Source organism: Ambystoma mexicanum, chromosome 5q (genome assembly GCF_040938575.1).
Source record: "Ambystoma mexicanum isolate Mex_15411 chromosome 5q, UKY_AmexF1_1, whole genome shotgun sequence".
Lineage (NCBI taxonomy): Eukaryota > Metazoa > Chordata > Amphibia > Caudata > Ambystomatidae > Ambystoma > Ambystoma mexicanum.
Genome location: NC_090933.1, coordinates 1,004,664,697 through 1,004,736,785, shown reverse-complemented (window position 1 = coordinate 1,004,736,785; position 72,089 = coordinate 1,004,664,697).

Here is a 72,089-nt window from a genome sequence, read left to right as displayed (position 1 = left end):
CCTTCCTAAGCCTCTTGGGTCTCCGGATAGGCCCACCAGTCGTTCCTTCGCTCTTCGCCCTCTCCGTATGACTAGAAAAGGAAACAACAACACGTTGATCAGCTCCCGGTCTTTTATATGTTGTGAGTGACTTGTTTCCCCACCAATAGGGTCCTTCCCCATCTATCTGGCTTTCTATTGGTTGTTCCTGCCACGTCCCGCCTCCTTTAAAGGCTGCCGTCTGGGGTTGTGTTTCTTGATTCTCCCGCCTGCCAAGGGAGTCCCGTCCACTTTCCCATGTGTGCCCCGAGGCCCCTCCTTCCCCCTGCATGGGCGTCCCCGCTCGCCCGCCGAGCGAACTGCCCCCGCAGAGCGGCCCGCTCCGTCTGGCAAGCCGCCTTTCTCTTCTTGCCTGCTCCGGCGGCGAGAGGAACACGCCGGGGTGCGCGCGTCTCCGCACCTCGGCCGGCCCCGGCTCCCGCGCCCTCGGCGTCTCCAGTCCCGAACCCCCGGACAGCATCCGCGACGGCCGCCACGCCGAACCAAGGTAAGGGCTGGGCAGCTTCGTGGTCCACTGCCAGCACTCCACGCTCTCCCAATTCCCCTCGCCTGACGGGACCCACCTCACATCTCCCCATCACAAACCCTGGCCGATCGGGCAAGGGAGCATTCCTGGACAGATAGTCGGCTACCAGTTGGAATCCAGCTAGTTTGTGAATGGTAAGGAAATCGAATGGCTGCAGTGACAGGAACCAGCGAAGAACACGCTGGTTGGTATCCTTATGTTTGGCGAGCCATTGTAGGGGTGCGTGGTCAGTATATAACGTAAAGGAGCGGCCCAAGAGATAATACTTGAGAGATTCCACTGCCCATTTGATGGCCAAACACTCTTTTTCCACAGTTGAATAGGCCTCCTCGTGAGGAACAAGTTTCCTGCTCACGAAACAGACTGGTTGGAGTTCCCCATCATGTTCCTGTGAAAGAACTGCGCCAAGACCATGGTTCGAAGCGTCTGTCTGCAGAAAAAAATGGTCACTGAAGTCGGGGCACCGGAGTACCGGATTCGAGGTAATCCTTTGTTTCAGGACCTCGATGGCTTCCAAAGCCGCGACATTTTTGGACAGACCAGGAGTTCCTTTATTTCTTAAAGCGTCGGTTAAGGGGGCAGCCACCGTGGAGAAATCAGGGATAAACCTTCGGTAATAACCGATGAAGCCTAAGAAGGCTCGGATTTGTTTTTTTGTAGTGGGTGTCGGAATCTCATGAATGGCATTGATTTTTGATGTTTGCGGTCGTAACATGACTCTACCAACCAGGTGTCCAAGATACTTAGTTTTGTGCGCACCCATCACCGTCTTCTTCGGATTGATGTGTAAGCCTGCCCTAGCTAACTCGGCCACCACCTGTTCCAAGTGGCATAGATGGTCCTCCCAGGTCGTGCTATACACGACAATGGCCCTCATTACAACCCTGGCGGAAATCGAAAAACGATGGCGGAAATGCAATACCGCCATCGAATAGCGCTTGGTGCGATTATGACCCGTCACCGTAAAGTACGATGCCATTAGCGACACCGTAGCGAACGCCAACGCTAACTGCACCAAGTACGCGCACGCACGCCATGCCAAACCGTAATTACCACCATGGCGCAACGGTACGCGAATTCCGACCCTAGCGGACATGTACCTAACGCCATCAAGCATGGCGGAAAGTACCATTCCGCCATGGTGAGAAGTACGGCATCGCGAATCAACCGTAAACGGCCCTACTGAGTGCCTGTACACCACTCCCTGGCCACATTGCACAACTCCTCGTAGGTGCAATGAAGTCACACAATGCAACCAGTGAAATGTACAAGTCACCCATGCATGCCAACTAACAAATGAATCCAGGGGCTCCAAGTGCCTTGTGAGTGGGCATCCATATCTGCCATGGCACCATTGCCGCACTGATGCAGCACAGGCATGTGAAGGTCCAAGTACAGCAACATGAGCAGAAAAATGAGACAAACAAAAACAGAATAGAAATTTAATGCACCACAAAACCACCAAGGCCATACAGCCATTAGGTCATGAACTCCAAAATACATTCCAGTATTGTGGGCTGCATCCGCAATAAATGACCAGCTTCTGCTTGTGTGATGCCCTGTTCCATCATGGTACACAGGGGCTACATTCACGTTCAAAAAGGCAACACGGAAGCGCCTAGAACCGCAGGGCCGTCCCATTAGGTAGGCACTAGTCCAGCAGAAAGGACGATATGTTGCTCCTAGCCACTAGCACTGCGTAAGGGCATGTGGCCCATTGGCGATCGTCCCATAAGATCGTAATGTACTCCACTGATTGACACGAAGCAGCAGGTGTCGGGAGTAAAAGCCATCTGCAGGAGTGGCATACAGATGGCAGCGGCAAAAGGGGAGGAGATACCTGTCACCCAAATGAAATGAAAAAGAATAGTATGGCCATCAGAACTACATTTGTATAACTCACTTCAATGATCACACTAAATCTACAGCCATATGCATGCTAGCCCACTCAAAAGGATTATACCCACCCAAAAATCACTTGCGAATCACAACCATAAAAATAGAGGTGAAAACATCATTACAAACGAGTGTTTGTGTGCATGCGTCTGTGAAGACAGAATCCATTAGATGGGATTAGTAACGTGCATAGACACAAGTGCCTGAAGGCGCGTCGAGACAGGGAGGGTTCAACAAGGGCAGAAAGACGATGGTCCCACTATGGCAGCTCTGCATGACATAGCGCAGGGGAGGTGGATAGATTCCAAAAAGCCCTGTACATGGCAAACTCTCCATCAAATCATCTGTCCATGCATCCATACATCATTCCCTCATCCCGGTATGAAAACGCCTGATTATTTACTCACATCACATTTGAAACTTCCATTGAGTCTGTGCGTAATGCAGTCTGCAAAATCCACTGTTCTCCAGCCCGGAATTCTAGTGTTGTGAAGTAACATGTATTTGGGAACGTCCTGCCTTATCGTCCACTACGCTATTGCGCATCCCATACTATTCATATCAATCATAGCATTCTCGCCATGGCCCCTGTCCCAAGGACATTAAACAATAGAACGTTATATTTGCAGTCAGACCTGTGGGCGTCTCCTCGCCGCTAGCTGAAAACCGAAAGCGCTGTCCTTCGAATTCCTCATTTGCAACATCACGTCGAAAAGGCATCTGTGACCGCTTCAAATCACAAATTCATCTATGTAGTGCGGCAGTGTGTGAAAATGGCAACTGGCTTCACTCACAAATGGGACGCCCCGCCCGTCGGTGAACCTCGGTACAGTGCTGCATGAGGGTCCACCGTTAATCGAGTACTACATTCCACTGACCCTTCACAAGTTTGTTCGCGACTGCAAAGATAGTATGTGAAGCAATGGGACCATAGCAGAATGAACATATGAACCAATATCACACTGCCATCGGGATGAAATACATGATTGCAATGGCAAGATGCCATGCGTCGAATTGCAGCGTTGTGTGCGGGACGTGCTCGCCCAAAGGGGATTGCAGCTTGCACAGGTGGAATTTATCACCACAGGTGGAGGCAATACAGCTTGAAAACACATAAATTGCACACCCAACTCCCTCCCACAACCACACCCACTCCAAAATGCTACCGGCAGGACTGGCGATGTTGGCCCTGGGGGACCTGATAGCACTGCAAGTACTCCAACTTCAGGAAGAAGACGAACGCCAACTAATACAACAACCGGCCGCACAGAGGAGACGCAGGAGGAGGAGGAGGGCAAGGCAGGGCCAGCAAGGCCCACCAGCACAGCCACTACCACCACGCAGGCAGCCCGCAATCCCACGCCTCCGAGCACATCCGTTCAACCTCACTGATGAGCAGATCCACACCCTCTACCGTTTGGACCGGGACACCATAACCGCCATTGTGGACATGACACAGGCTGACCTTGTCTGCATGATAGATAGCCCAACCGCCATCCCACCCCTACTGAAGGTGGTGTCTGTACTCCACTTCCTGGCCACAGGCACCTACCAGCACACAGTCGGACAGTTGCATGGCATTTCACAGCCACTGTTCTCACGGACACTATTGCAAGTGCTCGATGCCCTCCTGAAGCACGCAGACGACTACATCTCTCTACCACGCTGGGAGCCGGAAATTACGAACACAAAAGTGGGATTCCATGCACTTGGCGGCATACCGGGTTGCATTGGTGCCATCGACTGCACCCATGTGGAACTGGTCGTCCCACATGCCATGGAGGCCCAGTACCGCAACCGAAAACAATTTCATTCCCTTAATGTACAAATGGTGTGTGACTCCAACAGGATCTTTACACATTGTTGTGCCCGATTTCCTGGATCAACCCATGATTCTATGGTCTTGAGGAACTCTACTATACCACGCTACATGGAGCGACACGCAGGGAACAGATCCTGGCTACTCGGTGAGTCTCATTTCATGCATGATAATGTGGGGTATGTGATGCGGCAATGACCTGGCAGGAAGGGGGGGGTGCGTACGTAGCAATGTCATTCCACAAACATCCTTTATTGTCCACATACAGGTGATGCCGGGTATCCACTGAAGAGATGGCTCTTTACACCACTCCGGAACCCACAGAACCAGCATGAGGAGGACAACAACCATGCCCACTCACGTACCCGTGTAGTCATAGAACAGGCATTCGGCCTACTGAAGACTCGTTTCCGCTGCCTCAGCAGGTCTGGCGGGGCACTCCTGTACCGCCATGAGAAGGTTGCAAAGATGGTCATGGCATGTGTCATGCTACACAACATGTGCGTATGTAGAAATGTGCCCATGCCCCCTGACGCAGAACTGCAAGCACCTGAAGATGGTCATGATGAGGGTGGGGATGTGGCAGCACCTCAAGGAGTCTGCGAGGCACAGGAGGGCCGTGACATTCGTCAGATTCTCATTGATTCATGCTTCTAGCACTCACGCCTGGTGGCTGATACATGGACACGGGACTTGTGGCACTGTGTGTGTCTGGAACATGCACAATATGGACTGTACGCCTATGAAGGCCTCGTACACAAAGATCAATGTCCACACATCTCATTGGATGATCGTGCATTGTTTATAGCATATGTGAGATTATGTTACACACCCCATCGACCCGCCACCCAAGTGAGCCCAACACACCCCCTCCACCCTCCTACCTCCCCCCCGAACACCAGTGTCCGAAGATGCTCATTGTCAGTGGGCAGACGCTATTGCAAGCCCCCTCTCCGGGTATCAGGGGCACCCCTGCCTGAGGAGCGCAGGTTCCTCCCAGATCTACGTTGGGGGCTGCCCTGGACGGAACTTGCAACGGATGATGTCTCTGCCTGCTCACGTCCATGCATGTCCCTAAGGGTTTGTGAGAGCTCAGTGAGCACACGGCGCACAGCGGCAAGTTCAGCACATACGTCTTTGGACGTCGCATGCAGTTCCCCCCTCAGGCTCTCGGTGCTTCTCTCCATTTGTACTCTCAGGCTCTCGGTGCTTCTCTCCATTTCTGCCCTAAGCGTCTCAGTTGATGTTTCTATGGCTGCCTTAGTACCCCCACATTCATCAGCATGGTCCTTGAGGAGCGTGGCCAGTTGCTGCTGTTGCACGATCACCTGGTCGAGGGACTGTTGCCTCTGCTGTGCCATGGCCATTTGCGGTGGTGTCACAGAGGGGCTGGTCACCTCATGTTGCCTTGCCACAGGGCTTGTGGGGGATGGCCAGTCGTCGTCTTGTGGGTGCCCCTGCGTGGTATCCTCATGGTGTACGGGATGAAACAAACAGGGGGATTGAGACAGGTCATGGATGGATCTTACTTCGACATCCCCGTCTTCTGTGTCGGAGCATGCTGCCATTGATGGAGTGTCACCTATGGTGCTGCTGCCACCAGAGGCAGTGCCTTCTGTGGCATCCATTGGGGGGACCTGTGGTGGTGCTGTTGTGGGCATGCTGGCTGCTGGGGTGCCTGTTGAAGTTCCCTCCTGTGTGCTGCCACTTGATTTGTGCTGCTGCCGTGTCTTGATGCGTGCAGCTGAGGTGGAGGGTCTTTGGCCGTTGGTCTTGGCCCTCTTTGCAGGTGTGCTGGTAGGGGTGTCCTGGAGCTCGTCGTTTGAATCAGACCCTGTGGTGGAGTAAAGGAGGGCGAGCGTTATTCATGGGTATGTTGAAATTGGAATGGCAATGTATCACATGCATTGGGGTGGTACCTGAGGGTGATTTGGGTCGGGGCCTTGGAGGTGGTTTCATTTTTGTGTGGAATGAGGATGCAGTTGTTTTGCAGCCTGCAGTTAGGGTGTGCCTGCTGCACGTGTAGAGGGTGTTTTTAGGATTTTTAATTATTTATGTATTTAATGTGAGTTTTAAAGTGCGCTGTCAGGCCAATGTATGTGGACGTTCTCCTGGACATGTGTTACTGTTGCACTATGTGGACACATGGTACTTCACATGATTGTACATTGTGGATTTGGCATTGTATTAGTTGGCCCACCTACCGGATTCTTCGGATGTCTGCACTCCTTTCTCCATCCCTCCGACTCCCTCTATACTCTCCATTCCAATGGTGGAGGCACAGATTTCTTCCCAGGGGGTCAACTTGATGGGTGATTCCGATCCTCCCCCGGTAGCTGTGGAAATGTTGCGATTGGCGGATAGTATGCTCCGTACGCGTATCCGCAGGTCGTCCCATCGCTTTCTGCATTGCTTTGGGTTGCGGGGTGCGGTCCCCACCGCACTTACCCGCTGTGCCACCAGGGCCCATATGGCCTTCTTGTTCGCAAGTACCGTCCTGGTCATTTGCGTGGAGAAGACGACGGCAGCATTCTCCTGGAGGGTCTCTGTAAGCACGGTGAGTTCCTCACGGGAGAAGTGGACCGGCCGCTTGCGGTCGCACGCTTTTTTCGCTACTTTTCCCATTTCTATTGCTTTCACTGGGGTGGATGACGGGTTGGGATGTGTCTCAGGGTAGTATTTTTAATGGTTGTGTGGGAATTCTGATTTTATAGGTGTACGGCGTGCTGTTTCCCGTTCCGGGCCCATGTTTTTACTTCCGTTTCCGTATGTTTACGGTCACCGTACTTTCCGGTTGCCGCTCATTACGGTGACCGCTAAGATGGGTTGCGGAATTGCACCTAGGGCGCCGTACGACGGCGGTGAGGCGCGTTTTGGGGACATTTCCGCCATCGCGGACTTTGCACTTCCGCCATGGCGTAGTGCTCGTGCCCGATGGGTCGGAATTGGCCGCACTTTGCTCGTCGTGCGATGGCGGAAACGCTATTTACGCTATGGCGGTCAGGTCAGTCACTTTCCGCCAGGGTCGTAATGAGGGCCAATGTCATCTAAGTAAGCTGCAGCATATTTCTCATGGGGGCGTAGTACGACATCCATCAATCTTTGGAAGGTGGCCGGAGCCCCGTGTAGGCCAAAAGGTAGAACTTTAAATTGATATAGGCCTTGGGGGGTTGCAAAGGCGGTTTTTTCCCGGTCTGTGGGTTTCAAGGGGATTTGCCAATATCCTTTGGTTAGGTCCAGCGTACTTAGGAAGTTTGTGGATCCTAGGCTCTCCAACAATTCGTCCATTCTTGGCATTGGATAGGCTTCGTATCTGGAAATGGTATTCAACTGTCGATAATCCATACAAAACCTAATTGTACCGTCCGGCTTTGGTACCAGTACTATCGGGGAGGACCAGGAGCTGGTGGACGGTTCAATTATATCCATGCGGAGCATGTCTTCCACCTCGTTTTTGATGATTATCCTTCTTGCTTCTGGAATCCGATAGGGTCTTAGCCGGACAGTCTGTCCGGGATCGGTTCTGATCTCATGTTCGATTAGATTGGTTCTTCCGGGTAAGGTCGAGAAGGTCCCTGCATACGGTGACAGGCTGGCTAAAAGTTCGGATTTCATGGAAGGTGTTAGTATTTTTCCCCATTGAACGTCTTCCAGCTTGCCCTGTTGGCGGTTCACATTTTGTTCTGAACTATCGTCACCGATCTCCATCATTGCCGCTAATATGGGTGCGGTCCATGCCTTTAGTAGATTCACATGATACACCTGGTCTGGTTTGGTCCGGTCGGGTTGGTGGATTCGATACGTCACCGGACTAAGGACCTCCTTAACTTCATAAGGTCCTCTCCATCTGGCCAGGAGTTTGTTCGTACTGGTAGGTAGGAGGATCAATACTTGGTCCCCTACCTTGAACGTTCTCATCCGACTTCCCTTGTTGTATGTTTTCTCCTGAGTTAATTGGGCTTGTCCTAGATTCGTCTCGGCCATTGAACGGAGTATTGTCAGATGTTCTTTTAGCTCTTCGGTGTACTCCGTTAAAGAAATTTCCTCTGACGTCTCCCATTCCTCTTTTACGAGATCCAATATGGTTCGGGGTTGTCTTCCGAAAAGGAGCTCAAAGGGAGAGAAGCCTGTAGATGATTGTGGTGTACCTCGTAATACCATTAAGACCAAGGGTAATACTCGTTCCCAGTTTTTCCCATCGGGTCCTGTTACTCTTCGTATCATCTTCTTGATTGTTTTGTTATACCTTTCGACTAACCCGTCTGTCTGGGGATGATACACTGAGGTACGTAGCTGATGAATCTGTAGTCTCTTGCATACTTGTCGAAGTAGGGTGGACATGAAATTGGTCCCTTGGTCAGTAATGACTTCCGAGGGTGTCCAGTCATCATTTCGAAAACATAATTTCGAAAGTAAAAAAAGTAGAATCAAAAATGTCGAAAAAAAAAATGTCGAATTGTTTTTTTTTCCGATATTTTTTTTTTGGCTCTAGTTTCTGTGAAAAAAATAGGTAAAAATAAAAAAAAAGGGGGGTTGGGGGGCGAACCCCCCCATTTCGAAAAAAAAACGTAATTAAAAAAAAATTCGACATTTTTTTTTTCGACATTTTTTTTTCGACTTTTTGGCCCTCATTACGACCCTGGCGGAAAGCGACTGACCGGAGCGCCACAGCGTAAATAGCGTTTCCGCCATTGCACGAAGGAGCAAAGTGCGGCCCATTCCGACCCATCGGGCACGAGCACCACGGCATGGCGGAAGTGCAAAGTCCGCGATGGCGGAAATGACCCCAAAACGGCCCACACCGCCGCCGTACGGCGCCCCAGGTGCAATACCGCCACCCCTCTTAGCGGTCACCGCAGTGTGCGCCTACCGGAAAGTACGGTGCCCGGAAATATACGGAAACGGAAGTTAAAACATGGGCCTGGAACGGGAAACATCCCGGCGTACACCTATAAATACACTAAAACCACACAACCACTAAAATCACTACCCTGAAACACACCCCAACCCGTCAACCACCCTAGCGAAACCAAGAATAATGGGAAAAGCAGCGAAGAAAGCGTGCGACCGCAAGCGGCAGGTCCACTTCTCCCGTGAGGAACTCACCGTGCTAACAGAGACCCTCCAGGAGAATGCTGCCGTCGTCTTCTGCACGCAAATGACCAGGACGGCACTTGCAAACAAGAAGGCCATATGGGCTCTGGTGGCACAGCGGGTAAGTGCGGTGGGGACCGCACCCCGCACCCCACAGCAATGCCGCAAGCGATGGGACGACCTGCGGATACGCGTCCGCAGCATACTCTCTGCCAACCGCAACATTGCCACAGCCACCGGGGGAGGTCCTGAATCACCCATCAAGTTGACCCCCTGGGAAGAAATCTGTGCCTCCACCATCGGAATGGAGAGCATAGAGGGAGTCGGAGGGATGGAGAAAGGAGTGCAGACATCCGAAGATACAGGTAGGTGGGCCAGAAAAAACAATGCCAAATCAACACAGTCCATCCATGTGAAGTACCATGCGTCCACATAGTGCAACAGAAACACATGTCCAGGAGAACGTCCACACACATCGGCCTGATAGCGCACGTTAAAACCCACAATAAATACATAAATAATTAAAAACCCCTAATACACGCACTACACGTGCAGCAGGCACACCCTAATTGCAGGCTGCCAAACAACTGCACCCTCACTCCACACACAAATCAAAGCACCTCCAAGGCCCCGGCCCAAATCACCCTCAGGTACCACCCCAATGCATGTGATACAATGCCATTCCAATTCCCACAGACCCACCAATAACCCTCGCCCTCCTCTACTCCACCACAGGGTCCGATCCAAACGACGAGCTACAGGACACCCCTACCAGCACACCTGCAAAGAGGGCCAAGACCAACGGCCAGAGACCCTCCACCTCAGCTGCACGCATCAAGACACGGCAGCAGCACAAATCAGGTGGCAGCACAGAGGAGGGAACATCAACAGGCACCCCAGCAGCCAGCATGCCCACAACACCACCACCACAGGTCCCCCCAATGGATGCCACAGAAGGCACTGCCTCCGGTGGCAGCAGCACCATAGGTGACACCCCATTGATGGCAGCATGCTCCGACACAGAAAACGGGGATGCCGAAGTCAGATCCATCCATGACCTGTCCCAATCCCCCTGTCTGTCCCATCCCGTACAACATGAGGATACCACGCAGGGGCACCCACAAGACGACGACTGGCCATCCCCCACAAGCCCTGTGGCAATGCAACATGAGGACAACAGCCCCTCTGTGACACCCCCGCAAATGGCCTTGGCCCAGCAGAGGCAACAGTCCCTCGACCAGTTGATCGAACAACAGCAGCAACTGGCCACGCTCCTCAAGGACCATGCTGATGAATGTGGGGGCACTAAGGCAGACATAGAAACATCAACTGAGACACTTAGGGCACAAATCGAGAGTAGCACCGAGAGCCTGAGAGTCCAAATGGAGAGAAGCACCGAGAGCCTGAGAGTCCAAATGGAGAGAAGCACCGAGAGCCTCAGGGGGGAACTGCATGCGACGGCCAAGGACGTATGTGCCGAACTTGCCGCAGTGCGCCGTGTGCTCACTGAGCTCTCGCAAACCCTTAGGGACATGCATGGACGTGAGCAGGCAGACACATCATCCGTTGCAAGCTCCGTCCAGGGCAGCCCCCAACGTAGATCTGGAAGGAACCTGCGCTCCACAGGCAGGGGTGCCCCTGATACCCGCAGAGGGGGCTTGCAATAGCGACAGCCCACTGACAATGAGCATCTTTGGACACTGGTGTTCGGGGGGGAGGTAGGGGGGTGGAGGGGGTGTGTTGGGCTCACTTGGGTGGCGGGTCGATAGGGTGTTCAACATGACATCACATATGCCATAAAAAGTGCACGATCAACCAATGAGATGTGTGGACATTGATCTTTGTGTACTAGGCCATCATAGGCGTACAGTCCATATTGTGCATGTCCCAGACACACGCAGTGCCACGAGTCCCGTGTCCATGTATCAGCCACCAGGCGTGAGTGCTAGAAGCATACATCAATGAGATGCTGACGAATGTCACGGGCCTCCGGTGCCTCGCAGACTCCATGAGGTGCTGCCACATCCCCACCCTCATCATGACCATCTTCAGGTGCTTGCAGTTCTGCGTCAGGGGGCATGGGCACATTTCTACGTACGCACATGTTGTGGAGCATGACACATGCCATCACCATCTTTGCAACCTTCTCATGGCGGTACAGGAGTGCCCCGCCAGACCTGCTGAGGCAGCGGAAACGGCCCTTCAGTAGGCCGAATGCCTGTTCTATGACTACACGGGTACGTGAGTGGGCATGGTTGTAGTCCTCCTCATGCTGGTCCCGTGGGTTCCGGACTGGTGTGAGGAGCCATCTCTTCAGTGGATATCCAGCATCACCTGTATGTGGACGAGAAACGTATGATGTGGAATGCCATTGATACGTACGCACACCCCCCCCCCTTCCTGCCAGGTCATTGCCAATTCACATACCCCACATCATCATGCATGTAATGAGACTCACCGAGTAGCCAGGATCTGTTCCCTGCGTGTCGCTCCATGTAGCGTGGTATTGTAGAGTTCCTCAAGACCATAGAATCATGGGTTGATCCAGGGAATCGGGCGCAACAATGTGTAATGATCCTGTTGGAGTCACACACCATTTGTACATTCAGGGAATGGAATTGTTTTCGGTTGCGGTACTGGGCCTCCATGGCATGTGGGACGACCAATTCCACATGGGTGCAGTCGATGGCACCAATGCAACCCGGTATGCCGGCAAGTGCATGGAATCCCACTTTCGTGTTTGTAATTTCCTGCTCCGAGCGTGGTAGGGAGATGTAGTCGTCTGCGTGCTGCAGGAGGGCATCGAGCACTTGCAATAGTGTCCGTGAGAACAGTGGCTGAGAAATGCCATGCAACTGTCCGACTGTGTGCTGGTAGGTGCCTGTGGCCAGGAAGTGGAGTACAGACACCACCTTCAGTAGGGGTGGGATGGCGGTTGGGCTATCTATCATGCTGACAAGGTCAGCCTGTGTCATGTCCACAATGGCGGCTATGGTGTCCCGGTCCAAACGGTAGAGGGTGTGGATCTGCTCATCAGTGAGGTTGAACGGATGTGCTCGGAGGCGTGGGATTGCGGGCTGCCTGCGCGGTGGTAGTGGCTGTGCTGGTGGGCCTTGCTGGCCCTGCCTTGCCCTCCTCCTCCTCCTGCGTCTCCTCCGTGCGGCCGGTTGTAGTTGGTGTTCGTCTTCCTCTTGGAGTTGGAGCACTTGCAGTGCTATCAGGTCCCCCAGGGCCAACATCGCGAGTCCTGCCGGTAGCATTTCGGTGTGGTTGTGGGAGGAGACTGGCTGTGCAATTTATGTGTTTTCAGGCTGTATGGCCTCCACCTGTGGTGATTCATTCCACCTGTGCAAACTGCCCTCCCCTTTGGCCGAGCACGTCACGCGCACAACGCTGCAATTCGGGGAATGGTATCTTGCTATTGCTATCATGTATTTGTACCCGATGGCCGTGTTTGATTGGTTGTTATGTTCATTCGGCTATGGTCCCATTGTTTCCCATTCTATCTGTGCAGTCGCGAACAGACTTGTGAAGGGTCAGTGGAACGTAGTACTCGAGTAACGGTGGGCCCTCATGCATCACTGTACCGAGTTGCAACGACGGGCGGGGCGTCCCATTCGTGGGTGAAGGCAGTTGCCATTTTCACACACAGCCGCACTCGATGGAATAATTAGTGATTTCAAACGGCCACAGATGCCTTTCCGACGTGGTGTTGCAAATGAGGAATTCGAAGGGCGGCGCTTTCGGTCTTCAGCTGGCGGCGAGGAGATGCCCACAGGTCTGACTGCAAATATAACGTTCTATTGTTCAATGTCCTTGAGACAGGGCCCATGGCGAGGGAGCAATGATTGATATGAATAGTTTGGGATGCGCATTAGCTACGTGGGCGATGAGGCCGGCCGTTCCCAAATACATGTTACTTCACAACACTGGAATTACGGGCTGGGGCACTGTGGATTTTGCAGGCTGCATAACGCACAGACTCAATGGATGTTTCTAATGTCATGTGAGTAATTATTCAGGCGTTTTGATCCCGGGATGAGGGAATGATGAATGGATGCATGGGCAGGTGATTTGATACAGAGTTTGCCATGTACAGGGCTTCTTGGGATCTATCCGCCTCCCCTACGCTATGTGATGCAGGGCTGCCATAGTGGGACCATCGTCTATCTGGCCTTGTTGAGCCCTCCCTGTCTCGAGGCGCCCTCAGACACTTGTGTCCATGCACGTTGACATTCCCATCTGATGGATTCTGTTTTGACAGACGCATGCACAGGTACACTCGTTTGTGATGGTGTTTGCACCTCGATATAGATGGTTATGAGTCGCAAGTGGTTTTGGGGTGGTGATGATCCTTTTGAGTGGGCTAGCATGCATATGGCTGTGGATTTCGTGTGATCATTGAAGTGAGTTGTTCGAATGTAGTTCTGATGGCCATTCTGTTATTTTTCTTTTCTTTTGGTTGACAGGTATCTCCTCCCCTTTTGCCACTGCCATCTGTATGCCACTCCTGCAGATGGATTTTACTCCCGACACCTGCTGCTTCGTGTTAATCGGTGGAGCAGCATTACGATCTTATGGGACGATCGCCAATGGCCCACATGCCCTTACGCAGTACTGGTGTCTCGGAGCAACATTTCGGCCTTTCAGCTGGACTAGTGCCTCCCCATTGGGACAGCCCTGCGGTTCTGTGCGCTTCCATGTTGCCTTTTCGTACGTGAATGTGGCTCTGTGTACCATGGGGGTACAGGGCGACACACAAGTAGTGGCTGGTCATTTCTTGCGGATGCAGCCCACAATGGTGATTAGTGTTTTGGAGTTCATGGCCTGATGGCTGTATGGGCTTGGTGTCTTTGATGTGCATAAATTGCTATTCTGATTTGGCCCGTGTAGCGTTTTTCTTTGCAAGTGATGTGGCATATGCCTATTTGGGGGGCGATGTATTGTGAGGAGATCTGCATTGGGTTCCAGCTTCGGGGTTTAGTTGCGTGGTACTGTACTGGGCGCGTTTGCCTACTGAGCCCGTGAGGTCAGGGATGGGGGCTGCCTATATGACAGTTTGAATGTTGTCATGCTCAGGGGCGGGGGATTGGGTTTTGTGTAACAGATGCCGGTCAGCCAGGTGGACTGGTGGAATGATGTGATTTTCGGAATATTGCTGGGCACAGGTGCCTGTGTTTGCGTGCGTTTCTTGGTGGGGGACTGTGGTCATGTCCATTGGGATGGCTTCTGTATTCGTGCCATCTGTGACCTGCAGCTCCCATTGGCCCCTCTTGTGTTGCTTTTGTTCGTTGGCATGCATGGGTGCTTTGTACATTTCAATGGTTGCATTGTGACTTCATTGCACCTACCGGGAGTTGTACTTTGTGGGCAGGGAGCGGTGTACAGGCACTCAGTGGGGCCGTTTACGGTTGATTCGCGATGCCGTACTTCTCGCCATGGCGGAATGGTACATTCCGCCATGCCTGATGGCGTTAGGTACATGTCCGCTAGGGTCGGAATTGGCGTACCGTTGCACCATGGTGGTGTTTGCGGTTTGGCATGGCGCGCGCGCGCGTGCTTGGTGCAGTTAGCGTTGGCGTTCACTACGGTGTCGCTAATGGCTTCGTACTTTGCGGTGACGGGTCATAGTCGCACCGAGCGCTATTCGATGGCGGTATTGCATTTCCGCCATCGTTTTTCGATTTCCGCCAGGGTCGTAATGAGGGCCTTTGACTTTCGAATATTTTGTATTCGAAATTATGTCTATGAACCACTTCCGAGGGTAGCCCCACCCTCGCGAAGAAGGGTATGAGTTGGTCACATAACTGTCGGGCTGAGGTTCCCTTCAAGGGGAACGCCTCAGGATATCGCATAGCATAGTCTACGATGACCAGTAGGTACCTGTACCCTCGGGATGCAGGTTCTATAGGTCCCACGATGTCCATGCCTATTCGCTGGAAGGGTACGTTAATGAGGGGCATTTTCTGTAATGGGGCCTTTGCTGGTAAAACCCCACTGGTTAACTGGCAAGTGGGGCACGCCTTGCAGAAACGAGCTACTTCCCCATATTTGCCTGGCCAATAGAACCGTCTCAAGATGTTCTGCTGTGTTTTTAGGGAGGCCATGTGCCCCCCACAGGGGTGGTTATGTGCCAACTGCATTATGACCATCCTATGTTTTTTCGGCAAGACCAGTTGTTCTTTTACGTTCCCATCGTCCGCTTTGTATTTGCGATATAAGAGGCCATGATGAAACAAGAATCCCGGTCCCTTCGTTACATCCGGTTCCTTCTCGTTGGTCGCTCTCTCTCGGGCTACCCGAAGGGTTGGATCAGTCAGGGTTTCGCCTCTCAGGGAATCTTCATGATCCTCGGGGTTCCAATTGATTGGCCAAATCATATAACTGGCTTGACACCACTCCAATCTGTTCCGTCTTTTGTGACCGGGAGGGTTTCTGGGGTTCTCTTCCCTTGTGGCTTTGTGGTTGACCCTGCTCCCGCCTTCCTCCTCTAGGGTCCTTAGTGCTTTATCAAAGTGTGGTAAATCTGTCCCTATGACTACTGGGGTAGGTAGGGTAGGAAGGACGGCAGCCTTTAACTGAGTGGTTTTGTGGTTCATCTCTATCTGTATTTCCTTCACAGGGTATGATTTTACGTCCCCATGAATACACCTTATCGGTATAGAAATGTAAGAGAAGTTAGGTGTAGTACTCACGGTTGGAGATATGGCTGTTTGTACTTCCACTATCCAGCAGTGCCCGCGTTGGTCGACCATCGACCCTTATATCCACAACATAGGGTCCAGGGCTGCGTTCTTCTGGATGGGGTTTCATATAGCCAATTTCCATGGGCTCTGTCGTCTTCCTTCTGGGGCAAAACCGGGCAATGTGGCCCCATTCACTGCACTCAAAGCATTGGGGCTGTCGAAACCCCTGGGCCATAGGAGACTGCTTCTCCTCATATCCCTGTTTCCTTTCTTCATGTTTTTTTGTGGCGTCCTCTGGTTGCCTCCATCGGGTGGGGGTCCCTCTTGGCCCCTTTTGTACTGGGTGTTCTAGGCTGGATAAGGTCATCCTTCCTATGGCACCGGTTATGGGGAAACGGCTATACCCGGCCTTTTGATAAGCCGACGCGATGTCCACGGCTTCTGCCAATGTAGGCCTGTGGTGTTGCCGAACCCATCTTTGCATTGGGCCTGGCAAGGCTTCTATGAACTGTTCCAGTATTATTTTGTCCAGGAGTGGTTGGTTAGCTGGGGTAGGTGCCTGGATCCACTTCTCCGTCAGATCTTTGATGCAGTAATATAACTGCCGGGGGCTTTCCCCATTCCTTAGCTTTGTGTCCCTTAGCTGGATACGGTAGGCCTCCTCATCCAGGCCTAAACGGTCCAGTACGGCTGCCTTGATTTCACCATATGGAGTGTTACCATTGGGGTTTACCGCCTGATATGCTCCCTGCATCACTCCGGATAACAGGGGAGCCACATATTGTCCCCAACGTTCAGGTGGCCATTGCGCATTTCTCGCTATTCTTTCAAAACTGGTGAAGAAAAAGGCCGGATCTTCCCCTTCCTTATACTTCTGAAGCAGGGTGGACGGCACCATGGGCTGGTTCCTGGAGCTGGCTACCGCGTCCGTAAGCCTAGTAATGTTCTCGTGTTGTTTGTCTTGCGCCGTAGTTTGCAAGGTGCCCTGCAGCTGGATGGCTTGCTGGAATGCCTGGCGGTCAGCCGCCGCTTGCTGCGTTTGTAGCTGTAGTAATTGTTGCAACTGTTGTTGGCCGTCCGTCAGCGCCTTAATTAGGGTCTCCATTGCGTTGTCGCTATATCCCACCTTCGTCGCCAATGTAGGAATCAAGAGTCGGACCCAGTGGTTAGTTGCTGAAATAGTGCTTTATTCTCTAAACTTAACCAAATGAAATTATAGTCAATTGTTTTAGCTTCTGAGAGTTACTTCACTTCTCTGGCCACTTCCCAGGAATATAACCTTCCTTCCTAAGCCTCTTGGGTCTCCGGATAGGCCCACCAGTCGTTCCTTCGCTCTTCGCCCTCTCCGTATGACTAGAAAAGGAAACAACAACACGTTGATCAGCTCCCGGTTTTTTATATGTTGTGAGTGACTTGTTTCCCCACCAATAGGGTCCTTCCCCATCTATCTGGCTTTCTATTGGTTGTTCCTGCCACGTCCCGCCTCCTTTAAAGGCTGCCGTCTGGGGTTGTGTTTCTTGATTCTCCCGCCTGCCAAGGGAGTCCCGTCCACTTTCCCATGTGTGCCCCGAGGCCCCTCCTTCCCCCTGCATGGGCGTCCCCGCTCGCCCGCTCCCGCCGAGCGAACTGCCCCCGCAGAGCGGCCCGCTCCGTCTGGCAAGCCGCCTTTCTCTTCTTGCCTGCTCCGGCGGCGAGAGGAACACGCCGGGGTGCGCGCGTCTCCGCACCTCGGCCGGCCGCGGCTCCCGCGCCCTCGGCGTCTCCAGTCCCGAACCCCGGACAGCATCCGCGACGGCCGCCACGCCGAACCAAGGTAAGGGCTGGGCAGCTTCGTGGTCCACTGCCAGCACTCCACGCTCTCCCAATTCCCCTCGCCTGACGGGACCCACCTCACACTGATGTAAACTTTACACAGTACAAAACAATGTTGCACAATGAACAGCAACACGTAGCAGAACTGCAGGCCCAACTAGATAAGGACACTCCTGACAGTAGTCAAAACCTTCTGTAACAGGAAGCCAAGAACCACTGGGAGAACCACTTATAACAAATGAGGCAGAATTAGCAATGACAGAAGTAGAAAAAACCATGGGGGTAATTCATAGAATTTAGCGCACAAGTGGCGCACGCGGCTGGCGCACAGTGTGCGCGTGCGAATCTCTGCGCCAGCCGCGTGTGCTAAAATCCATTTCCGCGCACAGCGTATTCATGGATTTTTGCTACCAAAACCAGCCGTGGCGCACAGTGGCGCAGCGACCCTGCAGCAGTGCCAGTTATACCTCCAAGAATGCCCCTCGCGCAGAGAAAAGCCAACAAAATCCCCAATCCAGCGCAAAGAGCTGCGCAAACCCTGTACCAGCACAGCAAGTGGGGAACGTGTATTACTGGGGTTCGCGGGAAGTTTCACATGCAATTGGCCCTGTGTGAGTGGGGTACGTGTATTACTGGGGTTCGCAGGAAGTTTCACATGCGATTGGCCCTGTGCAAGTGGGGTACGTTGTTAGGCGGAAACCTGTGCAGTTCCCTCTGGGACCAATGCAAAAGATTTAGGACTACAAGTGTTTGGCAGTAAACCCACTTGGTAGCAGTCTGTACCACACAGATTCACTTGGTAGCTGTGGCTGAGTAGTCAGACTTCCCTCGAGAAGAGTTAGACAGTATGTGGAGTATACAAAATAGGGCAATTCTACACAGTAAGACAAGCAAACACGCAACAAGGCTTCAGTGTAAAGATATAAAGGTATTTATTTATAACGACACATCTATGTAAAACACTCCGGCACTAATACGGCAAACAACTTCAATCGCAATTACCATCAGAAAAAGATCAATCCCCCTAACAATAGTTCGACAAGTCTAGGTTCAACGGCATCACTTATTTGCAGACAGAGGAGTATGCTTTAACCTAAATGGCACTCTAGTATTCGTTAGGACGGGAGAGAAAAGGCGGGTTAAGAAATCAACTTGATACCAATACTTGTAAGAACAAAGGTGCAAGGCAAGAAGACAAGAACCACTGTAGATTCCAAAAGTTCAGAGGCCAGGCCCACTCGGAGAGAGGCAAGGCGATATGTCCCAAAAAGTATCTTCGTGGATATGCGCTCGAGTCTTTGTAGCAAATCCGGTTGCCTCGTACGTGTGAGCCGCTCCAGCTGCTGCTCTGTCCTCGTGTTAGCTGAAGCCTCAAGCTCAACCAGAGTTGCCCTGAGCTGACGGAGTTCCACCCTCAGGGCTTCCCTGTGGCCCTGGGTCTCAATGGAAATGGCTTCCCGCAGAGTCTCCAGTGCCGACCGCCTGTCCCTGTTGGACGCCAACATGTCCTCCCTGTGTGACTGGCTAATGGAGTCTGTTGCCTGCTGTAGTTGTTCAATTAGCCTTTCTTGGGGGACAATGGAAGTGGCCACCCTATCCATGGCCTGAGCCATCATCTCAGTTGATGCTGCCTGTTGGTTTGCCATACCGTATATGGATTGCTCCCATGCGGTATTGCCAGGTGGCATACGGCCACCGCGTCAGCGGGCACCACACCTGTCTGGGGCAAGGCGAACTGCGCCTTGCTGTGCCGGCACTGCCTGAGGCTGCAGGACTGCATTCCCCCTCTGATCTGCTGGCCCAGGAACAGGATCAGATGTAGGGGAGTGTGACCCTGCATCCGTAACCACCAAAGGCTGACCTACCAACACTGACATCCCCATAGATGGTTCTACCCCTGGTGCAGGTGGGTTGGGCAGTACAGAATCCCTCCCAGAGACACTTACCTGCGAGGGCACATAGGTCTCATCATCCAAATTGACACCTGAATAGAGCTCGGTGGAGGTGCACCCAGAGACAACCCTTGAGATGACGACCTGCAGCAAGTGTGGGTTCTCACCCACCACCACACCACGTCCCTCACTGGTGCCTGATCGGGCCTGAGACCCCTCCTGGGTCTGCACCATCTCCACAACTCCAGCAGTATCAAGTGCGTCATACCCTGCAAAGACATGAAAGAAAAGAAATGGGAACAGGCATTAGCAACATGGAACACAATTAGGGCTGAGAAGCAACAGAAACAGTACTTCATTGACACATGTCCCACATGACTATAATCCTCCCATTCATGCACTTTCACTGTGTATGAAGGGGAGGCAAATGGCACACATTGATGACACCAAGATGGAAGACCAACACATTTGCTGCATGCTGCCTAGCAGTGCCATCATACATTGGCCTGTGATTGGCATGTCCAATACACATACATGACACATGCCATCACACAGATGGCATGCACCGTAGCCATGTCACACATGTGACAATAGGACTGAGAAATGCCTAGTGAAAGTGGTGGAATGCAGACAATCAGCCTGAATGAACACAGAATAACATGCAACTATGTTGTGACAATTCAAGGGCAACTGGCGTGAGGTTGGGCTGAATGTCTACTGTTGCCAGAAGGGATACTGCAACACCCAAATCCTGGTGCGCAGAATGTTTTGGATGAAGCACATGGGTGACCCAAACCACTCAGGCACACACCCCTTCACCTGGCACTCAATCAGAAGCACTCACACACATGCCATGCACATGGATGACACACACATGCATGTACACTCACCGGACAATGCCTTGTAAACTGGCAGGTCTCCCACACCTTGGATCTGTTCCTCCGTGACGTAGGTCCCAGCAACATACTCATGTGGAGTGAGTTCTATGTTCTCTGCCGGAGACCCACCTCCAGTCACTAGAGTTGCGGCATGACTTGAGGCCAGCTTTTTCTTTGCCCTGCGCTTAAGGTCATTTGAGCGCTTGTAGCAATCATTAGCTGTGCCTGACGTTGTGCAGGGTTGGTCTTGCATCCTGCAGTAATCACCATTTCGCTGTCATGTGCGGACACATACTCCACAAGTGCATCAAGTTCGACCCGATTAAAGCAGGGCTTCCTTGCTGGGCCAGACTGTGTAGCCGTGTCTGGGGCATCAGCCTGTACTGGATGAGCACTCATCCTCTTCCGCTTGGAAGGTGGTGGTGATACTGAGTGTCCTACGCCGCTCTGGACACTAGGGGACTGTGGACTAGGAGTGTGGGAATGAACACTCACCATGGGAGTTGGTGCATGCATTAGCTGAAGTGTGATGTGGTCAGGGGGAACGTCAGCAGGATAGACTAGGACCGACACTGTCCTGGCTGGGACACTCAGAGCTGGGGTGGATGGAGCCGCAGCTGCCCCTGCAGCCTCCCCACCCTGCCTACTCGGGGCAGCAGATGACATAGCTGCCCCTGATCCACGTGGGCTGGTGACACCAACGTGCACCGCCACATGTGGCCTAGACCTGCTGACCTGGAAGTCATCCATGGAGTCACCCAGTGCCAGGTCTGGTGCCACAATGGGCTGGTCCAACAAGGGCTGAGCAGGGATGGTGTCAGCAACGTTACCCTAAACCAGGGGGGGCATGGGTGTCCCTGACTGGTCACCCACACATGGGGGGCTAGGGGCACCCCGCAAGTCCTGGCCATGTCCCCTACCGTATCCACCACGGCCACCTCTTGTGGCTCGCCCACCTTTGCCACCCTTACCGCATGCTCGCCTCCCAACCATGGCACTGATGTTGTTGTGCGTATGGGAGTTGCAGTAAACTATTGTCCTGGGCAATTGGGGGTGAAAGGGGTAGGGTACTAGATGGAATTCGTACCCTAGTGCTCTAGCAAGGCTGTATGTGACCCCTGGGGGAAGATGACGGGTCACGCAACGCACAGGAACCCCGAAAAAGGGAGATAATGTGCACGCAACCCCTCCTAGACCACGTGCGTGGAAAAAAAAAACCTGCACTACGCTGTGGCACCCAGAAACACAAAAATGAACGTATGCGTGCCACACGCAGCCTAGACTGACCTCTGAAGGGGTAGGCAACACACGGGGCAAGCACAGATGTCAAATACGTGGCAACACCCCCGCCAAAAGAAGAATTGTACGCTGTCTAAGGAGACAGGACAACAGGAGAAGTGAACGCTGTTTGAGGAAACAGGCCCAGGAAAAAAACAAGAAGAGAAAAAGCTGTCAAAGGTAACAGGGAGTACGAACTTGGAACGCCGTGAAGTAAATCGCGTGTGAACCGACAAGAAGTACAGATTTCACCCACTCGCTCTCCACGAAAAGCACGTACAAGGAAATGGCGTTCTACATGTACCTTTTAAACATGCCCACACGTCCAGCGTCACTTCCGCGTCTACGCGCTAAGGCCCCATCCTCCAATTACACACGCTGACGCTCTGACGTGCAGTCATTGGATGTGTAACATGCACCCGTGTACAGGGAAATGCTCGCGCACTCACGTCACAGAAGCACATACGCGCTGTTGGCCTTTGGGCCAATGAATTTGCGTACGTGTGCTGACGTGCTTACGCGCTAAGGCCCTTTCCTCAAATTACACGCAGACGTGCTGGATTTTCACGTGCCAAATCACTCCGTATCAAGCTGGCCACGCGTAAGCACACGGAAGACCACGCTCCTGCCCAGAAGGCCGAATTACTGCCCCCCAGAGCCCCGAGCACGCTCCCACCTGCCATCTGCTGCTGCCTGATTGCCTGCTGCCCATGTGCCCTGCCATTTGCTGCCTGCACATTTCAGGACACCGCAAGTGTTCTTAGGACACATTCAACTTGACAGAGAACAATACGGACAGCGTCCTCAGGACACCCCCTACGAACACTCCCCGGACACCGCAAGTGTTCTTAGAAGCGTCTTCAGAACACCACCATCTTGTTTATTTGCGAACATTTCAGGACACCGCGAGTGTTCTTAGGACACATTCAACTTGACAGAGAACAATACGGACAGCATCCTCAGGACACCCCCTACGAACACTCCCCGGACACCGCGAGTGTTCTTAGAAGCGTCTTCAGAACACCCCCATTTTGTTTATTTGCGAACATTTCAGGACACCGCGGGTGTTCTTAGAACACATTCAACTTGACAGAGAACAATACGGACAGTGTCCTCAGGACACCCCCTACGAACATTCCAGGACACCGGGTGTGTTCTTAGAAGCGTCTTCAGAACACCACCATCTTGTTTATTTGCGAACATTTCAGGACACCACGGGTGTTCTTAGAACACATTCAACTTGACAGAGAACAATACGGACAGCTTCCTCAGGACACCCTCTACGAACATTTCAGGACACCGGGAGTGTTCTCAAAAACGTCTTCAGAACACCCCCATTTTGTTTATTTGCGAACATTTCAGGACACCGCGGGTGTTCTTAGAACCCATTCAACTTGACAGAGAACAATACGGACAGCGTCCTCAGGACACCCCCTACGAACACTCCCCGGACACCGCGAGTGTTCTTAGAACAGTTTCACTTTGCTTGCGAACAAAATGGACATATATTGAGTCCTTAGAACACCCCCCAGTCAGTTTATTTAGAACATTTCAGAACACCCGGGATGTCCGCAAACAAATCGAACACAAAAAGAACGTCTAACACATAAAAAACACAACTTTCATCCTATCTCATACACTCCCACCCTCCCCAAACACTCCTACACACCAACACACTCTACAAAATACACATTTGCGAATCCAAGATGGCGGGCGCTACCTAAAAATCTGACGCGCTTCACACTCCACGCCGTCCAATCAGCGAACACGTTGCATGTCTGCGAACATCACGCAAGACGATTGGCCAATCAGGACACTGTCTGCAGAGCAAACAGGGAAGTGTGTCCGCGAACCGAACACAGATATCACTAATTTTTTTTTACCTACTTTTTGGTCATTTTTAAAAAAACTACTGGACGGATTTTCACCAAATTTGCAAAAGCACGCTTTCGGGACCAAGCCCCTGCTCCTGGTCCAAATTTGGTGGAAATCCGTCCAGCGGTTTGGGCTGTAGGCACGAGCAAACATTTTTTCCCATTCAGTCTATGGGAAAAAAAAGTTTTGGGACCCCCCCTATAACTTTGCCCCCCCTGGACGAATCCTCACCAAACTTTGCAAAAAAATTCAGAGTGACCCAAATACTTTTTTTGGTGAGGATCCGTCCAGGGAGAGCGAAGTTATAAGCCACCCAAAAAGTGCTCTTCCTATGGAAACAGCAACTTAACCATAACTACATGGCCACTACTGCGGCCAGGTAATATATATATGTACATATGAATGAAAAAACTTTGTTAAAGGGACGTTATGGTTACAAGGAAAACCAAAAATACCTCAGTATGTCCCCAGTTATGTTACACTAAGCATCCATAACCCACACCACCACCGTGCACTGCTAATATTAATACCCAGGACATCAAAGATGACATCACAAACTTGATTGGCTGATCCCCCACTCGACTGTCCGCGGCCTCTGAAGTCCCCTTTCCATGCAAGCAACCTCAAAAGACCCGGATTTGTCAAGTGCCGCCCGCAGACTACTGCAGTATCCACGGACAGATCATCCATTTGAGCAAGGTGGAGAGGGAAATTAAACTCAATGGCCCTCATTACGACCCTAGCGGAAAGGGGTTTACGCCGGCGTAAACCATGGCGCCCCTTTCCGCCTGAGTACGAGTTCCCTTAGCGCCATGGTGATTTTAACGCCTGCTTTTATTAGGCGTTAAAATCCATGGCGCTAAGGGACCTTGTTGTTAATTACGCCGCCGTAATTTACGGTGGCGTAATTAACGCCTTCCCCACTCCCATTATACCCTATGGGGCAAAAATGGGAATGGGGAAGGGTAAATGGGGATTGGGGACTTACCGCCCCGCCAAGGTCGGAATGGGGCGGTAAGTCCGCCAACCACCATGGCGGAGTTGGCAGCTTAGCGCCATGGACCATGGTGCAAATAGCACCATGGTTCTCCGCCAAGGTCGTAATGAGGGCCAATGTAAGCTATTTAATCGTCAGTGGTATTTCTGAAAATAATCTTTTTTTCTTAACAGGACCCTCTTCAATGCATTCCTTACATTGTAATGAAAAATTGCATTTCCGACATCTGTGAAGTGAATTCCATCTCGACAAAAAAAATCATACCCTGAATATTGATATTATCATTCTCAAAAGATGACATTCCTGAAGCATACACAAAAGAAAATGCACCTTAATTTACAATCTGTCTCGATTGTTCAATTTGAGGACTGAAAATGTTTGTTGTACCATGTACGTCTCTGATTTATTTACAAAAAATAATTTGAGCAGTAGGAAACAGAGGCATTAGACTTAAAAAAAATCCTTCAACTCGACTTCCAAAGACACTGGAGTCACAAACCCCAAACTGTCCCCTCCAAAATGGACAATCACAATATCTTGATATTTGAAGTGGCCCATAGTCCCAAAAAAGAAAGCAAGCTTGCCCAGTTTGAGCCACAAACTGCATGCCAGGAAACTTCCACCTCTGCCATTCCAATGTTTCCAAGGATACCCTTATTATCAGCATATACCTTCTGTGACTGAATTGAAGAGACCCCCAGAAAACACAATGTCTGCCTTCTCAAGGACATCACCATAGCCTTTATCACTGCTCTCACAATTCCTGTAAACAAACATCCTACTACCCTCTCTGTTCCTGTACACCACACCCAGCAAACCTGATTGGCTACTCCCCACAGTCCCTTTTCGATAGCAGTCATCCACAAAAGGCCCAGATGTGGCATGTGCCGTCCGCAGACAGCCGTAGTGTCTGCTGACCCGCTTGCAGAGGGCAGCCTTTCTACCTTTTCCACTTCCATGTTCTTAACAATCCCTTATTGGCTACTTTCGAACAGTCACACATCCATTCAGCCAATCACATCCAAAATCTCTACACATAGACCGTTCATCTCTCTTCAACACTTCATATGTACACTTGAACTCTCACAGTACACATCTCCTCTCAATAAAACATCTGCATAAAAAAAAAACAACTACTGTGCGACTGGCCAACCTTTTTTATTGCCAGAGTCACCAAGATCTGCATCTAAGAAAATATAATACAGGGATGCTGATATTTTTTTAAAAAATCTCTCGAACTCTTTCACAAATATAAACATATATATATTCAATGAAAGAACTTTGTTAAAGGGACATTATGGTTAAGTTGCACTGATAAAAACCTATGAAAATCAATGAAAAACCTTTGTTAAAGGGACGTTATGGTAACAAGTAAAACCAAAAACCCCCCGAAATTCGCCAGTTATGGTAAGCTAAGCAACCATAAGTCGCACCACTACCGTGCACTACTGAGACTAACACACAGGACAGTTTTCTGCTTCTGTCATAGCTAATTCTGCCTCATTTGCCATTAGCGGCTGTCCCAGTGGTTCTTGGCTTCGTGTAATAGAAGGTTGACTACTGTCGGGAGTGTCTTTATGTAGTTGGGCCTGGAGTTCTTCTTTGGGTTGCATTGTGCAATGTTTTTTGTACTGTGTAAAGTTTACATCGGTTATAGTGCTTTCATTTGCTTTGAAAGCGTCTTCATAAGAGTCATAGATATCTAGTAACTCTTCTTCTTTTCTCCATGGTTTAAAATGTTTTAGCAGGGACATGTAATATAGTTCTTTATGTTGAGGAGTTTTTAATGACAATTTGATATGATTAATTAAGCTTTGTTTGGTAAGTTTCACTAAGCTGCCTTCACAATTTGTCACTCTGTATCTACCTTTATTTTCATCTGGTTTTATATATTATATTATGTTTGTATGCAAAGTTTTGGGCTATGTGGTATAGACACATTGTTTCCAAAGTGGTACTCCTGTTTTGGGAGTATGTGTCTAGTAAATTGACCAGTTTCTGGTGACTCTTGAATTATTTCAGTTGTTTCCCTTAGGATTTATTCAATATTCATTTCTTTGTAGTATTCATTGTTGTCTTTTAGATATTACAAGGCTAACTTTATGTAAGTCTACGAGTTGTTGCCAATTTTTTTTGTCTTTTGTAGGTACACCATTTGTTAAGACAATCAAAAATTGCTCTATTGGACGTTGCACTCCTAGGGTGTGTACATTTTCTTTGAGATATAATGGTAAATACACTACTTTGCCACAAATACCTTTTAATAATTCTGAGGGAGGTAATTTTGCTATTTTTGGTTGAAGGTGTATTATTTCTTGAAATTGATGCACTCTTTGAACTTTGATGCTCTCATATAAAATGAGTTGTTGCAAGGGTTTTGGTAGTGGGAATAATTCTTAGTTATTTGTGATAGCACGTGAAGGAGTTTGGTTGTTCTCAAGTTTTGCAGTGCAGTAACTGCAAAGTATTAAGGAGTCATTTATTTCGTATTTGTTTTCTGCTATAAAGTAGAGAGCTAATTCAAACCATTGCAATCTTCATTGTCTTCTATTTTGTATGTTATGTCTACAGTTTTTGTGGTACTTTTATAAAAAGTTTTGTGGCACCAAACACACCTGGTTTGGTACTTCAGCGGATGTACTTTTAAATTTGAGTATTTCTTTTTTGTATGTGTGTAGTAGAAGTTTGCCATTTGTAGAATTGTGCCTAGTCTCTTGCAAAGCTATTGCATTTTGTAAGTGGCTTTCACTTCCAAAATATTTTCTCTGGATATGCTCTATATCTTCGAGTTGGTCTTTGGCTGTACCATGTAGAATATTGTTTTTTAAATTGTCTAATGCTAAAGCTGGACTTTTGACAACATTGCAGTTTATGGACTAGAATTCTTATAGTTTAATGATGTGTTGATGTCATTTTGATTTGATGGAAGGTGCTTTTGCAATTAGGTCCTGAAATGCAGGCTAATGAATGTCCTTGCTGTCCTGTGTGTTTGCGCACTGGACAGGTATCCATATTTTGTAGAAGTTTCATTTTGAATTTGTCTTTGCCTTTTACACATTGATTGAGGAACTGGCGTAAAGATTTGAAAGATTTATTGTCAATGTTACACATTGACGTGAACAGCCATTTGTACACTGGTGTGCTCTACTCCGCCGTTTAGACCAAAGGGAACACTGATAGACATCTAGCATACTGCATTGCGCCCATTGTGGCTTATTCTAGCATATCAGGCACCCATTGTGTCTATTGTGTGTTAGCATACCTTGAGGGTCATTACGACCCAGGCGTTAACCATGGCGCTTGACGCCGGTATTTTAACGATTGCGCCATGGTGGATGGCGGAATTACCGCCCCATTCCAAGGTTGGCGGGCGGTAATTCCCCATTTACCATTGGCCCTTCCCCATTCCCATTTTTGCCCCCATAGGGCTGAATGGGAATGGGGAAGGCGTTAATTACGGTAACGCAAATTGCGATACCCTAATTACCTCCAAGGTCCCTTTGCGGGTCCAGTCCTTAACGGCTGGTAAAAAACAGCCGTTAAGGTAGGGACCCGCAAAGGGACCTCGTAATTAGGCGGCAAGGGGTTATCGGCGCCAACACCTTTTACGGCGCTGTTAACCCCTTACCGCTTGGGTCGTAATGAGGCCCCTTGTATTTTAATACTAGGCACCCAATGCCTTTGTCCTTGTTAACTCTGCCCATATTGACCCAGCATACCACGCTGCATGTATAGCATGTACCCAATATGTCTTGCATATCTGACATCTTAAATTTATGTACTACAATGCCTACTTTTCTCTATGCTCTTCATCATGCTTACTTACCATTGTGAACATTGGCGTGTCTATCACATTGCATTGCCCACTACCATCTTTGACTACAGCACATGAATCTGACTAGTGCCAGCATCATTAGCGAAGTTAGAACCTATGAAGAGTTGTTTTACCTTTATCCTAGCCCACTGTGCCCTAATCGAGTGACCGCCTGCTGTGCCACCCTTGGGATCCTGTGTTCTCAGCCTACCTATCTATACATCACAGTATATGGTATAACATCCTCTACTTCAGCAGAATGCCTTTTAGCAGGACTCTATCAACATACGTCCCACTGCTGTTACTACAATTAATACTGGTAACTATGGACCAATTTAAACGTTTACCCTGCCCTACTCTCCATAGAAACTCTAGGCTTCGCGCTAGACTGACCACTTCCTCATTAATGTCTGCTTAACACTCAACAAGATGTCCAGAATCAAAAAAACAATGGCACCATCTGTTCCCACTAGGTCCAGAAAAAACATCACACCTGACAATATCTTACGCCTGCTCCTCCCAACCATCAATGCCTCGCCAACTGATTCTGACCCTGACACCATGGTCAAAATATACAACAACACCATGGCCATAGCCTTGGACACCGTTGCCTCAGTGAAGAACTGTAAAAGTAAACAACAATCCCAACTCAATACTTGGTTCACCCCCACCTAAAAGAACTGAGATTGGAAAAAAGGAAGCTTGAAACTGTATGGCGACACACCCCTACAGCTGAAAACAAACTTTAACTCAAACTATGCGCTACTAACTACAAGAAAGCAATCATCCAAGCTAGAAAAAAGACGTCTATAACGATAGAATCTCCAAAGCATGTTCCAATACAAAGGAATTATTTGCAATCCTGCGAGAACTTGAATCTCCCATACCATCACCCGATAACGTACCCAAAGACAAGCAATGGTGTACCAATATCCAAAATGCCCTAGCTAATAAAGTGAAAACATTACAATCTAAAATTACTAAAAAAAAAGCCTTTCTCCCTCTCAGCGAAACTCCTAGCACGCCCACACCCTTCAAATTCACTAAAGTCTCGACTCATGAAACTGAAAAAATCATTGCCTCACTAAAACCATCCAGTTGCAAAGGCGATTACTGCCCGGCCCAGATAAATAAGGATGCTACTAGAGACCTAGCCCCCTTCGTCACTAAACTCATCAATGCCTCCTTCTCATCTAGCACCATCCCAAGCAGCTTAAAAGACTCCTGGGTTCTACCCTGCTAAAAAAACAAACCCTAGACCCCTCCATCCCCACCAACTATAGGCCCATCACTACTGTCCCTTTCCTCCTGAAAATAATCGACAGAGTGGCCTATCTCCAAATCCAAAAATACCTAGAGACTAACCAATTCCTTGGCACTCGTCAATCGGGCTTCAGACCTCAGCACGGTACTGAGACCGCACTTATAGATCTTAAAGACCAAAACGACGAGCTCAACGACAAAGGAAGCACAGCTATGCTACTCCTCCTTGATCTGTCGGCGGCTTTTGACCTAGTGGACCACCCACTACTCTGCAAACACCTAGCCTCATCCGCCCACTTCTCAAGTGAAGCTATAGCATGGGTCCAATCCTATCTCGACAATAGAAGTATGCGAGTCTTCTCCACCTTAGACACTCCAGACCCTATCCAGAAAACACGTGGAGTCCCACAGGGCTCCTGTGTCTCGCCAATGATGTACAATATCTTTACTAAACCTCTTTTCGACAAATTGGACAGACTGGGTGTCACCTACACAAATTTGCAGACGACACCCAGATCCTCATCCCCCTTTCGGGCAATTTCACTATGGATACAGCTTTAGTAAACAAAATGTACACCCTTATTCAGCCAAGGATGGCAACCCATGTCCTCTGCCTGAATGACGAAAAAACATAAATCCTTATTCTAGGCTCACCCAACTACTTAAAAAAACTTGATTCCAACTACAGCTCCTTCAACATCGACGGCAATACATTCCCCGTCGCCAAAGAGGTGAAGACAATTGAGTTCTACCTGGACTCCACTTTGTCCCTAAGGAAACAACTCTTTCTGCCTCCAAACCCCTAGATTCCGACTAAAAAAAACAGGAGGCAATAGCTTCCCTGTGCAAGCAGCTCAGTATTGGAATGTCCTACCATTTAAACTAAGAAGGGACCAGCCTTACAACAGCTTCAGGCACCATACCCGTACCTGGCTTTGACGCAATGATGACCTTTGTATCCTGAGACCATGTGCATTGTGATCTGATACCATACATACCCCTCCACTCTCACATGTAAAATGTACATAATATATTTACTGTTTATAATATGTTACCCTCTATCCTTACATGTAAAAAATGCATATAATGTAATTACTGTATATAATTTATCATACCGACAACCTGTAATCTGCAACCTGTAATCAAGCTCTAACTATTCTTGTTATTCTGTGCGCCCAGCTACCCAAGGGTTTTCTGGCGCCCTATAAATAAACCAACAAAACAAACAAAACAAACACTGGGGGGACGATTCATGGAACAAATGTGTGCCGAAAATCGCAGCGCAAGCAGGTGCAAGCTGGCGCAAGCGTGAAAAAGCAAGCGCACGCGCACGGGTGCGATTCATGGAAGGGCCTGCGCATGTTTTCCTCTGGATGTATGCCAAATCCGTGTGTGGTGCACACGCCATTGCAAAATCCAGAACGCTGTGCGCGAGGCGCACAGCGAAAGCACACAACGTTAGCGCACACACCAAAAAGGGGGCGGAACATGGGGCGTAACGTGCGTAATGGAGAACAATACATGAAAATAAGGGCATAACTGTGGATGTACTGCTGGGAAGTACACGCAGGCGAACCACATGTAATCATGGAATCGAATAGGGCAAACCCACGCACGGCCTAAACACGTCCGCCACACAAAGGCAGATGGCAGCATCCCTGTGCATTACAAAAGTGTGCGCAAACAAAAAACACGTATATACAGCTACGATGAATGTCCCATTCAGTGGCCCCCTAGGATAAATGACGTGTCATGCAACGCACAGGCATCCCTGAAAAGCAAGAAAAAGAGAAAATTAACCCCTGTTGACTACGTGCATTTAAAAAAACACACGCAGTACTCTGTGGCAGCCAGGTGCCCCAAAAATACGTACGCGATGAACACGCAGGCTAGTATGCCCGTGAAAAAAGGGCTACACGACAAACATGGACACCCCCTGTGTGAAAAATAATGTGTGCGACTCACCGCCTGCCTTGCGTGTAGAAGAAGAACGCGTAGCCAACACCCACCTGCTGTGAAGTAATCGCGTGTGAACCCCAACGCCTGGAAAACACATGCAGTACATTCAACGAAAAGCATGCACAGAGAGATGGAAACCCACGTGGGACCCTCAACCCGTGCCATGGAAAAGCCCGCACATGTTGCGTTAAGGGCCTTTCCTCAAATTACACGCTGACATGCAGTTTTTTCACGTGCCAAATCACTCCGTATCAAGCTGGCCACGCGACAACACACAGAAGACCACTCTACTGCCCAGAAAGCCATTTTCCTGCCCCCCAGTGCCCTGAGCATGCTCACACCTGCCATCTACTGCTGAACTGTAAAAGTAAAGCCTGCCTGCTGCCCACGTGCCCTGCTAGTTGGTGCCTGCATGTCAGCCATCTGCAGGGGTTCAGTTGCTGTGTCCACCCCTGCTGGAACAGAAGACTTCTGACTGGTATACCATCGCTCCACAGCCCAGCCCCAGGACCCTGTTGCCCACCCACACCTGCCTCAGGGGTCGCCATGTTAGGGAAAACACCATCTGAGACCACTGGTGACCCCCAGCCAGAGAGGCAGAGGGCTACCAGCTTCAGCGATAAGGAAGTTGGTATCCTGGTGGAGCAAGTTCTGGGGCATTATGATTCCCTCTTCACACCATTGCGCACCGACAAGAAAGGACGGGAGAGGATCTGGGAGGACGTAGTGATTGCCATCAACGCGGAGGGGTTGGCAACCCACGACATCAAACACGTCCGGAAGCGCTGGGAGGACTTGAGGTCCAGGACCCTCAGCAAGGCCCGGTGCCTCTTGAAAGCAGAGGATGCAGAAGGGTGCCGGGTCAGCCTGACCAACATCCAGACGAGAGTCCTAGAACGCATAAGCCCAGCGCTCCACGTCCAGATCCTTCAGATGCAGACCCATCTGGAGTTGAGCGGTAAGTGGCCATGCATTGCTGTGTGAAACAGGGCATGTTGCAGTGTGCTGGTAGTCAGCTACTTGCCTGTATGGGTGACATAGGCCATGTAGGGATGTGTGTGTGTAGGGACATCATGGTGCTGCATGTGAGACCATACATGCGTGAAATACATGGATGGTGCATGTGTTACAATGCAACATGGGGAACATCATGCGGAATGCACACATGAATGCTTGCTTGTGTCTGTTCTTGGACATGGATGGGGTGTGAGAGATGGGTGCTGCTGTCATGGACATGAATGGTGTACATGTCTGTGTGTCTGAGTAGCGTGAGTGTGACTTTTAAACGTCATGGATGCATGACATATGTTTGTGACAATGTGTTGATTCACTGATGCAATCTAGTCATCCTTGTATCCACTATGTCTGTGGTGTACAAGGCCAGATGCATGCCCCTCCGCTGATGTGTGTGCATGGGATCAGCATGACCCATGTGAGTTTGAAGCAACATTTATGTCAATAGAGGCCCTTGTACATGGATGCTAATGTTGATTGCATCCGCCATGCCTGTTTCTGCATGTGTGTTGCCTGCATTGACCCATGTGTTGTAGAGGGACAGGATGGAAGTGACATTTGACAGTGCCACTCATGTGCTATTGCTTCCTGTCTAGGGGACTATTTTACAGTACCCTGATGCTTGTGTTCTATGTCTCACCCTACACAGCGTCGAATGAAGAAGAGGGCGGAGACGGCACTGTTGAGAAAAGCGGCGGGGATGCCTCCACCGTCCGGCGATGCAAGGCCCAGCCACCCTCCCAGGAATTACCATCATCCGGGAGCGAGGGGACTGGTGCCGCGTCTGCCACTACGGCTGCGGCGGAAGGGCTGGGTGAGCCCCCACAGGGGCTTGCGATGGCGGAAGATGGTGCGGAGCCATCCAGGTTGGTGGTCTACACAGAGGAGGAGGAGGCCGCTACTGAGCCGCACATGGGGCCTGCAGGGGGTGGTACCACTGGTGCAAGTGGTGCAGTCCAGGGCCAGGAGGCAACACAGGTCACCAGGGAGGAGCCTGTGCATGTCACTGTCCCTGTGACTGCACCACCATGCACCAGCAGGGATGCCCCGTCCCATGCCCGTCCGCAGGTAGGGGGGAGGCCCACGTCATCTGGCACTCCACTACCTGCAGACGAGGAGACCCATGACCTTATGGGGTCCGTCCTGATTGGTGTTGCGTTGTGCATTTGTGACATTTGTTATGACGTGCGTGCTTCCTGGGGTGACCACGCACGCCATCACGAAGAGCTGCGTGCCAACATGGCAAGGTTGGGAGGGGCCCTGGTCGGAGGGTTCCTACATGTGTCAAGCACTCTGGTGGCCCTCTCCTCCTCTGTGGAGACTATGCGCCAGTCGTTCTCCCTGCCATCTTCTGGCCCAGATTCCAGCAGGGCCCCCTGTGGACCTGGCTCAACCAACGCAGCCAGCTTGGTGGAGATCACATCCCTGCCACAGTCGGGAGCTGGAGGTCCAGCAGGGGTGGACACCCCACCAACTGGAGACCAGCAGATGGAGGATGTACCGGCATCATCGGGCAGGGCACATGGACAGCAGCAGCAGGCTCAAGGTGGGAGCGATGATGGCTCGGGGCCATCAAGATAAGTGGAGCAGGCATCGGGCGGAGGACATGAGGACCCTGGAATGGGAGTGTCTTCCGTGTGGCAGCAGTTGGGCCAGCAGATAGATGCGGAGTGGCGGCGGGCGGAAGAGGCACGGCTCACCATGGTCAAGGCGGAGTTCTCCATGTGCAGGGAGTTGAGGCGGGCTGAATGCCTCGAGGCAACTCGCAGGGAGTTGGAACAGGCCATGACTGCATCCCTGCAAGACCTCGCGGCAGGTGAGTGGCCCGCCTCCGGGACATCGACATTGAGTTCGATGATGCCCTGGCCCGGGACATCACAGAGTGAGCCGCAGGACTTGCCCGCCGCCATTGTATATAGTTAGTTAGTGTTAGGTTTCCTTTCTGTTTTTATTTATTTTGGGACGCTTGGACAATGCCCCACCTTTTTGTATATAGTTGTTCATTAGGTAGGGTTTTTTGTAGGTTTCCTTTCAATGGTTGGGCTCATGGAACCTGGATTTGTACTTTGTATATAGTTCTACACTGGATTTCACTTTTTTTTTTTGTTCCATGGATCAATGGTTTTGTCTTGTTTTTTTCACTTTGGATTTGTTTTGACGGACAGACACTTTGGACCCATGTGCATTTGGATTCATTTGGATTCTGCTTTCACACATTTTTATTTTATATTTTGGACATGCAGCTTTTTCTTCATTATTTCCATTATTGTGTGTTACATTTCATTGGGCCTCATTACGACCCAGGCGGTAATCTGCCGACATTACCGCCATGGCGTAATGAGCATTTACGCCGTGGGCCGATGGCGTAAAGAGCGCCACATTACGACCCATCACGCACGAGCATTACGCCATGGCGGTAATGTAAATAACGCCATGGCGGAAAGGGCCCCTACCGGCATCGTAGGGCGAGCAAGGTGCACTTCTGCCACCGTAAGTAGCGGCCACCGTAATTAGCGGTGGCCGCAATTAGCGGTCACCGTAAAAAGCAGAACCGGAAATAGCGTCATCGCGGCGGAACGGGAAACAGCACGTCGGCAATCTTTAAAAACACAATCCATTGCCATCCTTCCGAACAACACCAGATCCAACCCTGACACCTGTCCCAACCCATCACCCACCCATCCAACCACCCAAAAATGCCTCAAGTTGTTAAGAAGGCATGTGACCGCCAGCGCCAGGAAAGATTTACCCGGGAGGAACTCTGCATGCTTGCGGAGACCCTGCAAGACAATGCAGCTGTCGTTTTCTAGCCGGAAATGACCAGGCCAGCGATAGCAAAAAAGAAGGCCATATGGGCCCTGGTGGCCGAGCGCGTCAGCGCGGTGGGGACCGTTTCCCCGCACCCCACAGCAGTGCAGGAAGCGCTAGGATGACCTTCGCATACGGGTCAGAGCCGTCATCTCTGCGAACCGCAACCTTGCCCTGGGTACCAGTGGAGGTATCGGAATCCCCACTGAAACTCCAACCGTGGGAGGAGATTTGTGCAACCACGATTGGCATGGAAGGCATTGAAGGCGTCGGAGGGATGGAAAGGGGAGTTCCGACATCAGGCGATGAAGGTAGGTGCCTCAAACAAGACATGCCATAGTCACTGCAGTCCATTCATGTGCAGCACAATGTTGCCCTAGAGTGTAAATGCAACACATTAGCTCGACACTGCCCATAGCCACATGCGAGCTCCACCCTGTATACACTGCTGGCATCCACATACCTGCATCCACATTCCACACAAAAAGGAGACAACCTGCATGGCCCTGCCTGAAATCTGCCTCATCTACTGACCAGATTCATGTCAATCATTGTCATTCCAAAGTCCGCAGACCCATCAATAACGCCCTCCCTCCTTTGCTCCACAACAGGCACAGATTCACACCCCGAGGACCAGGACACCCCTGCGACGAAGAGAGCCAAGAAGGCCAATAATACCATCCCCGCACCCTCAACCTCAGCTGCAGTGAGGCAGACCCCACAACAAGCAGAATCCACTGCAAGCAAACCGGACGGCCCACCGGCAAGCACCCCAGTAGGCAGCAGGCCAGCAGCAGCAGCTCCACCTGTACCAACATTGCCTGCCACAGAAGGCACCGGGTCTGCGGCCAGCAGCAACATGGGTGAAACAGCTGCAATTGCTGCATGTGCAGACTCTGACATTGAGGAGCACGAAGTCAGAAGCCCCACTGACCTTCTACATTCCCCCTGTTTGTCAAATGCCAGCCCCCATGAGGATCACACACAGGGGCACACAGAGGAAGAGGAGTGGCCTTCTACCCCATGCCCAGTCCTCAGTCCACAGGAGGGGAGCAGCCCCCCCATCACACCACCAGCACTGGGCATGGCCCAGCAGGGGCAGCAGTCCCTCGAGGACATCATACAACGGCAGCAACATCTGTCCACGATGCTGACTGAGTATGCTGCGGAATGTGTGGGGGCTAGGGCAACCATTGAACAGGCCATGGAGACCCTAAAGGCCGAAATAGCGCAGAGCACTGCCACCCTGAGGGATGCTATGCAGGCCATGTCTAGGGACATTTGTGGTGAACTTGCCGGGTTGCGTCGTGTGCTCACTGAGCTCACCCACACCCTACAGGACGTGCATGCACGGGGGCAGGCAGGCACATCCTCCGCTGCCAGTTCTGCACAGAGCAGCCCCGTCCGACGTTCCGGACGGAACCTGCGCTCCACAGCCAGGGGTGCCCCGGGGGCCGGGAGAGGGGGCTTGTAACAGCCTGTGGCCACTGTCACAGGCATCTGTTGACACTTACATGGGGTGTGTTGGGGTGTGCAGGGGGGAGGGGGGAGGTGGGATGGGGTGTTTTGGGGTGTGCAGGGGGGAGGGGGGAGGTGGGAGGGGGTGTGTTTGGGTGTGCAGGGAGGAGGGGGGAGGCGGGAGGGGGTGTGTTGGGGTGTGCAGGGGGGAGGGGGGAGGTGGGAGGGGGTGTGTCACAACGTTTTATGATTGAAATACACTTTTTGCTTTTCCGAAATGAAATGTGTGGACATTTTCATTGCATATGTGTGCTTTATTGGTGTACAGTCCACAGTGTGCATGTCCCAGAGACACACAGTGCCCCAAGTGCAGTCTCCATGTGATACACACCAGCCGTGTGTGCTAGAAGCAGTGGTCGATGATATTTTGGCGCATTGCACGCCCCTCCTGTGCATCGCCTCCTCCATGGGGTGCCGCCCCATCTGCAACCTCCTCATCCTCATCGTCAGGTGGTTGCAGTTCTGCGTCAGGGGGCAGGGGCACATTCCGTCTGACGCACATATTGTGTAGCATGACACATGCCATGACGATCTTTGCCACCTTCTCATGGCGGTACAGGAGTGCCCCACCAGACCTGCTGAGGCATCGGAACCGTGCCTTCAATAGGCCGAATGTCTGCTCTATGACCACACGGGTACGTGTATGTGCACGGTTGAAGTCCTCCTCGTGCTGGTTCTGCGGGTTCCGGACTGATGTAAGGAGCCACCTCTTCAGGGGATAGCCTGCATCACCTGTATGTAGGCGAGAATGTATGTGTCAGACATGACGTCTGATCAAGAACATGATGTGCCACCATGGCTTGCATCCAACTGTTAGTTTGGCTCACTTCTACATGCACTAATTGATTCAAACAATGCAACCAGTATATGCTCATGGCTCCCATGGCCTGTTTTGCATGCCATCACCCAATGTATGCAGAGGGGTGGAGTGCATTGTGAGTGCCCATCCACTGTGTCCGTTCATGCCGTTTGGTTAGTTGGCCTGGCATATGTCCTGTGATGGCAATGCGCACATCATTGCAACATTGCTGTGGGCCTCATCATGACCCCAGTGAACAATGCTGATGTAGACAGGGACATTTTGGGGGCCCTGCTGTCTGTGTAATGGTGTGTTGATGTTTCTGTCCGTCATGTGCCTCCTTCGTGGGCAGTTATGGGGGACAGGCCTATCGGTTGATGGTGTTTGGTGACGTGCATGTAGGCGCTTTTCATTGTTGACAATGTGGTCTGAATTGGTAGAATGCACTTGCAGATGGTTGTGTCATGTTTGGGACACAACCTCATTCACATGGTAAGGCTGCATACATTGGGTATTGGCTTTACTGGTGTTGGGTGGAGTTTGGGTTGCTTTAGGGTATCATCTCTCTCCGTTCTCTCTGCTACTCACAGCCAATTGGAGTATGCATCATTCCCCCCCTTTCAGCCAGGTGGAGTATGCATCATTCCCCCCCCTTTCAGCCAGGTGGAGCATGCATCATTCCCCCCCTTTCAGCCAGGTGGAGCATGCATCACCCCCCCTTTCAGCCAGGTGGAGTATGCATCACCCCCCCCTTTCAGCCAGGCGGAGTACATACCCCCTCCCCTTTCAGCCAGGTGGAGTATGCATCACCCCCCCCTTTCAGCCAGGTGGAGTATGCATCATTCCCCCCCCTTTCAGCCAGGTGGAGCATGCATCATTCCCCCCCTTTCAGCCAGGTGGAGTATGCATCGGTACGTCATTCACCTACCCACTTCACATTTCCATGGTCATGACATTGGACTCACCGAGTAGCCAGGATCTTGGGCCTGCATGTCGCTCCATGTAGCGTGGTATTGTGGAGTTCCTCAGGACCATAGAATCATGGGTTGATCCGGGGAATTGGGCACAACAATGTGTGATGATCTTGTTGGAGTCACAGACCATTTGCACGTTGATTGAGTGGAACTGTTTCCGGTTGCGGTACGGTACCTCCATGGCACGTGGAACCACCAATTCCACATGGGTGCAGTCGATGGCACCAATGCAACCAGGTATGCTGGCTAGTGCATGGAAACCCACTTTGGTGTTTGCAATCTCCTGGGCAGTCCGTGGTAATGAGATGTGGTCGTCTGTGTGCTTGAGGAGGGCATCGAGCACTTGGATGAGTGTTCTTGAGAATAATGGTTGTGAAATGCCATGCAAGTGCCCCACTGTGTGCTGGTAGGTGCCTGTGGCCAGGAAGTGGAGTACAGACACTACCTTCAGTCGGGGTGGGATGGCGGTTGGAGTTTCTATCATGCTGACAATGTCGTTGTGTGTCATGTCTACGATGGCGGTGATGGTGTCCTGGTCCAAACGGTACAGGGTGTGGATCTGCTCAGCAGTGAGGTTGAATGGATTGGCTCTGATGCGTGGGATTGGGGGCTGCCTGCGTGGTGGCACTGGCTGTGCTGGTGGGGCTTGCTGGGCCTGCCTTGCCCTCCTTCTCCTCCTGCGTCTCCTCTGTGCTGCCTGTTGTTGTTGTTGCTGTTGTAGCACTTGCATTGCTATCAGGTCCTCCAGCCCCAACATTGCTAGTCGTATTGGTATCATTGTGGAGTGTGACTGGGTGTGGGAAGGGGTGGGGTGTGCTCTTTTTGTACTTCCTGAGTCTGTATTGCCTTCACCTGTGCTGTTTCTGTGCACCTGTGGCAGCTGCATTCACTTTACATGGCCATTTACGGTTGGTTCGCGATGGCGTAATTAGCACCATGGCGGTAAGGTACTTAACGGGCTGGGTGATGGCGTTAGGTGCATGTCCGCTTGGGTCGGCATTCGCGTACCTTTCCGCCATGGCGCTAAGTACGGTGTGGGAGGTCGCGTGCGCGCGCCCTTGGCGCAGTTAGCTGCAGCATTAACTACAATGCCGCTAATGGCATCGTAGTTAACGGTCATAGGTCATGATCGGACCTAGCTGAAAACGATGGCGGTAACCATTTACCGCCATCGTTTTTCACTTAGCGCCAGGGTCGTAATGAGGCCCATTCTCTTGCTTTTGTGTTTAATACATTTTTATTTCATACATCAATGTGTGCTATTCTCTCTTTGGTTTCATGCATGTCACGATGTGTGTTTTCTCTATCATATGCACCCATTGTGTGTGTGTGACGGAAATGTGTTGATGTGCTTGCCATTTGGGATGTATCATGTGATGGGGATTATTTCAATGTGGGGTGGATGTAATATACCTGGTTGTGTGTTTGGACTGGGGTGGCGTGGGGTGTGATTTGGGTGGCCATGAGGCCCATGATTGTGGATCGGCATGACTTGTTGGTGGGGAAATGAGTGGGCCCTGCTGGCAGGTGCCTGTCACTGCTGGGTGGGTGGGGGTGCAGTGGGACATGTGTCGGTGCTCACTTGTGCATGGTGACATGTGGGCTGGCTGGGGGCATGGCCAGGGTAGATGGACTGCCTGCGGGGCATGGCCATGGGTGCAGGGTAGTCCCCTGTGTTGTGGGCTGCCTGCAGGGCCTGGGGAGGGGGGAGAGGGCACACCTGGGAGGACACACACTGCCAATTCACGTTGGGGCACCCCAGGAATACACGTACCCCTCCCACAGCAGCGAAAACGCTTGTAAACCTCCCCACACCCCCACAGAATACACGAACCAGTCCAGCGGCAGTGAAAACACATGTAAAACTCCCTGCGCACCCTTCAGAATACACATACCCCACTCGCACAAGGCCTATGGCGTGTAAAATTCCCTGCCCACCCCCAGAATACACGTACATCGCTCACACTAGGCTTATCGCGTGTGATACTTGACATGCACCCCTGAAGTACACGTATCCCGCTCGCACAAGGCCTATCACGTGTAAAACGTACCGCACACCCCCAGAATACATGTACCCCGCTCGCACTAGGCCTATCGCATGTGATACTTCGCGCGCACCTCCGAAATACATGTACCCCACTCGCACAAGGCCCATTGCATGTAAAACATCCCGCTCACCCCTCTGAATACACGTACACCGCTCGGCCAAGGCCTATCGCGTGTGATACTTCATGCGCACCCCTGAAATACACGTACCCCGCTCACACAAGGCCTATCGCGTGTAAAACATCCCGCCCACCCCTCTGAATACACGTACCCTTCTTGGACAAGGCCAATCGTGTGTAAAGTGCCCCGCGCCCCCCCAGGATACAAGTACCCAGCTCGCACAAGACCTATTGCGTGTGAAACTTCACGTGCACCACCCAAATACACTTAGGCACCCCATCCACCCTGGACATGCCCCACAGGCAGCCTTTTCTATGCTATTTACCTGGCGCGAGCGGGGTATGTGTATTCAGAGGGGTGCGTGGGGAGTTTTATGTGCGTTTTTGCTGCCGCGGTAGGGGTACGTGTATTTTGAGGGGTGCGCAGGGAGTTTGCACGCATCTTTGCTGCCGCGGGAGGGGTACATGTATTCTGGGCCGTGCGCGGGAAGATTTAAATGCATTTTCGTGGTTGGGGGCTGTATGCTGGTCCACTGGCCTTTGCGCCATGTACTGGATTTGTGCGCTGGTCATGGCACACGGGGCGAGGTTGGGGACGTAACTGCCGCTGCTGCAGGCTCTCTGCACCACTCTGCACCACAGCTGCTTATGGATGTTGATATCCATGAATACGCAGTGCGCTGAAATGGGTTTTGGCGCACGCGGCTGCCGCAGACTGCCATACGTGCACACTGTGCACCAGCCGCGTGCGCCACTTGTGCACCGAATTCTTGGAATTACCCTGTGGATGTTTTGGTTCAGTCTGATGGAGAGGTGATACTGAATTTTCTGGGGATATTTTTTGTGAGCAGCATTTCTTGTTCCATAATGGTACTATTAAGTTTTTCATACCCTTGTCCGCTGCTATGTATGGCAATTGTGTTTGTTTGCTTTTGATTGTTTGCTTCTTCATTGAAATATGGTTCTGTGCTCGTGGTGTGACTCCATTCACCGCCACAGATATTTTAGAAGTTATTTTGTTGACATTCCGTTTATTGAGAAGTCTTTTTTGTAATTTAGTAGTTAGTTTTGTTAGTGGTTTCATTCTGTTTAACACTTAAATAAATAACTTCCTTTCGATAAGGATTTCACTGTCTATGAGAGCTTCTAAGATTAATTTTTACGGTAGGTTTTAAGGGTTGTGCATGATTTCTCTCCTGTTTTTATAAGATTTTGAAGGACTCTGTAGTGGAACATTTTTTGTAAAATACTTTTTTTGGTATGGTTACTTGCCACTACATCAAGATTTATAGGAGCAGTGTTAGCAGTAGTGGTAGCTGAATTCTTATTAATCACTTTCTGTTTCATTTAACATTTTGAAAGAGGAGGCAACACTTTTGTACTGGAAGCTTGTTTTGTGTGGCTTAATGACTCTATTAGATCTTTTGTTTGAACTTTTTGTACAAATTCTGCTAGAGATGGATGCTTATTTTGGACACTTTTATTTTCATTTGCTCTACTTCTGCGTTGCTTTCTACAGACCTGCTTTTTGGTAGGCATTCTTTGGGGTCTGTTGAAAAAAAAAGAAGGTATGGGTTGTGCTGTTCTGCAATGTATGTGTGCGGTGTGCATGAATGTCTGAGTATGATGGTAAGTATGTATGTGGTGGTGTGTGATTGTTCATTGGGCAGCTACAAATAGTTGGGAAGGCTATTCTTGTATTTGTGTGTTACTCTACTGGGGTTCAGATGACAGTAGAAAGTAACCTAGTGGTGAGGAGAAGCACTAATACTAAATCTAATGGTATAGAATTAAAACAGTGCTTTGTTCTGCAATATTAACATTCTAGGGGCTGATTTATGGAATGTGTGCACTGAAAAACAGGGATTTGTGCGCCAATATGCCTGCAAATCCCTGTTTAACAAATGGGGATTTGTGGGCAGAATGATGCACAAATCCCAGTTTTCCGGTTCACAAATTCCATGAATCAACCCCACAGTGTGTTTCGGTAACAGTAAGAATATTATGGTAGTATTGTGCTTACTTTTTTTGTTTGGAATGAGCAGATTTCTTCTGAGTTGTTGTTTGAACTTCAGATGATGCTGCTTTTCAGGAGATTGGTCTTCACTGCAATTGTAAAAGAAAGAAGTTAGTAATTTTGTGTTTATAGCACAGATGTTAATTCTGACGTTGATTTTTATGTTTTTGTAGCAGTATTGTTGTTTGATAACTGAACATAGTGTGTGCATGCAGTTTCCTTTGACTATGTGCAGCCTTTATATTTTACTTACAATATGTTAGTTCAACATGATTTGCAAATGAGTAGAATACTAAGTGTATGAACCTCACTTGGTTTTTTAAGGCTGTGTTATTGCATGTTAGGAGAAATAATGATATACTTGTTTTGCAATTTTTATAAGGTAAATGGCAGAAACTGTATAGAAAAGCATAGCATGTATGCGTTTGTGAAGGTGTGGGTAATAAAGCAGAAGGAAGTGATGTACAGGAAGTGGTGTTATTTCAGCTGGGAGCTTTTCATTGATAATGTCTATCTGTGTGAGTGTATAAAGATGCACAAACGTATCCTGGCTGTGTGTAATTGTATAATACACTACTAAGTGTTTTTTGTACAATGATACTGTTTTTTCTCCCATCTTTTAATATTATAAGTTTTTAGATAGCTGTGTGTGTAAAAAAAGAATTTAGATAGCAGACAGGTTTGGAAGTGACAGTTGATTATAATAGATGGGAAAAATAATTGTAAGTTCAATTTATAGGTTATACAGGTTAAGTGGCAGTTACTCTGTTTATATGCATTTATAAGAGTTGTACAAGTCCTCTGGATAAAATATGCATACCTGTGGTTTGTATTCATGCATGTAGAAATGCATGCAGCTGCAAGTAGAAATCTTGGAGACTTGTACAGTAGTTTTTGTAGTAGGTGCTTTCCAATGATATGAGACGTTTACTCAGAGTGATCAACAGTACATTTGAAGTGCTGAACTCTGATGATGGAGTTAGCTGTAGAGGTCTTGGATGTGATGGGTTGATGGTTGTGTGACTGCTTAGCTGTATCCAATGAGGGAATGTCACAGAGAGTGAAGTGGAAAGGGTAGAACGGCTGTCTAAGAGTTACGTGCTCCGCGGGCACCGTGGCTGTCCACGGACAGGGCGTGCCACATCTGGGGATTACCAGCCAATACAGCATGGAAAGGGGACTGTAGGGATTAGCCAATCAGGTGCTGAGGTTGTGCATTTGTTTTGAAAGAGGCTGTGTGTAGTGAAGATGGCAGAGGTAGAGATTGTCTGGGTGTTGGTGCTTGGAGATATGTTTGTTCATGGTTTACAGCAGTATGCTCAATGCAGGCAAGTGGCAAACAATTTTGATGTTAAAGGAGTGGAGGTGGTGTGGAGCACTGTGCCTGATTGCAATGTACAGGGAATTGTACAAGTTTGTGAAGATACGGGCAGGATGAACAGTCCCCATGTGGTAGTTGTACACTGTGGTGCTTTCTATTTGGGCTATGTCAGTGCCCCTACTTTGTTGGCAGATTTGGAACATTTGGTTCAAGAAGTAATGAACATCCTTCCAAATGCCAATTCTGAATTTGTACGTAGGGCAATATGGGACAATAGTTCTGTTTTTTTGTCCTCAGCAAAACATTGCAAGTTATGCAATCAACCAAGGCATGTGTGCTCTCATGCTTAGAGCTGGTATGTTCTTCTGTAATAATGAGAATATTGATTCAAGTAATGCTGTTTATTTTAAAGAAGATGGTATTTCTTACTCTTTTATGGGAAATGCCATGCTGTTTTGGATTGTAGGGGTTGCTTTGGAGAAGTTTATGTGAAGATTTTAGGCGTAAAGTAAGAAAAAAAATACAAAATAACAGGTGTCTGTCAAGCATCTGCAAAAAAAAACAGCTCTTTTCAGAGCCAACCTCAAATGGGAAATGGGGCACACTATTTAAATTTACATTCACCACGCTCAGATTTTCGGTATGTCCGTCGACATCGCGGTACCATGGACATCGCGTGTTACATATAGGGATTTTGGGGAGGAGAGGCATGCAAATGAGAATGAGTAGAGCAAGGGATTGGTCAATAAAACTTACTGCGTGTGTTGTGTAAGGAGAGAGTTTGTCAGAAACTCTTTTCTGCGAGAAGAACAGATAGCTATGGCTGTGTTTCAGAAAACAGATTATCTGGATTTTGGAAGACTCATGGATACATTGGTTGGAGGTGCATGCAGAACGCTGTGGAGTAGCTGCACATCTTGGATTCCCTCATGTGGAAGTGCATTGGCATGGAGTGCGTGAAATGAAGTGGATGGTCTTGGTACCTCTCTGTGCTACTTTGGAGACACAGCATCATCCAGACATAATTATAATTCTTTTTGGTTGGAACAGTTTAGGACATGTGTCTGGAATTTCTTTGCAATATGCAATGAAAGAAGGACGTGGGAAGATCATGGGCATGTTTCCAAATTCCCAAGTAATTCCCAAGTCATTTATTCTCGTATTGCGCAGAGACAAATGTGGCTGTGTTCTTCTTCATTTGGTCCACAAATGGTGAAAGCAAGGCGCAATGTCAACAAGGCTGTTTGTGCCTTTTTAAGAGATGTTGGCATGTCCTCTTTTCACAATGAAAATATTATGTTTCGTAGCACATACATTTTTCGCATTGTGACCTTTTTTGGAAATACAGCAATCCATTTTGCAGTAGGTGTTAACAATTTGAAGTTCTTTCAAACACAAAAGAAAACACCACCAAAAGGCTCTTTTTAGAGCCACCACTTCCTCCCAGGCAAAAGTGCAATGGTTTTGATAGGGTAGCACCCCAAAATGTTATATGTCCGCAAACTCTCAGTGGACTTCTCAAAAATGCACAGGGCCCTGCACTATTTATTTGTCACTTCTATTTTTAAACTGTGAAAGGCAGCTATGAAAAGAGCTTTTTTTGGGGGTTTTGTTCTTTTATTTTTTTGTTTTTTTCACACAACACACAAGGAAAGGAAGGGAAAGGAGAGTAAGTAAGGGACACCAACCATGGGGGTAAGAAAGGGCAGGTGGAGAGAGAAAGATGTAGGATAGGACTTACTTAGGTAAGTAGCAGACCTTCTCATGCTCCGTGACCACAGTCTCGAAAGCACTCCGTAGACTACCCCCCCTGCAGAGTACTGCATCACAGTACATACACAATATTGTGACCCTCGAAAGGTAAGGGTCAACAGCATCATGGATGGCCTGTGAGGCAGCTGGAGGGATGTGCTGTCCCACAGAAGTGTCTCTTGTGGTGACAAGAGCGGAAACAAAGGATGTTGTAGAGGAACTCAACCTACTACGTTTATCACAAGGTACAACCTTGCGAATAGCCCCACCTTGGAATGACCTTACGTGTCGCTTCATGGATATCGTACCAAAGCTGTACGAACCAGGCCTCCCACGACTCAGCACCATTTTGCACTGGTTGCAGGTGACCTTAGACTCACGGCGAGTGCATTATATATGTAATAATAAATAAGAAGTGAAACCTATATATGTAACACATCAACCGTCCATTTAAACAGCATATTTACTAAAATGGAATATACCAAAACAAAAAAGATATGCCTCCAACATAATTACCTCAAAAAAACTGCACAGCAAGAAGCAACAGCAGACCTACACAACAGTAACAAAAAAACTTATCAGAAACTAGTAAGTAAACTTAATTTTTATTATATATTTCTAAACTTTCTGTATTAGGTACACTAAAAGTAATATATTTTTTTACACAGAAATGGCCAGTACTTTGGAATAGCTTGAAGAACATTTCCCACACGAGGAAATGACTGAAAACAGTGATATTAATGGTAGACACTTCTCTATATAAGCAAATTAATAATCATTACTTTATGTGTACTTAACATATATATATATATTATCTGTACACAATGAAATAAAATATTATTTGTGTTTTAATGCAGTCATGTGTGTCTTTTTTTTTTAAAGGCAGTTAGAGTGTTTCGGACAGCACAGGTGTCCGGCATGGCTGCAAATAACCAAAATAGGAGTGTCCAAAGGACATTATACCTGTCCGTACTGACCGCAAGCAAGATGGAACTGTCCTTAGAAAACACTCAGTGTCCTGAATGTCCACAACTAACCAAAATGGAGGTGTCCTAAGGACATTATTCCTGTCTGTATTATCCGCAAGCAAGATGGAACTGTTCTTAGAACAAATTCGGTATCCGGAATGTCCGCAATTAGCCAAAATGGAAGGGTCCTAAGGACACTATACCTGTCTGTACTTTCCGCAAACAAGATGGAACTGTTCTTAGAACACATTCGGTGTCCGGAATGTCCGTAATTAACCAAAATGGAGGTGTCCTAAGGACACTGTACCTGTCCGTACTGTCCACAAGCAAGATGGAACTCTTCTAAGAACACACTTGGTGTCTGGAATGTCTGCAATTAACCAAAATGGAGGTGTCCTGAGGACCCTATACCTGTCTGTACTGTCTACAAGCAAGATGGAACTGATCTTAGAACACACTCGGTGTCCGGATTGTCTGCAATTAACCAAAATGGAGGTGTCCCAAGGACACTATAGCTGTCCGTACTGTCCGTAGAACATCTACGCACATGTGCACCACACCCAAAGTCCTACAAACATTGCGCATGTCCGTAACTGTCCATCTCACATGTGTCGCACTTTTAATTAGTTTGAGGACCTGAACACTGTCTGTAGAACATCTGCCTGCATTTGCACAACCGTTCCCATGCATTTGGTGTCTTGCAGACACCCGTTCCATTCAAGGACGCGTTCCCAACATCATCATGTGACCTCACCCACGCTGAGCATGTGTACTGATTTGCGGACACTGTCCAGGTCCCCGAACATTAGTACTTGGACAATCCAAAGTATTTTACAGTAAGAATTCACCATTGCACATTTCCCAGACAATGACCCTGGTGTTCTACATACTTTTTGGAACTTTTTGGGGTGTTCGATCTGTCTGCGGACAGCGCGGCTGTCTGCGGAGCACGCACCTGCACCCCTCTAAAAGGCCACACCCCAGAGCTCATCCTCATTGTGCTTCTGGCTACATGACAGAGCATAGTCTATTTCGGCTTTTGCTGCTTTTGCTGCTCTTGCTGCTTTCCATCATCAAACCTGATGGCATCTATGGTCGTTGCTGTTCCAGCTGGTGCTACTTCTGCCTCAGCACCACCCCCAACCCCTCCTCCACGGCCTTCTCCCCAAGGGCCTGCAGAGGGGACCAGGTGTGAGGATGTAGAGGAGGAGGATGAAGAGGATGAGGTATTTGAAGTTCCTACTACCAGCACTCGCCGTGAGTCTTGGGTGTGGCGATTGTTTACCATTCATGGTGGAGTGTCAAAAGCACGTGCGAATAAGGTCACCTGCAACCAGTGCAAAATGGTGCTGAGTCAGCAAAATAACTTTGTTAAAGGGACGTTGTGGTTCCAAGTAAAACCGAAAAACCCCTAAAATTTGCTAGTTATGGTAAGCTAAGCAACCATAACTCGCGTCACCACCGTGCGTTGCTAAGACTAACACCCAGGATATCAAAGATGACATCACAAATGTCATTGATGACATCACTGATGACATCACATGCCTGACACGCTCTTTTTTCCTTTAGTGATATATCTTGGCCAGTAATAGTTAGGAACAAAAAATTCAAAAAGTACTATATTTGTAGACTTATACTTCAAATATGTTCTTACAATAATTCACAGGAAAATACACACTTGAAAGACAGCAATGCTTTCTGTGTATGAAGACTATCAGTAAGTTTATCAACACTTTCGTATTGTTCTGCTGTTTTTTTTATTACTGTACTTTCTCTTGATATGCTCATATTTGTATTTGCATTACTTTCTTTAGGGTGCAGTCACATCATGTGATAGTAATACATAGGGAAGTAGTAGGTTTGAAGCAGAGACATCATTTCTGTGCATAAAGATAATCAATTAGGTTATGAACACTTTCTGGAACTACTGCTGCTTTTTTGCGTACTTCACTTTCCCTTTATATACTCATATTTGTATGTGTTGTTGTGTCTTTGTGTTTTGTATATAATAATGAAATTATGTAGTAAGTGGGTTTTATTAGCTACTTATTACATGTTGCACAGTACGCAAATCTCTAATAAGAAAGCATTTATCATTTCACTATTCAACATGTGAAGATTATGAATATTGCACCTCCATCATGTATGCTGCACACAATGCTTATGTTTATACATGAGTAGCTTACTATACTGTAAAGAACTTCATAATAGAATGCTATTTATATCACTGCATTGCTTAATGCACTACATAGCTCATGATATTTATTCCAATGATCATTGACACTTTTTTGTCAACATTATAATAATAATCCCTTGTACAGACCTTTCATGAAAAGTAAATGCACATTTGATGTCATCAGTGATGTCATCAATGACCTTTGTGATGTCATCTTTGATGTGCTGGGTGTTAGTTTTAGCCAGGCACGGTGGTGGCGCGAGTTTCTGGGGTTTTTCGGTTTTACTTGGAATCATAACGTCCCTTTAACAAAGTTATTTTACTGATCTATATATATATTCAGTGTAAAGACGTTGTTAAAGGGACGTTATGGTTAAGTTGCGCTACTAAAAACCTATGAAATTCAGTGAAAAACTTTGTTAAAGGGACGTTATGGTTAAGTTGTGCTACTAAAATCCTACGAAATTCAGTGAAAAAACTTTGTTAAAGGGACATTATTGTTCCAAGTAAAACCGAAAAACCCCTGAAATTTGCCAGTTATGGTAAGCTAAGCAACCATAACTCGCGCCACCACTGTGCACTGCTAAGACTAACACCCACGACATCAAAGATGACATCACAAATGTCATTGATGACATCACGGATGACATCACATGTCTGGCTCATTCTTTTTTCCTTTACAGACATATCTAGGCCACATGGTTTTCTTCAGTAACAGTCAGAACTAAACATTTTATTTTATTTGTAGACCTATCCTTTAAGTAGGTTCTTACAGTAATTCCATTAGAGTCCGGTCACATCATACAAAACATATACAAAGGGGAAGACACAAGCTTGAAAGACAGCAATCCTTTCTGTGCATAAAAATAATCAATAGAGTTATCAGCACTTTTGGATAGTTCTGTTGTTTTCTTATGGCTGTACTTTCCCTGTATATGCTCATATTTGTATACATTGTACTCACACTACTTTCCTTAGGGTCCAATCACATCATGTGATACATATGCATAGGTTAAATAGCAGCTTTGAAACAGAGCAATCATTTATTTGCATGAAAATAATCAGTTAGGTTATGGATTGTTTCTGCTAGTACTTCTTCCTTTTTGCTAACTTCACTTTCCCTGTGTATACCCATATTTGTTTGTGTTCTTGTCTCTTTGTGTTTTGTCTGTAGTAATGCAATTATAATAATAATAATAATAATTAGGCTTTTATATAGCGCTACAAACCCTCAGGTATCTGAGCGCTGCTTATTATTACCCACGGTGTGTGGTGCTCATTTATCGACCTCGGAAGGATGAAAAGCTGAGTTTGGCCCCGCCGGGATTCGAACCTGCGTTAACAGGCTCTGCACGGGTGTCAAAGCGGGCGCTCTACTCGCTGTGCCACTTGACCGGCATTATGTAATACATGGGTTTTATTAGCTACTTATCACATATTTCACAGTACACAAAACTCTAATAAGAAAACAATTATCATTTCATTATTCAACTTATCAACCTTATGAATATTATACCTTCATCATGTATGCTGCACACAATGCTATTTTTCTGCATGAATAGCTTAGTATACTAGATAGAACCCCACAATAGAAGGCTATTTATATCAATGCATCGTTCAATGCACTAATTAGGTTGTGATATTTATTGCAATGATCCTTGACACTTTTTTCTCAACATTATAATAAGAATCCCTTTTACACATATTTCATGAAAAGTAAATACACATGTGATGTCATCAGTGATGTCATCAATGACATTTGTGATGTCATCTTTGATGTCATGGGTTTTAGTCTTAGCAGTTCACAGTGGTGGCGCGAGTTATGGTTGCTTAGCTTACCATAACTGGCGAATTTCAGGGGGTTTTCGGTTTTACTTGGAACCATAATGTCCCTTTAACAAAGTTTGTTCAATGAATTTCATAGGTTATTAGTAGCGCAACTTAACCATAACGTCCCTTTAACAAAGTGTTTTCACAGAATTTCATAGGTTTTTAGTAGCACAATTTACTAATAATAACTCTGACTTTATGTGCATGTCAAATTGAACATACAGAACCCCCTCTACTGAGGTTGATGTCCGCAAACACTTTTAATGTCCGCAGACATGTTTGGACAACAACACCACTACCCAAAAACTCTGGGGGGGTATATTTAATTGTTATATCATAACATATTAACATTTTACAAATTCACAAACCAGCACACATACACATTATATGTAGTAATACATAAGAAGTATAACCCATATATCTAACGCACTAACCATTAATTTAAATACAATATGTTCTAAAAAGGAATATACCAAAAGAAGAAACATAGGCTTCCAACATAATTACCTCACAGACAATCCACAACCAAGAACAACAGCAGATCTACAGACCACTTACAACATACCTCACTTGAAATAGTAAGCGTACTGCATTTTACTCATATATTAATAAACTTTCTGTATTAGATGAAAAAAAAAATGATATTATGTTTTTTTTCTCACAGAAATGTCTAGTACGCTGGAGTGGCTACAGAAGCATTTCCCACATGAGGGAATGTCAGAAGATAGTGAATCTAATGGTAGACACTTTACAATATATACCATTTAATTATTATTATTTTATATACATTTAACATACATATATTATTTTGTACAGAGCATACCAAAATAGAAAGTACTACAGAAAAAGATGTTATGGATAAGACTCTTCACAGCATACAAGAAAAAATGGATCTATTGTTGGCTAATTTTAATAATTTAAAAAACTTTGTGGAAGATCATTTTAAACAAAAGACCATGTACCATTGTCCCACATGTACCTGTCCCCCCTCACCATATCCCAGTCAATTATCCCCAAACTCTCTCCATGAACCAACATGTTTTGATGAGACTTCCATCCCTTCTTTACCTCATACAAATCCTGTTGAAACCCCTAATTCTCCTATTTTTGTTTCAGTTTCTGCCTCACCTTCTCTGTCATAAATTAATCATACATGTTAAATAAAGTTACATTTTTATATTGTGTTGTAACTCATTTCATGTTTTTTTTTTTTTTTTTAAAGCAATTTAGGTGTCCGCGGACAGCGCGGGTGTCTGGAATGTCCGTGAAGAAACGAAAATGGAGGTGTCCTGAAGAACTCTATACCTGTCCGTACTGTTTGCTAGCAAGTTGAAACTGTTCTAAGAACACTCGCGGTGTCCTGAAATGTTTGTAAATAAACAAAATTGGAGTGTCCTGAGAACGGTATGACTGTCTGTTTTGTTCGTAGGCAGGTTGAAACTGTTCTAAGAACACATCATGTGCCCTATAATGTTTGTAAATAAACGACATAGGGGTGTCCTTAGAGCACTAAACCTCTTCGCAATGTTTGCATGGAAGTTGAAACTGTTCTAAGAACACACGTGGTGTCCTGAAATGTTCGTAAATAAACAAAATAGGGGTGTCCTGAGAACGGTATGCCTGCCCGTTTTGTTCGTAGGCAGGTTGAAACTGTTCTAAGAACACATCATGTGCCCTATAATGTTTGTAAATAAACGAAATAGGGGTGTCCTTAGAACACTATACCTCTCCGTAATATTTGCATGTAGGTTGAAACTGTTCTAAGAACACATCATGTGCCCTATAATGTTCGTAAATAAATGACATAGGGGTGTCCTAAGGGCGCTATGCCCATCCGTATTGTTCGCAACCAAGTTGAAACTGTTGTAAGAACATATGTGGTGTCCTCAAATGTGCATAAATAAACAAAATGGAGGTGTCCTGAGAACGCTATGTCTGTCCGTATTGTTCGCAAGCAAGTTGAAACTGTTCTAAGAACAAACGCCTGTCCGTAATTGTTCGTTTGACACGTGACGCACTTTTAATTACTTCTGGACACGAACAGTGTCCGTAGAACATCAACGCGCATGCGCAAACCAATGTCCGTGCATTTGGTGTCCTGCGGACAGCCACTCCCTTCGCTGACATGTTCGTGAAGCGATCATGTGACCACGCCCACACTGATCGTGTGTTCTGAATGCGGACACTGTTCGTGTCCCTGATCAATTTAAAAGTACATTTTCAAGTAATCCACAATATCTTTCAATAAAAACTCACCATAGCACAAGTCCCACATACTAATCCTGAGTTTCTACATACTTTTAAAAACTTGTTGAACCTTTTTTTGTGTTCGATCTGTCCACGGATGGCGCGCATGTCCGCGAACTGCGTACAAGCACCCCTATAAAAGACCACGCCCTAGAGCTTATTCTCATTGTGTTTCTGGCTATTCTACAGAGCACAGCGAATTTTACTGCCACCTGCAGATTTCCATCTTGAACCTGATGGCATCCATGGCTGCACTGCTGCCACCTGGTGCTGCATCTGCTTCAGCACCACCCTCACCCCCTCCACCACCACCACCTCCCCAAGGGCCTGAAGAGGGGAACAGGAGTGAGGATGCAGAGGAGGAAGAAGAGGATGACGAGGATGAGGTAGTTGAACTCCCTACTACCCGCACTTGGCGTGAGTCTTGGGAGTGGCGGTTATTTACCATTCGTGGGAATGGTCCTAAGGCTCGTGCGAACCAAGTCACCTGCAATGAATGCAAAATGGTACTCTGTCGCGGTAGGCTTGGCTTGTACAGTTTTGGGACCACTACCATGAAGCGACACCTAAGGTCATTTCACACTGGGTCCATTTGCAGGGTTGTACCTTGCGAGGAGCGTAGCAGGTTTACTTACTCTACTTCATCCTCCGTTTCTGATCCTGTCACCACAAGGAACACTCCTGTGGGACAGCGTATTCCTCAAGTGGCCTCACAGGCCATACACGATGCTGATGACCCTTACCTTTCGAGGGTCACAGTTGTGTGTATGTACTGCGACGCAATACTCTGCAGGGGGGAGCGACTTTGCAGTGCTTTTGAGACTATCATCTCAGAGCACGAGAAGATCTGCTCACTACCCAAGTAAAACCCACTCTACATCTTCCTCTCTCAGCGCACCCTTTCTTATCCCCGTGGTTGCTGTCCCCCCTTTACCCTCCTTTCCCCTACTCTCCTAGTGTGTCTTGTATAAAAAAAAACAAAAAATATAAAACAACAAAAATCAAAAAAATAAGGCTCTTTTCAGAGCCGCCTTTCACAGTTAAAAAACAGAAGTGAAAATAAATGAAGCAGGGCCCTTTGTATTTTTTAGATGTCCACGGACAGTCCGCGGACATCTAAAATTGTGGGGTGCTACCCTATCCTAACCATTGCAATTTTCTCTGGGAGGAAGTGATGGATCTGAAAAGAGCCTTTTGGTGGTGTTTGTGTTTGAAAAAATATAAATACTCAACATCTACTACAAAATGGATGCTGTAATTCTAAAAAAGGTTGCAATGCATTTTGTATATTTCTCAGAAAAATCTGATTGCCAGCATAAGTCAGATGGACTCCATCTCTGCGAAAAATGTATGTACTACGAAACATAATATTTTCATTGTGAAAATAGGACATGCCAAAATCTTTTAGAAAGGCACAGACAGCCTTTTTGACATTGCGCCTTGCTTTCTCCATTTGTGGACCAAATGAAGAATAAATGAATGCCACATTTGTCTCTGCGCAATTCGTGAAAAAAATTACTCAAGAATTTAGAAACATGTCCATGACCTTCCCAAATCCTTCATTCATTGCAAATTGCAAAGGAATTCCAGACACATGTCCTAAACAGTTCCCTCCACAATGAATTATAATTATATCTGGATGTTGCTCTGTTTCCAAAGTAGCACAGAGAGGTAGCAAGTCCAACCACTTCATTCCACATACTCCATGCCAGTGTACTTCCACATGTGGAAATCCAAGATCTACAGCTACTCCACAGCTTTCTGCATGCACCTTCAACCAATGTATCTATGAATCTTCCAAAATCCAAACAATCTGTTTTCTGAAACACACAGCCATAGCTATCTGTTCTTCTCGCAGCAAAAAGAGTATCTGAGAAACTCTCTACTGGCACAAAACACCCACTAAACTTTCCTGACCAATCACTTTCTATGCTCATTCTAATTTGCATGGCTTCCCAACCCAAAAATCCCTGGATGTAACACCCGATGTCAGCGAACTACCGCCATGTCCACAGACATATCATAACATGGACAGCCCTTCTACCATTTCCACTTCACTCTCTGTGCCATTCCCTCATTGGATGTAGCTAAGAAGTCACATGACCATCTACCAATCACCTAGAAGACCTCTACATCTAACTGCATCATCATAGATCAGCACTGCAAATGTACTGTGAATCTCTCTGAGTACAAGTGTCATTTCATTGGAAAGCACCTTCTACAAGAAATACTGCACAAGTCTCCAATATTTCTACCTGCAGCCCCATGCATATCCATATGCATGAACACAAACTACAGGTATGCATATTTTCTGTAAAGTACATGTACAATTCTTCTAGTTTCATATAAACAGATGAACTGACTTTTACCTTGTATAATCTGTAAAATGAACTTACTGTCTTTTTATCCATCTCCTAAAATCAACTGTCACTTACAAACCTTTAAACTATTTAATTTCTTTTTACACACACATATTCAAATCATGTTGAAGTAACATTTTTTAAATAAAATATATAGACTGCATATAGTTAAACAAAATTGCATGCATACACTATGTTCAAATCTCAAACAACAATACTTGTACAATAACATAAACATTTATTTATTTATTTATTTATTTATTTACTTACTTATATTCATAAAGCGCAAGCAGCCCATGACATTGAGGCACTATTACTTGCAAGAGCTTAGTTACCGGAATAGTGGTATTCACTGGTACATTATGAATTTCACAAGGCATAGTAAAGATATTTTGTGTGCTACAGTTAGTCATTGCAATACAGTTTATTCATCAAGAACATATGATATGAATTCAACTGGTGTGATGTATCTTATGTGAATAAGATAGTTTTCATGGTTTTGAGGAAAGCGCTGAGGATGTCAATTAAAAAAAATCAATGTCTAAATTAAAAACAGTGCTATATACAAACAAAATTATTAATTTGTTTATTTTACAATTGCAGTGAAGACCATTCTCCTGAAAAGAAGCAGCCGCATTTGAAGTACAAAGAACAACTAAGAAGTAACCTGCTCATTTTAGAAAAAAAGTACGTTGAATACCAGCATAATATTTGTATTATTACTCAAACACACTGTAAGGTTAATTTATGCTATTTCTGTGCCTAAAAATAGAGATTGTGCACCATTCTGTCCAAAAATCCCCATTTCTTAAACAGCGATTTACAGCCAGAATGGCCCACGAATTCCTATTTTTCAACACAAAAATTACCCAACTCAGCTGCTAGAATTTTGATGTTATAGAACAAACAACTGTTTTAATTGTATAGCATTAGATTTACTATTTGTACTTCTCCACACCACTAGCTTACTTGTTTCTGTCATGTGAACCCCAGTTTAGTAACACATTAATTCAAGAATACCCATCCCTACTAGTTGTAGTTGCCCAATGCACAATCACACACCATTACATACATCTTTATCATCTTACTCAAACACTCATGCACACAGCACACAAACATTTCAGAACACCCCAACCCATACCTTCTTTATTTTTTCAACAGACCCTAAAGAATGCCTACCAAAAATCAAGTCCGTAGAAAGCAACGCAGAAGCAGAGCAAATGAAAAGAGAAGTGTCCAACATAAGCATCCATCTCTAGCAGAATTTGTAACAAAAGTTGAAACAAAACAGCTAATACAGTCATTTAGTGAAACAAAAGAAGTTTCAAGTACAGAAACGTTGCCTCCTCTATCAAAATGTAAAACAAACCAGAAAACAATTAACAAAAAATCAGCTATCACTTCAGATAAAACTGCTTCTATAATTCTTGATATAGTGCAAAGTAAGCATACCGAGAAAAGTATTTTAGCCAAAATGTTCTGTCACAGAGTCCTTCAAAATCTTATAAAAACAGGAGAGAAACCAAGTTCAACCCTTAAAACCTATCGTAGGAAATTAATCTTAGAAGTGTTGATAGACAGTGCAATTCTTTTCAAAAGAAAGTTATTTATTTTAGTGTTAAACAAAATGAAACCACTAACAAAACTAATGACTATATTACAAAAAAGACTTCTCAATAAACAAAATGTCAACAGAAAGAACTTTTTAAATATCTGCGGAGGTGAATGGAGTCACACTACAAGCACAGAACCATACTTTAATGAAGAAGCATACAAACAAAAGCAAACAAATACAATTGCCATACATAGCAATGGCCGAGGTTATGAAAAAGTTAATAATACCATAATCGAACAAGAAGTTCTGCTTACAAAAATATGCCCTGAAAACTTAGAATTACCTCTCCATTCAACTGAATCAGAACGTCTAGAGTACAAATGGACATGCACGTCAATGTGTACCATTCCCAAAAAAAATGTCAAGTCTTTACGCCAATTCCTCAATCAATATGTGAAAGGCAAAGACAAAATCAAAATTAAACTACTGCAAAATATGGATACCTGTCCAGTGCGCAAGTACACAGAACTACAAGGACATTCATAGGCCTGCATTACAGGACCTATTTGCAAAACCACCTTCCATGATATCAAAAGGATATCAACACATCATTCAACTATAAGAAATTTAGTCTATAAACTGTACTATGCTAAAAGTCCTGCTTTAGCACTAGCCAATTTAAATAACATTCTTCCACATGGTACAGCATAAGACCTACTTGAAGAAATCGACTATATCCAGAAAAAAATATTTTGGAAGTGAAAGCCACTTACAAAATGAAATAGCTTTAAACCAAATTAGCAACAATTCTACGCATGGTAACCTTTTACTACACACATAAAAAAAAGAAATACTAACATTTAAAAGTACGTCAGCTGAAGTACCAAATCATATCTGTGTATGTTGCCGCAGAACTTTTTATGAAAGTCACACAAAAACTGTAGACCTATCATACAAAATAGAAGACAATGAAGATTATAAATGGTTTGAATTAGCTCTCTACCTTATAGCAGAACACAAATACAAAATAACTGACCCCTTAATACTTTGCAGTTACTGCACTACAAAACTTGACAACAACCAAACTCCTTCACGTGCTATCACAAATAATTTGGAATTATATCCACTACCAAAACCCCTACAACAACCTAATTTATATGAGAGCATCATAATTCAAACAGTACACCCATTTCAAGCAATAATACGCCTTCAACCAAAAACAGCAAAATTACCTCCCTCTGAATTAGTGAAAGGTATTCGTGGAAAAGTAGTGTATTTACCATTAGATCTAAAAAAACCTGTGCACACTCTAGGAGTGCAATATCCAATGCAGCAATCTTTAATTATCTTAGGAAATGGAGTACCTTCAAAAGACAAAAAAATATGGCAACAGCTGGTAGACTTACATAAAGTTAGACAAGCTTTGCAATAGCTTAAAGAAAATAATGAATACTACAAAGAAATTAATATTGAAGAAAACTTGAAGGATACAACTGAAATAATTCGAGACACAAGAAGCTGGTCAATTTGAGCTCCTAGATCCTGCTACAATATCAAATACTTTAGAGCATTATACAATTCATCCATTGCACCATTCATCCATAGACCTATTCAAATATCAGCATCAGAATACCGCTCATTACGGATGCATTCTGAAGATCCCAGATTTAGACAAAATGTGGAATACATATTCCACCTACTCTTTGAATGTGAACTAGCACCTTTACGTTACGGAGTTGCACACACATTAAAATCAGGATCCCACTTTCAAAATATGCCAGCTACACAATTATTACAAAAAGTGCAACAAAAAGATGAGGTTTTACAATCAAATATTACAAATCTATTAGCAAATATGCATGGTACTAAAGAGTTCTGGTTTCGACGTCATGGATATGTACGTTGTATGATCAGAAACCTTGGCCCACCCACTTGGTTTGTTACATTAAGTTGTGCAGAATATGCATGGGAAGATTTACATGATTTCCTATGCATATCAAACAAAAACAAAACAAACATATTTATACTAACACCTGGAGAACTTTGTTCTCTGGATCCTGTTAATGTTTCAAGATATTTTCACCATCGCTTCATTGCTATGGTACACTTTATTTGTAATAAAACTGTTCCTCCCCTTGGAGAAGTGCAACACTTCTTGAGGAGAAAATAATTCCAAACCAGAGGAGCACCACATATCCACATGCATTTATGGATTAAAGATGCTCCTAAATTTGGTCAAGACAGTGATGCCACTGTTTAACAGTTTATTGAAAAATATATTACTTGTGAAATTCCATCAGAAGCCACAAATAGTGATCTTCATGCACACATTTTACAATTTCAAAGACACAAATGTGGCAAATATTTTCATCGCAAATACAAAAACAAAGGGAAATACTACACCAAATGCCACTTTGGTTTCCCTAGACCGGTTACAAATACAGGTCAAGTGAACAACCTCATGTCTTCAGTTAGACGTAGTGTTAAAGGTAAGTCACCTAAAAATACATATTACATAAAAAGAACAGACGAAGAAAAATATATCAATGATTACAATGCAATCATTGCCCACTTATGCACTGCAAACATAGATGTGCAGTACATTGCAGACAATTCCACTGCAGTTCAACGATATGTTACAGCATACTTAACCAAAGCAGAAAAAACAGAGCTCCAAGACCTCTGGAATGACCTGTCATCAAATAAAACAGTGCATCAGAAATTATACAGCTTGGTCATAAAAATGTTCTTCCATAGAGAATGTGGATCCTATGAAGCAGCAGATCGTTTAACTGGTACTGCATTCTATGGTAAATCTGAAAATATACTATGGCTAAGTCTTGGTCCTGCTAAATCTAGAAAAAGAGTTCTAAAATCATACAAAGATATAGAAACAATAGCCAAACATGACCCCAACAACCAAGACATTTTGAAAAACAATTTATTGGACACATACTACCCAAACAGAAGTAATACTTTGGAAACCATGTGTCTATACCACATAGCCCAAAACTTCACATACAAAAATAATATTAAACCTGATGAAAAAAAGGTAAATACAGAGTGACAAACTGTGAAGGCAACTTAGTAAAACTCACCAAACCAAATTTAATTAATCATATCAAATTGTCATTAAAGACTCCTTAACATAAAGAACTATATTACATGTCCCTGCTACAACTCTTTAAACCATGGAGAAAAGAAGAAGAAATACTAGATAACTATGACTCATATGAAGACGCTTTCAAAGCAAATGAAAGCACTATAACTGATTGTAGAAATCAAGAGTCGGACCCAGTGGTTAGTTGCTGAAATAGTGCTTTATTCTCTAAACTTAACCAAATGAAATTATAGTCAATTGTTTTAGCTTCTGAGAGTTACTTCACTTCTCTGGCCGCTTCCCAGGAATATAACCTTCCTTCCTAAGCCTCTTGGGTCTCCGGATAGGCCCACCAGTCGTTCCTTCGCTCTTCGCCCTCTCCGTATGACTAGAAAAGGAAACAACAACACGTTGATCAGCTCCCGGTCTTTTATATGTTGTGAGTGACTTGTTTCCCCACCAATAGGGTCCTTCCCCATCTATCTGGCTTTCTATTGGTTGTTCCTGCCACGTCCCGCCTCCTTTAAAGGCTGCCGTCTGGGGTTGTGTTTCTTGATTCTCCCGCCTGCCAAGGGAGTCCCGTCCACTTTCCCATGTGTGCCCCGAGGCCCCTCCTTCCCCCTGCATGGGCGTCCCCGCTCGCCCGCCGAGCGAACTGCCCCCGCAGAGCGGCCCGCTCCGTCTGGCAAGCCGCCTTTCTCTTCTTGCCTGCTCCGGCGGCGAGAGGAACACGCCGGGGTGCGCGCGTCTCCGCACCTCGGCCGGCCCCGGCTCCCGCGCCCTCGGCGTCTCCAGTCCCGAACCCCGGACAGCATCCGCGACGGCCGCCACGCCGAACCAAGGTAAGGGCTGGGCAGCTTCGTGGTCCACTGCCAGCACTCCACGCTCTCCCAATTCCCCTCGCCTGACGGGACCCACCTCACATCTCCCCATCGCAAACCCTGGCTGATCGGGCAAGGGAGCATTCCTGGACAGATAGTCGGCTACCAGTTGGAATCCAGCTAGTTTGTGAATGGTAAGGAAATCGAATGGCTGCAGTGACAGGAACCAGCGAAGAACACGCTGGTTGGTATCCTTATGTTTGGCGAGCCATTGTAGGGGTGCGTGGTCAGTATATAACGTAAAGGAGCGGCCCAAGAGATAATACTTGAGAGATTCCACTGCCCATTTGATGGCCAAACACTCTTTTTCCACAGTTGAATAGGCCTCCTCGTGAGGAACAAGTTTCCTGCTCACGAAACAGACTGGTTGGAGTTCCCCATCATGTTCCTGTGAAAGAACTGCGCCAAGACCATGGTTCGAAGCGTCTGTCTGCAGAAAAAAATGGTCACTGAAGTCGGGGCACCGGAGTACCGGATTCGAGGTAATCCTTTGTTTCAGGACCTCGATGGCTTCCAAAGCCGCGACATTTTTGGACAGACCAGGAGTTCCTTTATTTCTTAAAGCGTCGGTTAAGGGGGCAGCCACCGTGGAGAAATCAGGGATAAACCTTCGGTAATAACCGATGAAGCCTAAGAAGGCTCGGATTTGTTTTTTTGTAGTGGGTGTCGGAATCTCATGAATGGCATTGATTTTTGATGTTTGCGGTCGTAACATGACTCTACCAACCAGGTGTCCAAGATACTTAGTTTTGTGCGCACCCATCACCGTCTTCTTCGGATTGATGTGTAAGCCTGCCCTAGCTAACTCGGCCACCACCTGTTCCAAGTGGCATAGATGGTCCTCCCAGGTCGTGCTATACACGACAATGGCCCTCATTACGACCCTGGCGGAAATCGAAAAACGATGGCGGAAATGCAATACCGCCATCGAATAGCGCTCGGTGCGATTATGACCCGTCACCGTAAAGTACGATGCCATTAGCGACACCGTAGCGAACGCCAACGCTAACTGCACCAAGTACGCGCACGCGCGCCATGCCAAACCGTAATTACCACCATGGCGCAACGGTACGCGAATTCCGACCCTAGCGGACATGTACCTAACGCCATCAAGCATGGCGGAAAGTACCATTCCGCCATGGTGAGAAGTACGGCATCGCGAATCAACCGTAAACGGCCCTACTGAGTGCCTGTACACCACTCCCTGGCCACATTGCACAACTCCTCGTAGGTGCAATGAAGTCACACAATGCAACCAGTGAAATGTACAAGTCACCCATGCATGCCAACTAACAAATGAATCCAGGGGCTCCAAGTGCCTTGTGAGTGGGCATCCATATCTGCCATGGCACCATTGCCGCACTGATGCAGCACAGGCATGTGAAGGTCCAAGTACAGCAACATGAGCAGAAAAATGAGACAAACAAAAACAGAATAGAAATTTAATGCACCACAAAACCACCAAGGCCATACAGCCATTAGGTCATGAACTCCAAAATACATTCCAGTATTGTGGGCTGCATCCGCAATAAATGACCAGCTTCTGCTTGTGTGACGCCCTGTTCCATCATGGTACACAGGGGCTACATTCACGTTCAAAAAGGCAACACGGAAGCGCCTAGAACCGCAGGGCCGTCCCATTAGGTAGGCACTAGTCCAGCAGAAAGGACGATATGTTGCTCCTAGCCACTAGCACTGCGTAAGGGCATGTGGCCCATTGGCGATCGTCCCATAAGATCGTAATGTGCTCCACTGATTGACACGAAGCAGCAGGTGTCGGGAGTAAAAGCCATCTGCAGGAGTGGCATACAGATGGCAGCGGCAAAAGGGGAGGAGATACCTGTCACCCAAATGAAATGAAAAAGAATAGTATGGCCATCAGAACTACATTTGTATAACTCACTTCAATGATCACACTAAATCTACAGCCATATGCATGCTAGCCCACTCAAAAGGATTATACCCACCCAAAAATCACTTGCGAATCACAACCATAAAAATCGAGGTGAAAACATCATTACAAACGAGTGTTTGTGTGCATGCGTCTGTGAAGACAGAATCCATTAGATGGGATTAGTAACGTGCATAGACACAAGTGCCTGAAGGCGCGTCGAGACAGGGAGGGTTCAACAAGGGCAGAAAGACGATGGTCCCACTATGGCAGCTCTGCATGACATAGCGCAGGGGAGGTGGATAGATTCCAAAAAGCCCTGTACATGGCAAACTCTCCATCAAATCATCTGTCCATGCATCCATACATCATTCCCTCATCCCGGTATGAAAACGCCTGATTATTTACTCACATCACATTTGAAACTTCCATTGAGTCTGTGCGTAATGCAGTCTGCAAAATCCACTGTTCTCCAGCCCGGAATTCTAGTGTTGTGAAGTAACATGTATTTGGGAACGTCCTGCCTTATCGTCCACTACGCTATTGCGCATCCCATACTATTCATATCAATCATAGCATTCTCGCCATGGCCCCTGTCCCAAGGACATTAAACAATAGAACGTTATATTTGCAGTCAGACCTGTGGGCGTCTCCTCGCCGCTAGCTGAAAACCGAAAGCGCTGTCCTTCGAATTCCTCATTTGCAACATCACGTCGAAAAGGCATCTGTGACCGCTTCAAATCACAAATTCATCTATGTAGTGCGGCAGTGTGTGAAAATGGCAACTGGCTTCACTCACAAATGGGACGCCCCGCCCGTCGGTGAACCTCGGTACAGTGCTGCATGAGGGTCCACCGTTAATCGAGTACTACATTCCACTGACCCTTCACAAGTTTGTTCGCGACTGCAAAGATAGTATGTGAAGCAATGGGACCATAGCAGAATGAACATATGAACCAATATCACACTGCCATCGGGATGAAATACATGATTGCAATGGCAAGATGCCATGCGTCGAATTGCAGCGTTGTGTGCGGGACGTGCTCGCCCAAAGGGGATTGCAGCTTGCACAGGTGGAATTTATCACCACAGGTGGAGGCAATACAGCTTGAAAACACATAAATTGCACACCCAACTCCCTCCCACAACCACACCCACTCCAAAATGCTACCGGCAGGACTGGCGATGTTGGCCCTGGGGGACCTGATAGCACTGCAAGTACTCCAACTTCAGGAAGAAGACGAACGCCAACTAATACAACAACCGGCCGCACAGAGGAGACGCAGGAGGAGGAGGAGGGCAAGGCAGGGCCAGCAAGGCCCACCAGCACAGCCACTACCACCACGCAGGCAGCCCGCAATCCCACGCCTCCGAGCACATCCGTTCAACCTCACTGATGAGCAGATCCACACCCTCTACCGTTTGGACCGGGACACCATAACCGCCATTGTGGACATGACACAGGCTGACCTTGTCTGCATGATAGATAGCCCAACCGCCATCCCACCCCTACTGAAGGTGGTGTCTGTACTCCACTTCCTGGCCACAGGCACCTACCAGCACACAGTCGGACAGTTGCATGGCATTTCACAGCCACTGTTCTCACGGACACTATTGCAAGTGCTCGATGCCCTCCTGAAGCACGCAGACGACTACATCTCTCTACCACGCTGGGAGCCGGAAATTACGAACACAAAAGTGGGATTCCATGCACTTGGCGGCATACCGGGTTGCATTGGTGCCATCGACTGCACCCATGTGGAACTGGTCGTCCCACATGCCATGGAGGCCCAGTACCGCAACCGAAAACAATTTCATTCCCTTAATGTACAAATGGTGTGTGACTCCAACAGGATCTTTACACATTGTTGTGCCCGATTTCCTGGATCAACCCATGATTCTATGGTCTTGAGGAACTCTACTATACCACGCTACATGGAGCGACACGCAGGGAACAGATCCTGGCTACTCGGTGAGTCTCATTTCATGCATGATAATGTGGGGTATGTGATGCGGCAATGACCTGGCAGGAAGGGGGGGGTGCGTACGTAGCAATGTCATTCCACAAACATCCTTTATTGTCCACATACAGGTGATGCCGGGTATCCACTGAAGAGATGGCTCCTTACACCACTCCGGAACCCACAGAACCAGCATGAGGAGGACAACAACCATGCCCACTCACGTACCCGTGTAGTCATAGAACAGGCATTCGGCCTACTGAAGACTCGTTTCCGCTGCCTCAGCAGGTCTGGCGGGGCACTCCTGTACCGCCATGAGAAGGTTGCAAAGATGGTCATGGCATGTGTCATGCTACACAACATGTGCGTATGTAGAAATGTGCCCATGCCCCCTGACGCAGAACTGCAAGCACCTGAAGATGGTCATGATGAGGGTGGGGATGTGGCAGCACCTCAAGGAGTCTGCGAGGCACAGGAGGGCCGTGACATTCGTCAGATTCTCATTGATTCATGCTTCTAGCACTCACGCCTGGTGGCTGATACATGGACACGGGACTTGTGGCACTGTGTGTGTCTGGAACATGCACAATATGGACTGTACGCCTATGAAGGCCTCGTACACAAAGATCAATGTCCACACATCTCATTGGATGATCGTGCATTGTTTATAGCATATGTGAGATTATGTTACACACCCCATCGACCCGCCACCCAAGTGAGCCCAACACACCCCCTCCACCCTCCTACCTCCCCCCCGAACACCAGTGTCCGAAGATGCTCATTGTCAGTGGGCAGACGCTATTGCAAGCCCCCTCTCCGGGTATCAGGGGCACCCCTGCCTGAGGAGCGCAGGTTCCTCCCAGATCTACGTTGGGGGCTGCCCTGGACGGAACTTGCAACGGATGATGTCTCTGCCTGCTCACGTCCATGCATGTCCCTAAGGGTTTGTGAGAGCTCAGTGAGCACACGGCGCACAGCGGCAAGTTCAGCACATACGTCTTTGGACGTCGCATGCAGTTCCCCCCTCAGGCTCTCGGTGCTTCTCTCCATTTGTACTCTCAGGCTCTCGGTGCTTCTCTCCATTTCTGCCCTAAGCGTCTCAGTTGATGTTTCTATGGCTGCCTTAGTACCCCCACATTCATCAGCATGGTCCTTGAGGAGCGTGGCCAGTTGCTGCTGTTGCACGATCACCTGGTCGAGGGACTGTTGCCTCTGCTGTGCCATGGCCATTTGCGGTGGTGTCACAGAGGGGCTGGTCACCTCATGTTGCCTTGCCACAGGGCTTGTGGGGGATGGCCAGTCGTCGTCTTGTGGGTGCCCCTGCGTGGTATCCTCATGGTGTACGGGATGAAACAAACAGGGGGATTGAGACAGGTCATGGATGGATCTTACTTCGACATCCCCGTCTTCTGTGTCGGAGCATGCTGCCATTGATGGAGTGTCACCTATGGTGCTGCTGCCACCAGAGGCAGTGCCTTCTGTGGCATCCATTGGGGGGACCTGTGGTGGTGCTGTTGTGGGCATGCTGGCTGCTGGGGTGCCTGTTGAAGTTCCCTCCTGTGTGCTGCCACTTGATTTGTGCTGCTGCCGTGTCTTGATGCGTGCAGCTGAGGTGGAGGGTCTTTGGCCGTTGGTCTTGGCCCTCTTTGCAGGTGTGCTGGTAGGGGTGTCCTGGAGCTCGTCGTTTGAATCAGACCCTGTGGTGGAGTAAAGGAGGGCGAGCGTTATTCATGGGTATGTTGAAATTGGAATGGCAATGTATCACATGCATTGGGGTGGTACCTGAGGGTGATTTGGGTCGGGGCCTTGGAGGTGGTTTCATTTTTGTGTGGAATGAGGATGCAGTTGTTTTGCAGCCTGCAGTTAGGGTGTGCCTGCTGCACGTGTAGAGGGTGTTTTTAGGATTTTTAATTATTTATGTATTTAATGTGAGTTTTAAAGTGCGCTGTCAGGCCAATGTATGTGGACGTTCTCCTGGACATGTGTTACTGTTGCACTATGTGGACACATGGTACTTCACATGATTGGACATTGTGGATTTGGCATTGTATTAGTTGGCCCACCTACCGGATTCTTCGGATGTCTGCACTCCTTTCTCCATCCCTCCGACTCCCTCTATACTCTCCATTCCAATGGTGGAGGCACAGATTTCTTCCCAGGGGGTCAACTTGATGGGTGATTCCGATCCTCCCCCGGTAGCTGTGGAAATGTTGCGATTGGCGGATAGTATGCTCCGTACGCGTATCCGCAGGTCGTCCCATCGCTTTCTGCATTGCTTTGGGTTGCGGGGTGCGGTCCCCACCGCACTTACCCGCTGTGCCACCAGGGCCCATATGGCCTTCTTGTTCGCAAGTACCGTCCTGGTCATTTGCGTGGAGAAGACGACGGCAGCATTCTCCTGGAGGGTCTCTGTAAGCACGGTGAGTTCCTCACGGGAGAAGTGGACCGGCCGCTTGCGGTCGCACGCTTTTTTCGCTACTTTTCCCATTTCTATTGCTTTCACTGGGGTGGATGACGGGTTGGGATGTGTCTCAGGGTAGTATTTTTAATGGTTGTGTGGGAATTCTGATTTTATAGGTGTACGGCGTGCTGTTTCCCGTTCCGGGCCCATGTTTTTACTTCCGTTTCCGTATGTTTACGGTCACCGTACTTTCCGGTTGCCGCTCATTACGGTGACCGCTAAGATGGGTTGCGGAATTGCACCTAGGGCGCCGTACGACGGCGGTGAGGCGCGTTTTGGGGACATTTCCGCCATCGCGGACTTTGCACTTCCACCATGGCGTAGTGCTCGTGCCCGATGGGTCGGAATTGGCCGCACTTTGCTCGTCGTGCGATGGCGGAAACGCTATTTACGCTATGGCGGTCAGGTCAGTCACTTTCCGCCAGGGTCGTAATGAGGGCCAATGTCATCTAAGTAAGCTGCAGCATATTTCTCATGGGGGCGTAGTACGACATCCATCAATCTTTGGAAGGTGGCCGGAGCCCCGTGTAGGCCAAAAGGTAGAACTTTAAATTGATATAGGCCTTGGGGGGGTTGCAAAGGCGTTTTTTTCCCGGTCTGTGGGTTTCAAGGGGATTTGCCAATATCCTTTGGTTAGGTCCAGCGTACTTAGGAAGTTTGTGGATCCTAGGCTCTCCAACAATTCGTCCATTCTTGGCATTGGATAGGCTTCGTATCTGGAAATGGTATTCAACTGTCGATAATCCATACAAAACCTAATTGTACCGTCCGGCTTTGGTACCAGTACTATCGGGGAGGACCAGGAGCTGGTGGACGGTTCAATTATATCCATGCGGAGCATGTCTTCCACCTCGTTTTTGATGATTATCCTTCTTGCTTCTGGAATCCGATAGGGTCTTAGCCGGACAGTCTGTCCGGGATCGGTTCTGATCTCATGTTCGATTAGATTGGTTCTTCCGGGTAAGGTCGAGAAGGTCCCTGCATACGGTGACAGGCTGGCTAAAAGTTCGGATTTCATGGAAGGTGTTAGTATTTTTCCCCATTGAACGTCTTCCAGCTTGCCCTGTTGGCGGTTCACATTTTGTTCTGAACTATCGTCACCGATCTCCATCATTGCCGCTAATATGGGTGCGGTCCATGCCTTTAGTAGATTCACATGATACACCTGGTCTGGTTTGGTCCGGTCGGGTTGGTGGATTCGATACGTCACCGGACTAAGGACCTCCTTAACTTCATAAGGTCCTCTCCATCTGGCCAGGAGTTTGTTCGTACTGGTAGGTAGGAGGATCAATACTTGGTCCCCTACCTTGAACGTTCTCATCCGACTTCCCTTGTTGTATGTTTTCTCCTGAGTTAATTGGGCTTGTCCTAGATTCGTCTCGGCCATTGAACGGAGTATTGTCAGATGTTCTTTTAGCTCTTCGGTGTACTCCGTTAAAGAAATTTCCTCTGACGTCTCCCATTCCTCTTTTACGAGATCCAATATGGTTCGGGGTTGTCTTCCGAAAAGGAGCTCAAAGGGAGAGAAGCCTGTAGATGATTGTGGTGTACCTCGTAATACCATTAAGACCAAGGGTAATACTCGTTCCCAGTTTTTCCCATCGGGTCCTGTTACTCTTCGTATCATCTTCTTGATTGTTTTGTTATACCTTTCGACTAACCCGTCTGTCTGGGGATGATACACTGAGGTACGTAGCTGATGAATCTGTAGTCTCTCGCATACTTGTCGAAGTAGGGTGGACATGAAATTGGTCCCTTGGTCAGTAATGACTTCCGAGGGTGTCCAGTCATCATTTCGAAAACATAATTTCGAAAGTAAAAAAAGTCGAATCAAAAATGTCGAAAAAAAAAATGTCGAATTGTTTTTTTTTCCGATATTTTTTTTTTGGCTCTAGTTTCTGTGAAAAAAATAGGTAAAAATAAAAAAAAAGGGGGGTTGGGGGGCGAACCCCCCCATTTCGAAAAAAAAACGTAATTAAAAAAAAATTCGACATTTTTTTTTTCGACATTTTTTTTTCGACTTTTTGGCCCTCATTACGACCCTGGCGGAAAGCGACTGACCGGAGCGCCACAGCGTAAATAGCGTTTCCGCCATTGCACGAAGGAGCAAAGTGCGGCCCATTCCGACCCATCGGGCACGAGCACCACGGCATGGCGGAAGTGCAAAATGACCCCAAAACGGCCCACACCGCCGCCGTACGGCGCCCCAGGTGCAATACCGCCACCCCTCTTAGCGGTCACCGCAGTGTGCGCCTACCGGAAAGTACGGTGCCCGGAAATATACGGAAACGGAAGTTAAAACATGGGCCCGGAACGGGAAACATCCCGGCGTACACCTATAAATACACTAAAACCACACAACCACTAAAATCACTACCCTGAAACACACCCCAACCCGTCAACCACCCTAGCGAAACCAAGAATAATGGGAAAAGCAGCGAAGAAAGCGTGCGACCGCAAGCGGCAGGTCCACTTCTCCCGTGAGGAACTCACCGTGCTAACAGAGACCCTCCAGGAGAATGCTGCCGTCGTCTTCTGCACGCAAATGACCAGGACGGCACTTGCAAACAAGAAGGCCATATGGGCTCTGGTGGCACAGCGGGTAAGTGCGGTGGGGACCGCACCCCGCACCCCACAGCAATGCCGCAAGCGATGGGACGACCTGCGGATACGCGTCCGCAGCATACTCTCTGCCAACCGCAACATTGCCACAGCCACCGGGGGAGGTCCTGAATCACCCATCAAGTTGACCCCCTGGGAAGAAATCTGTGCCTCCACCATCGGAATGGAGAGCATAGAGGGAGTCGGAGGGATGGAGAAAGGAGTGCAGACATCCGAAGATACAGGTAGGTGGGCCAGAAAAAACAATGCCAAATCCACACAGTCCATCCATGTGAAGTACCATGCGTCCACATAGTGCAACAGAAACACATGTCCAGGAGAACGTCCACACACATCGGCCTGATAGCGCACGTTAAAACCCACAATAAATACATAAATAATTAAAAACCCCTAATACACGCACTACACGTGCAGCAGGCACACCCTAACTGCAGGCTGCCAAACAACTGCACCCTCACTCCACACACAAATCAAAGCACCTCCAAGGCCCCGGCCCAAATCACCCTCAGGTACCACCCCAATGCATGTGATACAATGCCATTCCAATTCCCACAGACCCACCAATAACCCTCGCCCTCCTCTACTCCACCACAGGGTCCGATCCAAACGACGAGCTACAGGACACCCCTACCAGCACACCTGCAAAGAGGGCCAAGACCAACGGCCAGAGACCCTCCACCTCAGCTGCACGCATCAAGACACGGCAGCAGCACAAATCAGGTGGCAGCACAGAGGAGGGAACATCAACAGGCACCCCAGCAGCCAGCATGCCCACAACACCACCACCACAGGTCCCCCCAATGGATGCCACAGAAGGCACTGCCTCCGGTGGCAGCAGCACCATAGGTGACACCCCATTGATGGCAGCATGCTCCGACACAGAAAACGGGGATGCCGAAGTCAGATCCATCCATGACCTGTCCCAATCCCCCTGTCTGTCCCATCCCGTACAACATGAGGATACCACGCAGGGGCACCCACAAGACGACGACTGGCCATCCCCCACAAGCCCTGTGGCAATGCAACATGAGGACAACAGCCCCTCTGTGACACCCCCGCAAATGGCCTTGGCCCAGCAGAGGCAACAGTCCCTCGACCAGTTGATCGAACAACAGCAGCAACTGGCCACGCTCCTCAAGGACCATGCTGATGAATGTGGGGGCACTAAGGCAGACATAGAAACATCAACTGAGACACTTAGGGCACAAATCGAGAGTAGCACCGAGAGCCTGAGAGTCCAAATGGAGAGAAGCACCGAGAGCCTGAGAGTCCAAATGGAGAGAAGCACCGAGAGCCTCAGGGGGGAACTGCATGCGACGGCCAAGGACGTATGTGCCGAACTTGCCGCAGTGCGCCGTGTGCTCACTGAGCTCTCGCAAACCCTTAGGGACATGCATGGACGTGAGCAGGCAGACACATCATCCGTTGCAAGCTCCGTCCAGGGCAGCCCCCAACGTAGATCTGGAAGGAACCTGCGCTCCACAGGCAGGGGTGCCCCTGATACCCGCAGAGGGGGCTTGCAATAGCGACAGCCCACTGACAATGAGCATCTTTGGACACTGGTGTTCGGGGGGGAGGTAGGGGGGTGGAGGGGGTGTGTTGGGCTCACTTGGGTGGCGGGTCGATAGGGTGTTCAACATGACATCACATATGCCATAAAAAGTGCACGATCAACCAATGAGATGTGTGGACATTGATCTTTGTGTACTAGGCCATCATAGGCGTACAGTCCATATTGTGCATGTCCCAGACACACGCAGTGCCACGAGTCCCGTGTCCATGTATCAGCCACCAGGCGTGAGTGCTAGAAGCATACATCAATGAGATGCTGACGAATGTCA